Raw genomic sequence first — 57,443 nt, 5'->3', positions numbered from 1 at the left:
GTAAGGATTGTGTATACACACACACAAACAAGCAGATATGCACTAATTCATGCAAGAGACAAAAATGCTTTTCTTTCTCACGTAAAATGGAAAACAGGCCCTTCACAACACCAGCCGATAAGTCACATGTCAATGTGAAAAAATGTGCCTATCAAGTGGCTCTAGGTATAATGTCCTCTAAAATATAACAATGTGTTCCAGTTCCACAGTGGCTGCCTAACAGGTAACCCAACTAAAACACACCAGAGTCCAGGGATGGAAGACAAGTTTTAGTCCTTTAACATCTGGCATTCCCTAACATCACTTCAACCTCATTATCATACAAGAACCCTGGTAGAAGTAGTTATAAGAATGTCCTCCTTCCAAAAAAACTGATAATGTGCAGGTTGAAGGGATATTTGGAAGGGACATAAATAATCGGTTTAAAGATATGTAAAAAAAATAAAAATAAACTTTCAATACAGTCTTCGCCTCTAACAAGACAGTATGAATCTATACAACTCCATATAAATAGTCTTAAATATTTAACTTTTAAAACATGCTTTCCAATTAATTTCTCAGAGGTTTGATTTTTGTATGTGAAGGACTGGCATAATGTAGTACACACAGATGTTTGAAATAATGTCCCACCAGACAGTGCACACCTAATGCATCTTCCAAAACACTATTAGAGACCCTGAGTAAATGATGGACCAAGTATAAATGCTGTGGACAATATGATAAGTGATAAGGCCCTTCTCTCTGTGTGAAAATCTACAGTCCTGTTTTACTACGTAGGCCCAAAAACTGAGTAATGCTATCGTTTTGCACATTTTGATTTGATGTCTGAAAAGAAAAATGGTGTGTACAATGTGTAGACTGCAGTTAGCCAGCTTCTTCAGCGTGCCATAACGCTCCTCAGAATGTGATGTAGTTTGTGTCTTTATATCTGGACATCATAGTAGGACGCAATCCTAAGGACTGAACAGTCTCTTCACATTCGAGAGCCTTGTTCTTGAAGAATCTGCAAAAGAAAATTGTCAAGAGTCAAAATAAGACGTTAAGGCCTATTTCAACAGATGTTCCAGAAAACCTTTGACAAAAAGTACTATGAGTTAGCATTTAACAGGCAGGAAGAAGCCTAAAATGTTTTTTTTTTTTACCAGGAGACTGGAAAGCGGGGAGACTAAGGCTATGGAGAATTCCATGAACTGCAGAAGCTAGTGACAGGAGGTCATTAAATATTAACGTAGTTTAAATCATTAGAGGCATTACCCTCGTCTAGATAATGATCCGCGGGATGCTCTCTAGGTAATGGGCTCATTGGGATGAAGGGGCTCTTGGAGAAAGGTTGAAGGCCACAATGGCAGGGGTCTAAGCAAAATCTCACCCATTGTCCCCTTACATTCAAAAGTAGATACATTCATTGGCAAAATGTTTCTAACAATCCTTGTATTTGTCCTCTGCAGGAAATGCAGCATGCAGAGAAAGGAATTGCAGCATCCATGACCAATAAAAAAAATTATGTGTGCATTTATATTAGACAAAGCCATGTGAGACAACATGTATACCAAACTTGGTGTAACTCACAATACATGGTTGTAACAATGGTCAGGACGATGATGAAATACATTTTTGTTGCAGTGCTGGGATACTCACCTTGGCCTTTTCACTTGGTTCACTGCTTGTGCCGTATGATTGGTTATGTAGCTCCTTAGAGACAACACACAGGAACTCTGCCTGGTCTTCGTTTCCATAGTTATATGAGGAGCCAATACTGACCAACTGAGGGAGGGAAAAAAAAAAAGGGGGGGGGGGGGGCAATGAGAAGGGAAATGTTTCTAGGGGACTACAGAAAGCATGCTCACATGGGAAATCTAATATGTCCAACAGCTTACCAGGCACAGTCAAAACAATGTAACAGATTACAGTAGACAATTTCTATTCTACTTAAGGATCTTTTTTTATTTTTTTTTATGCAAAAGTAACAAACACTGACTTATCTCGGACACCTGAGCACTTTGAGCTGTTACATTGCTCATTAATGTTTAGTATCCCTTGGATTAGACCACAGGGTGAAATCTGTCATTAAAGTGGTAGCTAATTCAAATAAACAGACTACACTATACAGTAGGTTCCCATTTTCACAAAGCTGCCACGAGCAGAATGCCTAACATTCTGTCACATTGCTGGCTCCCAAAAAAGGAAACGTGAGTAGCAGCCTGAGCCCACTCAGGGTCTTCCCCTCAGAGAGAACTCATAACAACCTGCAAGTCTAGAGAAATGCACCTAGTACAGGGTGTCCTCTTGAATGAGCAGAAACAGCAACAACCCCTTTATCTGCTGTTCCATAAACATCAGACAAAATGTAACTCTTGCAACCTGGCCTCTGACAGAAACCAGTGTCTATTTGAACCAGACAACCATAGCGCCTTTCGCGGATGGTCAGACGATTCAGACCTTCACAAAAATAAATACAGTACCACAATAACAGCTATGTAACCAAATTATGCTGCAAGGTTGTATTTCACAAGGACTACAAATGAAGACAATTATAGTATTTATGTTAAACACTGAACTCAGCATCATCCGTGGACAGTAAATCAACCAACACAAGTCAAAGTGCAGCCGAGAGGAACATTTCTGAAAATAGGAGGCAGAACACTACCCAATCTCTTCCTTTCAAGGTAATTACCTGCTCAAACTTCCAACCATCTGACATGGTGGAAACCATTTGTGTTAGCTCCTCTTCTTGGCACTGCAATACTCTGTAGACATGTTTTATAGGGAGCTGTAGAGAGAAAAAAAGGCAATGTTAATTTGCATGCAACAGAGCAGCAAGTGCTCTCAATAGGCTACATATGAATCTCCCATCCCCCCCAGAGCAAAGCATAGCCAGTATGTGCCAATTCCTGACCTCATCTACCTGGCAAGGGTCAGGAGACTATGGACTAATGCCAATACATCAACAAGACCTGGAAATACCAGTAGCTTAACTGGAGCTTGTGCCCAGAGTCATTGCAGTGATAGACCATGTAAACAGAGGTGATCCTTGGGAGGGAGGGAGCTTGCCAAGGATGTGCCTCTGGCCAGTAGTTAAAGGGCCTTAGAGGCCCCAAGGCCACCCCACTGCCCCCTTTAATATCCAGAGCTCTGTATTAGCGATTACAACAGGACAGTCTCAGGGAAGAAAGAAATCACCCAGATAGCAATGGCAATTTTAGTCAAGCCCACACACCTGAACTGTTTTGCAGGCCCTCTCCCTGATTTTGTCTTTAATTAGCCTGATCAAAGAAGGGATATTGTAGAATTCAGCCTCTTCCAGTACACCTTGAGAGGAACAGAATGTATTTAACCAGTTATTAAAACCCCAATCATTGAAAACAACTGTGTAAGCTAATGAGAACTGCTGTGGTTTTAAATGTAACATGTGTGATTGTTAGCGTGTAACGTGTTGGAGCGAAAAAGAAACAGCAACAAAGATGACAGAATGGCACAACTCTTCAGACATGTCTCAGCATATCCTAGAATATCCCCAAGACATTATCATCATACCTTCCTCGGCAAGGCCTCTATTGAGCACCAGTTTTCCATGCCTCAGGTAGTTGAGCACTGGACCAAAGTACGTTGGGTCCCGGTCTATCAAATAGGCACCCGTTTCATCCTGAAGAAAGAGAAGTCAATAACAATGAGAAAAGCAGATTATCAATAACAAAATCTGGGGAGATACCATTGACGATTTTTGTACAGTGACAAACATCGAAACAGAACTGTGCAATCGCATAATAAGACCATAGCCAGTCCAAGGATACAACAGCTCTGTGTTCAGAGCTTGGAGCAGCGCCAACATGGGGTAACTGACATTTAGCAGGTCTCATTATCCCTGAAGAATCACCACAGCGGCCTTGCTCCAGGCTTCACACACACGCCATCATTAGCAAGAATCAATACAGAGGGCAGAGATACATCTCCTTACCACATTACATTGGACACATGAAGATTACAGATATTGGAGACTTTCACCTCAAATTCAAATGAGGAATGCTAATCAGCATAGTTTCGTAAATATCCTAGATAACTATGGGATGAAACTATTCTGCTTGGATACTGTGAATCTTTCAGAGCCCAAGACTCATTGCAAATGCACCTGTATGACCGAGCCAACTTGTCTTGTAAGGTCTTTTGCCAGCTTTTAAATGTCATCCTCCTGTTAAATGATGCATGGTGACCTTTGAGGGTTGGAAATCAGGATGGTAAACACTTTCAACATGTGGATTATCATACTTTCTCTTACAGGGGCAACGCTCCTTTTCCGGGGGGGGGGGGGGGGGGGGGGGGGGGGCTCATTTGCGCAATTGTAAATTATAAGCCCAATTATTGACACACAATGTATACACACAATTCATTGGTTTTGTCAACAATGTATTCTATGGTCCATTTGCGTGTAGGCGTTATTCTGATATTCACCAGCTAGATGGCTACAGTAACAGTTTGTGGTTGGCTGGATAACTAACTTGCCTGTTAGCGAGCTGACAGATACTAGTACTGTACTATATACACGAATGTTATCTTAGTACGAGTAGCAACGTGCTGTATTCCAAATTAATATTTGTTAGTTAGCTACTGTAGATCTGTAGTCAGGAGGGTTATCCAGATTAAAAACAGGAAAACAAACTAACGTTATTTAGCTAGTTAGTCAAGTTCTTTGGGAGTTAACGTTGGCCAGCTGAACTAGCTAGCCTGTACTAGTAACGACATTAGTAGCTAACGTTGACCATCTAAATTAGCTATCTGCTTGGCTTACTTCCTGGCTAAACAACGAAAATAGTTAGCTAACTAGTTGGTAAATCGGTCTGGATATGCTAGCTAGGTAACGTAAGTTAACGTTAGAACATTCACATGATGTGTAAAACAGACAACGGTTAGCTAGTTAACATTAGCCAACTAGCTAGTAACGTTAGCTAGCTAGACAGATATCTGTACCTTGTCAGAGTCGAGGTCGGGTTCGGCCTGGCACAGACGGTACAGGAAGGATTTTGAGTCTCGGCATAACGTTTGTCTCGTTGTGAGAAAGTATGTCCCACCGACATTCAGACGGACCCATTTGGATGCCCCGATCCCAGGTGACTGCATTCTCTGTTCCGGAGAAAGGGCGGAACACTGGTCAACTGAGCCGCTGGAGTCAGGGCTCTTCTCCGCCATCCCAGCTCCTTGAACCTGGATGCGTCGCTAGCTAAAGTTACAGGAACTGAGTTGAAACGGGCCGGGAAACTGGGCAAGGCATAGTCATGAAGTACCGTAACCCAAGTTTGACAACCCCCACCCACCGGTTTCCAGTTTGTATTATACATCCGTCAGATTCCAGTCAAAATTGGCTACAAATATTTTATTTTTTGGTCTTAATTTAAGGTTAGGGTCAGACATAAGTATAGCAGTGTGGTTAAAGTTAAGCTTAACTTTAAAATAACATTTTAAGATAATAAATTGTAGAAATGGGCGGGGTTTATAACTTTGTAGCTACTGAAGCTAGTGATGACCCCTCCCCCCACTCCCTGCATCCTTCTCATAAGAATCATTTTTTGCAGTTGGAAATTCATGACTTCAAAAAAGGTTTGGTCCCCAAATAATCATACTGAGCCTTCACCCAAACTAAGTATAAATAAATACAGGACGTTTGCCAAAATCCCACATGCTTTTATTACCAAGCCACCTTATATATATATATATATGCTGCATTCTTCCAATTAACCATTTGAAACTTGCACACAACAAAATAGGCCAGGCCCACATATATTTATGTAAAACATAACCATGTCACCATCCATAAATAAAATATAGATTACAACGAAAAGTAGCAAAATATCATAATTTACCATTATCAACTATTTACATTCAATTGATTTACATGTAAATTATGTAAACATGGACCCGGGACATTATCCAAATGATTACCACATTTGAACTGTTTGGATAACACGAGGATTAATCAGCAAAGGATAGAAGCCTTAAACAAATACAAAATATACATCTTACACTTTACTTGCATCCCATTTTGTAAATCACAGCAATGGTCAGTAGAATAAACAAACAAAATATCTGTCTAACATTTACAATCAACTTCTCCCAGAAATGAGAACAGTCAAAAACAGGCTACAACATTCTCCTTTGCAATTTTGATGAACTGTTCAACCAACATCCAAGTCAACTCCTAATTTTTTAAAGCAACACCAGCCCATGTGGTTTGACCAAAGTTTATTCTCTGCTATAGAAGACAAATAGTTTAAGAGTACCAAGGCCACCATGTCAGACACGAGGCCATCCAAGCCTAACAAATCATCAGTTAGAATAGTTGCAATAGCCATTCTACTTCCTTGAATAATAGGTCCTTTCTATACCAGAATGGCTTTAGATCCAGCTGAATGTATCAAATTCTGCATTACAATGGAACATGCCCTGAACCTGCTGCCCTACAACAAATCAAATGTGTGGAGTAATAGGGAAACCGACTTGTAAGCTACATTACAGCTAGGTGTTTTCCATCATTTATGAATTAACACCTTCGTTCTCTCTCAGGGTAAGACCTGTCTTCAAAAGATAGTGTACCCAACCTACATGCAGGAGTTAAAATGCGTGTTATAGATCTTTTGCCACACTTCTTGAATTTTGTTGCACCATTTGTCAGCATTCCCGCACGGGTCCATCAGATAGTATGTTCTGTTAGGCTGCAAAGAGGAGGATAGGTCACTGTTACTGATAGTTTTATAAAGTGAGTTTTGTCAGCTAAAGTTGAGCTATTAATTGCAATAGACTAATTCATTACTGTATGGACAAAGAAGGTCTTGAAGTTCTTGGCCTCTGGGCGCAGTGCGGGGGACCAGGGGATCTCTCCTTTCAAAACCTTGTTAACTGGGTCCACATAGTAAAGGTGTGGTCCCTCGGTCAACAATAGCTGGCGCCGACGTGCAAACAGCCCCTGTAAAAGCAGAGAGCGATTCTCAGATATACAAAATAAATCCATTGCCTGTAGGTAAAGTCAGTATGGTTCAAGATGTCCCAAATTGATTCCTGGCAGAAATTGCAAACAACTGCCAGAGGAGGGCAGTATGTTGCTTTGGTGTTGGAAGAGTACAGTATCAAGACATTCACTCCTCCCCTTTAAACTGAAAAATAGAACATTACTGCACAGTAATTTAGGATTACATAAATCCTTACCTTCCTTTTGTCCACTGGTCCCATCTTGAGGATCAAATTATTCTCAACAAACTGATTCCTTAAATACATAAAAAAAAGTGAATTCCCCAAATCTTTCTTGATACAGTTCACAGTATATCATATTATTGTTGGCGTTGTATTGTCTTTAGGTAAAGTGCTTAATGTTTACAAGATATCAAACATAGAATTGTGTAAATATTGTAAGTAAACATAGGAATCCCAACAGATGAGCATGAGAACATCAACTACAGTATGTGTCAATATTATGGTGAGATAATATTGACAGTTAATCAGTCTTCTGACACTCTGTCCACAAAAACATGTTTTGCTCACGAGTACATCGCTGCAGGCCTACCAGGGGTTTCTGCTTGTCTGCTTCTCAAGCAGTAGCCGCTTCACCTCAGTGGAAAACTGCAGGTCCAGCTCAAAGGAGTTGTTGTCCAGGTCATGAATGTACTGCTCGATGTTGCTGTTGGGCCTTTGTGCGGGTTTGGAGTTGGGGATGGGACTGGGGTTGGCCACAAACAGTGGTTGAAAGGAGCTGGACTGGACAACCTGCATGTTGCTGAACTGGCTGAGGAGGTCATCATACTGTAGATGGAACCACATCATGATCAGGGTGTTTTCAGTACAGATTACAAAACAAGGACACGCCAATCTGACATATTGGGGAAACAATATGTCAACAAGGGTTTGTGTCAACCTTTAATCAGAAGAGGGGAAAACCTACATTTCCATAATAGTCCTCATCATCCTCAGCCATGGCTGGCAGGTAGGGGGTGAGTTTGGGGGGTGTCTGTAGGTGAAGGTTCTCCCATGTGATGGCCTCAAAGAAAAAATGGGCTCTGAGAGGGTTGTACCCACCCATCTCCTCACAACCTAATCGGTTGGAGGGATCCAAGCACTACCACAAAAATAAAGCAATGCTTAGTTAATAATGACACTCATTGGGTCTTAGTATGGAACTGAGGAACAACATTCGAATGCATTTTAATAATTCATATGATTAGACTCACCAGCAGCTGTTCCACTAGATCCTTCGCATTAGGAAAGAATTTATCAGGAAATTCATACTCCAGTTTAATAATCTTCTGGAATTTCAGGTAGTCATTCCTGGTGAGCAAATAACACCATCAACCACATGGACAGACAGAAGATCATATGAGAGTGCAAGGCACATGTTAGGACTTTTGTCATATTGATGTCTTCTTTGGGGCTTAATTGCCTGGAAGTGGCAGATGCATACAGTATACACAACCGTCACTGTACTTGGCTTTGAAAGGGCTTTGAGGTAAATGTGTTGGTTTGTAGTTGAACCATGAAGCTGCTGCCATGTGACAGAGTGACTGGGGTTTCTTCACAGCCTCCAGGCACTCAATACACAAACAAGTCATAAACACCACAGCCATAACTTCCTGTTATTTCACACACTGTTTTTAGACAGCAATAACAAATAGACTACATTGTTTACCAAATCACAAAGTGCGCTTCTGCAAAGCCCCTGACAATGACACTTCTCAAATATTTTACCTGAATAAAAGGAAAACAATAATGTATGAAACGCAACTTACCCAGCTCTAAATGGCGGCAATCCTGCTACCAACTGGTAGATGATACAGCCTAAACCCCAAAGGTCAGAGCTAAAAGACACCAGAAAACATGACAGATTCGGGTAACTTCTTTCAGTGTTGGGTTTTATCATAGTGATGTGAACATGGCCAGAAATACACCAGTCTTGTTCCCGGCTGCATAAAGCATAGCAAGCGAGGCTAGAAGTGATACAGTAACAGATAACTTGAATATTGGATTCAAATCAGGGTACTGAATGAATTCGAGTGAAACTACCTTTTGCAGGCAGATTTCTGAGTGAGTAGTTCTGGAGAAACATACTCAGCTGTTCCAACAAAGGAGTTTGCTCTGTCTGCAAAAGAAAACAATCATATGAACTATAAGTATGGACAAATTATTCACATGACACATTTGGTACCTTCACTGAAGATGTCTTTACTCAATTGTGCTTAAAATGGCACTATTGACCTATTAAAATTATTTTCTGAGCACTGTATAACTAGCAATTTGCTATAATTTGCCTCCATATCTATGAAGCCCATAGAGACCATTGTGCATGTTCCTATAAATAACAAAAACTATTTTGTTAGCCTTTAGAGAGGTATAGATAGATAAGTTAACCGCAATACGATAAGGGGTAAACAAACCAATGTACTGTACTTAGTCTATCAACAAACTGGAGGAAAATTACACAAAGACAAAGCAATATGTGTTAAATTACTTTGTGTACTATCTGATGACAGTTGTTTTGCAGTTCCAAAGTCTGTTATTTGAATGTGCATGTCCTCATTCAGTAAAATATTCTCTGGTTTGAGGTCCCTGTAAAGAAAAAGCCACAGCACTTAAAACCTTCAAATAGAATTCATATCATGACATTTTAACAAACCTAATGCAGTGGTAAATCCAAGCGCTGGTGATAGCGCAATAGGTTCAGGGGTGTGTTAGAAATATTTTTGCCATTTTCACAGCCGGAATTATAACTACAATAGCTGGCAGTGGCGTAAAAGGTTTGGGTTTTGAAGAATGAACAAGTTGTAGGTGTGACGAGGGCTTGGCCACTCACTGGCCAATCAATGCGTTCCATGGCTTAATACGGCATGCGTTTGTCTCAAGTTCTGTTGGTTATTGACAGTCTGTGTTGTCATCACTTCCAATTCGGCTAGAGGCACAGAATATTATTTCGTCCTGGTCCATTTTGGATTGAAACTAAAGTTTATTAAATAGCATAAGCTACAGTAACGAGTCTGCTCAATAGCCTATGTTTGGAGTGTTGGAAGTCAACATTGTTTTAATTGGTTTCAATGAGCCTAGCTTATATGTCTTTATGCGTCAAACTTTTCCTGAATAAAAAAAAATTACTAGGCTCCTGTAAATTGTATTGTGAGGCACGTCCTCAATAAGCGAAATATAGCTTAGGCCTAACATTGATACTGCATTATAGGACTGAATCATTTCAATATGTTTGGAGGAGTGCGTCTTTGTTAACCAGATGAGAGGCGCTCTTTGGAGCTGGGGATCAATACTTGGAACAAGTGAAATGAAGTACGCCGGTAGGCATATGTGTGTGTGTCTTAGGATGCGCAGTATATTTTCAACTCAAGTGTCTTTACCATAGCATTTGCACGTCTATACAAAATCCTGTCGATTGTATCGTTACCTATGTGCTCGGCAGATTCTCGTAAATGCTTATATAGTATGCAAGTATGTGTATTGTCAATAATGAAAAAGCAGAGGGCAAAAACTCAAATGTTTACTCAGCGCAAGCGAGCTGATGTTAGTCAGGTAAATTGCCGAACCTGGCATTAGGTCTAGAAAATGCCAGTGTGCCAGTTTTTACATGACGACATTGCAAACTAACGGGCGTTTGACACTTGCGCCTCCTTAGCGGCAGCCGAAAATAGAACCCACAATATCTAATCAAGGAACATTATAAAACTTCCATTAAAAAAAATTATACAACAATATCAAATAAATGAACGTTTGTCAAACTTAATAATACATAGTGTAATTGGTCTTACCTGTGAATTATGCCTTTAGAATGCAAATACTGTAATGCACATACTATTTCAGCAGAGTAGAATCTAGTGCACGTCTCATCGAAGGAGCCTATTTTGCGAATGTATTTCAGTAATTCCCCATTTCTTGCATAGCTTATGCCAAAATCTAACAGGAGGCCGTTAAGGATAATGGTACTAAGATCACAAAATAGATGAGGCCAGATATTATGTCAAAGTCTTGAAGTAGCCCATGTTCTGATCATTTCAAAGGATACACAACCTTTTCGCATCTTGAAATGTGAAGTAGAGCTTGACGATAAATGGATGGTCTAAGCTTGACATGATATCCCTCTCTCGCGTCACGCAATGTGCCTTGTTCTCCTTCCGGATGTGCACCTTCTCCAGAATCTTCACTGAAACACAATTCAAACCGATATGCTTCACTCTGTGTTTATGACTGAATCAAATTCCAGTTTCCTCACTTCAAAAGAGCATTATTGTTCAGCAAAAATGCATTTAAGTTATAAGCAGAACCCAGGACAGTCATTTGAATGCCACTTGAGGATCATCAGCATCATGCAACAAGAGAAAACAAATTTGTAGGGTCTTACTAGCATATTCCTTCCCTGTGGCCTGTTCTCTTGCCAGCACAACCTGAAACAAGTTTGCAATCAACAAATATATTTCTAACAATCCATCAACCCTTTACCAACAATAGAAAATAAAAGTAATTAATATGACTGCAACTGTTATCTGTAAGCCCCACACACAAAATACAACACCATAGAAAATGTATGAGGACTTACTGTTGAATAGGAGCCTTCTCCTAGAATTCGACCAAATTTGAAGTCCTCTGGCTGCTTTCCAAGCGTTGGGGAGGCTTGAGGGCCCTCCATTCCTAGGTGGAGGAACAAACTGGAGTCCAGGTGATTCTTACCATAGAAGGTGGAGGGGAGGAATACAGGATGATGCTGGACAGAATAGGAACGGCATCATACCTTAAAGGATGTACAGAGACAGAAAAACAACAGTCACATAACAAAACAACAAAGCTACACCACACTTTCCCTCCCCTCTCTCACACACAGACACACACACACAAAGAAAACCACCATACAGCGAGTAACCCACAGCTGATAAACTAGCGTGCTGCTTCCGCACAGGGAGAGTTCTTGTTTATGGTTTTTTTTCACGCATGACTACAGGTGCTGTTCCAATTCCTTATAATTACCATTTCATTATTCAAGTAAGACTCCAAGAGAGAAAGGGTCTCTAATATCTGAGATATCTACTGCAGCCCTCATCCTCCACATACAACACATTCTGTCAAAGATCCCCAAAGCACACACATCCCTGGGTCGCTCCTCTTTTCAGTTCGCTGCAGCTAGCAACTGGAACGAGCTGCAACAAACACTCAAACTGGACAGATTTATCTCAATCTCTTCATTCAAAGACTCAATATGGACACTCTTACTGACAGTTGTGGCTGCTTTGCGTGATCTATTGTTGTCTCTACCGTCTTCCCCTTTGTGCTGTTGTCTGTGCCCAAGAATGTTTGTACCCTGTTTTGTGCTGCTGCCATGTTGTTTAGCTACCACATTGTTGTCATGTTGTGTTGCTACCATGCTGTGTTGTCATGTGTTGCTGCCATGCTTTTTTATTTAACCTTTATTTAACTAGGCAAGTCAGTTAAGAACAAATTCTTATTTACAATGACAGCCTACCAAAAGGCCTCCTGCGGGGACAGGGGCTGGGGATTAAAAATATATTAAATAAAAATATAGGACAAAATACACATCACGACAAGAGAGAACACAACACTACATAAAGAAAGACCTAAGACAACAACATAGCATGGGGCAGCAGACAGCCTAGTGGTTAGAGCATTGGGCCAATAACCGAAAGGTTACTAGATTGAATCCCTGAGCTGACAAGGTAAAAATATGTCGTTCTGCCCCTTAACAAGGCTTAAATCTGTTCCTAGGCCGTCATTTTAAATAAGAATTTGTTCTTAACTGTCTTGCCTAGTTAAATAAAGGTTAAATATATATATTTTTAAAAACATTAATAGCTGTTGTTTATCTTATAGAATACTGTCCTGGGACAATCATGAAAATATGGTAGCAAGTTACTTTCATTAATTACTTTTATTAGGCTAAGTGATCGTTGACTTAAGCTACAGAAACAGAAAACACAAGGTTTAGAGACACTGGTGAATGAGTCCATTGAGAGAAGCAACCATCAAAACAATAGAAACACAAGCAGCATGGCGCCCAGCCCTAGCAGCACCTATCCAGTTTTTTTGTGTAGGGCAGGGTTCCAACTGGCGGCCCACGGGCCAAATTTGGCCTGCATTAAATTTAATTTGCCCCCCAAGTTCTGAGCAACCCCCCCCCCCCCAAAAAAAAAATACAAATGTATTTAATTGTTGGACATAAAGACTAATAACAACAGCAAATCAGCTCCAAGTGATTTTTAATTTTGGAAATCTGTTCCAAAGTATTCCCACCCATAATAGAGATAGTGTATATTTGATCGTATACAAAATGTAAGCAATGTTTTAAATTATAACGTTTTATTGAAATATACATTACCAGCCAAAAGTTTGGATACACCTACTCATTCAAGAGTTTCTTTATTTATTCTATTTCTACATTGTAGAATAGTCAAGACATCAAGAATGAAATGTTTATTTAAATGTTTTACAATGTAATCTTTATTTAACTAGGCAAGTCAGTTAAGAACAAATGTTTGTTTACAATGATGGCCTACACCGTGATACAGCCTGGAATAGAACCAGGGTGTCTGTAGTGACGCCTCAAGCACTGAGATGCAGTACCTTAGACCGCTGCGCCACTCGGGAGCCCGGTTATTTGTGTTATTTGTGGAAATAACACATATGGAATCATGTAGTAACCAAAAAAAAGTGTTAAACAAATCAAAATATAATTTAAGGCCTCTCGGGTGGCACAGTGGTCTAAGGCACTGCATCGCAGTGCTAACTGTGCCACCATAAGACTCTGGGTTCGAGCCCAGGCTCTGTCACGACCGGGAGGTCCATGGGGCGACGCACAATTGGCCTACCTACATCCGGGTTAGGAAGGGTTTGGCCGGTAGGGATATCCTTGTCTCATCGCGCACTCCTGACTCCTGTGGTTGGCATCCGGGTTGGATGTGTGCTGTGTTAAGAAGCAGTGCGGCTTGGTTGGGTTGTGTTGTGTTTCGGAGGACGCACGGCTCTCGACATTCGTCTCTCCCGAGCCCGTACTGAAGTTGTAGCGATGAGACAAGATAGTAGTTACTAACAATTGGATACCACAAAATTTGGGAGAAAATTCAACAACAAAAAATATACATATAATTTATATTTTTCAAAGTAGCCACCTTGATGACAGCTTTGCACACTCTTGACATTCTCTCAACCAGCTTCACGAGGTAGTCACCTGGAATGCATTTCAATTAACTTTTTAAAAGTTAATTGCTGGAATTTCTTTCCTTCTTAATGCATTTGAGCCAATCAGTTGTGTTGTGACAAGGTAGGGGTGGTATACAGCCCTATTTGGTAAATGACCAAGTTCATATTATATCAAGAACAGCTCAAATAAGCAAAGAGAAATTACAGTCCATCATTACTTTAAGACATGAAGGTCAGTCAATGCGGAACATTTCAAGAACTTTGAAAGTTTTTTCAAGTGTAAAAACCATCAAGCTCTATGATGAAAATGGCTCTCACGAGGACCGCCACAGGAAAGAAAGACCCAGAGTTACCTCTGATGCAGAGGATACGTTCATTAGAGTTAACTGCACCTCAGATTGCAGGCCAAATAAATGCTTCTCAGAGTTTAAGCAACAGACACATCTCAACATCGACTGTTCAGAGGAGACTGCGTGAATTAGGCCTTCATGGTCGAATTGCTGCAAAGAAACCCCTACTGGAGGACACCAATAAGAAGAAGACTTGCTTGGGCCAAGAAACACAAGCAATGAACATTAGACCGGTAGAAATCTGTCCTTTGGTCTGATGAGTCCAAATTTGAGATGTTTGGTTCCAACTGCCGTGTCTTTGTGAGACGCAGAGTAGGTTAATGGAGGTTCTTCGCATGGGTGGTTTCCACTGTGGAGCATGGAGGAGGTGGTGTGATGGTGCTTTGCTGGTGACACTGTCACTGATTTATTTAGAATTCAAGGCACACTTAACCAGCATGGCTACTACAGCATTCTGCAGCGATATTCCATCCCATCTGGTTTGCGCTTAGTGGGACTATCATTTGTTTTTAAACAGGAAAATGACCCAACACACATCCAGGATTTGTAAGGGCTATTTGACCAAGAAGGAGAGTGATGGAGTGTTGCATCAGATGACCTGGCCTCCACAATCCCCCGACCTCAACCAAAATGAGATGGTTTGGGACAAGTTCGACCACAGAGTGAATGAAAAGCAGCCAACAAGTGCTCAGGATATGTGGGGACTCCTTCAAGATTGTTGGAAAAGTATTCCAGGTGAAGCTGGTTGAGAGAACGCCAAGCGTGTCCAAAGCTGTCATCAAGGCAAAGGCTGGCTACTTTGAAGAATCTCAAATATTATATTTATTATATTTGTTTAACACTTTGTTACTACATGATCCCTTATGTGTTATTTCATAGTTCTGATGTCTTCACTATTATTCTACAATGTAGAAAATAGTACAAATAAAGACAAAACCTTGAATGAGTAGGTGTGACCAAACTTTTGACTGGTACTGTATATTTGAATAAAACATAATAATTTCAATGTTTGGGCTTCTTGCGGTACATTTTTAGTCTACAAATGATCACATAATAATAATTATTAAAAATAAACTCTTTAATCCCACCCCTCTGCCACGCTCTGCCCATCCCACCTATCACCATAAACCACTCTCGTTTGGTTTCCAAGTGCCATATATTTTTCAATTGTGCTGTGATGTTTTACATTCATTTTGAACCTTTCTAATCGTATAGTATCTACAGATTGTGAGCCAAAGATAAAAAAAACTTTCCTACGAGTATTATTATATTATTTATTGACTGACTGGATAAATAAATCAATTGTGCGCCAGTTTTTACATGACGAAATTGCAAACGAACACTGTCTAACATGCTTTCGACACTTGCAACTCCTTAGCGCAAGCCGAAATTAGAGGCCACAATTTCTAAACAAGAAACATAAAACTTACATTAAAAGTTATTCAAAGATACAAAAATATTTCTAAAAATCATGTTTATGTCAAACTTAATAATACATAGTAAAATTGGTCTTACCTGTGAATTATACCTTTAGAATGCAAATAGTGTAATGCACATACTATTTCAGCAGAGTAGAATCTGGTGCACAAATAATTTGTTATTATTTTCTGGCCCCCTGACCATCCACTCAAGAAAAAAAAGAAAAAAACAGCCTGTGACTGAATCTAGTTGATAATCCCTGGTGTAGGGTACTTTCCACTCCAGACACCTGCCACAGAAGACAGTGCTCCAACAACACCATGACAAAACTATAAACCACAGAAACCAGAAGGGTATGTCCCTTTGCACATAGAAATGTACAATTTAGAAGAAAACAGCTCTTACTGTAAAAACAAAAAAGTTAATAATTAACTGGGACAATCAAAACCATCTGTCCTAGAGACAGGAAATCATAGCCTAGTCTAACCTCCAAAGCAGTAAACAAGCCAATAAACGTAAATTACCTGTGTTCTAGGAAACTTAAACACAAGGTCATGAATCTGTATTTTTAAACAACATTTTATGAACGGATTAAGATCATTGTGGTTTCCTGTTGTGACACGTCTATGGATAAGCTTGAACACAAACATTTAAAGAAGCTCTCTTTCTCACCTAGCCTAGGTGAGAAAGAGAGCTTCTTTAAATGTTTGTGTTCAAGCTTATCCATAGAGCCCCACAGTGGAGGTGTCATAATACCCATAAAACCTAGCGGTCAAACATGGAAATGGTTCGAATCGTTTTCTACCATTCATTTTTCCCATAAGGGATTTTAGAAACACTTAAAATAAGGGCTGTGTTTCGTGTAGGCTTACCCCGGCGTGATGTTTTGATAACCATGTAAATCTCTCTTGGACAAGGTGACTTTTATCAATATATACACTATCGTTCAAAAGTTTGGGGTCACTTAGAAATGTCCTTGTTTTTGAAAATTGTCCATTAAAATAACATCAAATTGATCAGAAATACAATGTAGACATTGTTAATGTTGTAAATGACTATTGTAGCTTGAAACGGCAGATTTTTTATGGAATATCTACATAGGCGTACAGAGGCCCATTATCAGCAACCATCACTCCTGTGTTCCAATGGCACGTTGTGTTAGCTAATCCAAGTTTATTATTTTAAAAAGGCTAATTGATCATTAGAAAACCCTTTTGCAATTATGTTAGCACAGCTGAAAACTGTTGTTCTTATTAAAGAAGCAATAAAACTGTCCTTCTTTAGACTAGTTGAGTATCTGGAGCATCAGCATTTGTGGGTTCGATTAGAGGCTCAAAATGGCCAGAAACAAAGAACTTTCTTCTGAAACTCGTCAGTCTATTCTTGTTCTGAGAAATGAAGGCTATTCCATGCAAGAAATTGCCAAGAAACTGAAGATCTCATACAACGCTGTGTATTACTCCCTTCACAGAACAATTTGGCTAGAACCAGAATAGAAAGAGGAGTGGGAGGCGAGGCCCTGGTGCACAACTGCGCAAGAGGTGTCCATTAGAGTACATTAGAGTGTCTAGTTTGAGAAACAGACACCTCACAAGTCCTCAACTGGCAGCTTCATTAAATAGTATCCGCAAAACACCAGTCTCAACGTCAACAGTGAAGAGGCGACTCCGGGATGCTGGTCTTCTAGGCAGAGTTGCAAAGGAAAAGCCATATCTCAGACTGGCCAATAAAAAGAAAAGATTAAGATGGGCAAAAGAACACACACTGGGCAGAGGAAGATTGGAAAAAAAGTGTTATGGACAGACAAATTTAAGTTTGAGGTGTTCGGATCAAAGAACATTCGTGAGATGCAGAAAAAATGAAAAGATGCTGGAGGAGTGCTTGATGCCATCTGTCAAGCATGGTTGAGGCAATGTGATGGTCTGGGGGTGCTTTGGTGATGGTAAAGTGGGAGATTTGTACAGGGTAAAAGGGATCTTCAAGGAGGGCTATCACTCGATTTAGCAACGCCATGCCATACCCTGTGGACGGCGCTTAATTGTAGTCAATTTCCTCCTACAACAGGACAATGACCCAAAGCACAGCTCCAAACTATGCAATAACTATTTGGGGAGGAAGCAGTCAGCTGGTATTCTGTCTATAATGGAGCGGCCAGCACAGTCACCAGATCCCAACCCTATTGAGCTGTTGTGGGAGCAGCTTGACCGTGTGATACGTAAGAAGTGCCCATCAAGCCAATCCAATTTGTGGGAGGTGCTTCAGGAAGCATGGGGTAAAATCTCTTCAGATTACCTCAACAAATTGACAACTAGAATGCCAAATTTTGCAAGGCTGTAATTGCTGCAAATGGAGGATTCTTTGATGAAAGCAATGTTTGAAGGATGCAATTATTATTTCAATTAAAAATCATTATTTATAACCATGTCAATGTCTTGACTATATTTCCTATTCATTGTGCAACTCATTTCATGCATGTTTTCATGGAAAACAAGAACATTTCTAAGTGACCCCAAACTATTGAACGGTAGTGTATTTCTGTCTCTATTTCCTCTCATATTAAAAAATGCTAGACATGCAAAACTACAAATCCCTGAAAGGTCCTACACGTCATCTCTAGCTGACACCTTTGCTAACAGGTCAATTTAAAACTTGCACAAGACAGTTCACAGAATTGTCAATTTAAAGAAACGTAGCGAAATTATTAATTACTACATTTAACTAACATTAGATAGGTAATCCAGAGATTCTTACCTTTGCCTCGATTCGGCAGTCTCGCCCAGATCATCATGGCATTTGTAGTTATTTAAGATAGCCACATTAGCAGCTAATTAGCATTTCAATTTTGGGGGGTTAATCCAGGCGAATATATTGATAAAAGTCACCTTGTCCTAGACCTAGAGAGATCGACACGGTTATCAAAACGTCACGCCAGGGTAAGCCTGTGTCTCTAAACTCCTCTATGGGAAGAATGATGAATGATGGAAGAACAATTGGAACCGTTTCTCTGTTTGACCGCTAGGTTTTATGGGTATAATGACTGTGGTACTATATGACCCTATAATATTACAGCTCTCAGGAGGACTGTAGCCTTCTGTATGTGTGTGGGTAATTAGTCTCCATCAGGGAACTAGATTCAGTTTCCTTTCTTGTGCGGGTGGTCAGGGGGCCGAGACATAATTACAAACAATTTGTAGACTCAAAATTGACCGCAAGAAGCCCAAACAGATATATTTGACTAAAACATAATCATTTCAAACCTTGCTGACATTTGTATACGATCAAATACAGTGTATCTTGTGGCCGCCAGTTGGGGCACCCTGGCCTACATCCTCTGCCAAGAGGTCTGACCTTTATGGCACATGTCGGTGGTAAAACCCTAGCAGATAACCAAAACCAACAACATTGCTATGTTAAATTAACAATCCTTCTAGATGTAACATTACAGTAATGTAAAGAGATGGCTGCAGAAGCATAGGCCTATACAGATTTAGCCGAATAAACTCAACGATGTATGATCTATTTGAGCCCCAAATAACGTTCGCGTGGGCAGACTGCAGAGCCGACGTCACATAAAATAACGTTTTTATACAAAAACGACGGATTTCAGCACCCAAAGAATAGCCCGCATTTACACAGGACATTGTCATTTGTAAATGCTGACTATTCTTTGGGTGCGGAAATCCGTAGTATTTAAAAAAAAAAAATGAACTCGGAAATCCAGTCCGCCCACAACTAGACGCTGCTCAACTCCATCATCGTTGAGTTTAGTCGGCTAGGGCTGCCACAGTTTGAAAAGTGTTGGTCTGTCAATTAGACATCTTTGCAAGACAAATTTGAGAAGACATCTGCACACACGGATGTGCTTAGGTAGAAATGTAGCTAACGTTAGCTAGTACCAGTGCTAGCTGCTGACTGTTAGACCCAACCCCGAACATGAAAGTGAATCTTACCCGCACACGCTTAGCTGCCTAGCTAACGTTAGTAGTATAAGGTCACCATTGCCTGACTTTCACCATTACCACAACCAACTGACAGTTAATGCAACACAGGCAGATACTCACTATCTGGCCAGTGATTACTTGCTGACATGGAAGTCCTAAAGCAAGCTAGCTACATACTGGGTTCATGTCCCGAAACGTGACGTCATATCATAACAAAACATTTTACTCTCGTTCATTTGTAGCACGCGCATATGTTTTGAAATTGCACTAAGAATGAAAGATTAAGCAAGTTGAAGACCATTGGTGGGCTATACATATATATTGTTGCAATTGCCTCTGATAACTATAGCTACTCATCCACTGTTTTGCGAAATAGAAAACGACACAAACCATACGTCAATGTATTAATTTATTTACAATAGCGAACAAGTATGTAATACAAGACAAATTAAAGGACATAGTAATTACAGGGTTATTAAACTACTTTCGAAATATTACATATAGCTGAAATTGTTCATCCAAGAAACTGCACCTCGCCAATTTCTCATATAGATAGTAGCAAGTGTTGAGTCGCAGCGTCCTCTGGTGGTTCTCACATACTGAAGGATCAATGGCTCTAGTGCCATCAGTGCATACAAATTATGAAATTAACTGGTCCAAAATAGCTATTTAAGCTATCACACAATTGATATAGTAATTAAAAAATGTACATTATTTCAAACAGACAAAACACACTTCATTACAGTATACACAATTCTACATCAGAATTACAAATAAGAAACTGCAAATGATCGTAAGACAACATATGTCATTTAGGCAATTATAAAGACTATAACACCCCTTGCTCAGTACATTTGTACAACCCAAGAGGTAGGCTGTCTGTCCTATTGGCATATGATGTAACATTTGGTAACTTCACTCAGTGGCACAGGTTTCCTCCTTATCTGGTTCCTCTATGCAATAACTCTTCAAGGGATGAGTAGAGACCTCTTTGGGCACAACAGTGGGGACAAAACCTTTAGAGGTTTCGTGTAGGATACAGTAATCAGTACAGGTGCATTCTGGCTCACTAGATACAGGACTATTAGGCAAGCTGCTGTCTGGGCTGAGTGTTAAGTCCTCGCATCCAGAGTCCCCCTCGCAGGTGACCGAAGGGTCCTGAGAGAAAGAGGTGCCCTTCCCTCCAAACTGGAGCTCTAGGGGAGAGCAGGGCAGCTGGGTGTAAGGGATGTCCCCTGGACCATTTCCATTTGGACTGTGACTGCAGACCCAGTCCATCACGGAGGGACCAACATAGGGAGTGTGAACTTGTGCTAGGGGATATGGTGTTGTAGCTGAACAGTCCTGGTCCTCTACTATAGGTTTGGCCTCAATAATCAAAGTATCGATGGTCAGGAACGCTTCTGGTTTGTATGTTGGTATCATATTGCACTCTGACTCAAGCCAGTCCTATAGAGAAAAAATTATTCAAGTATAAACTTTATCCCAGGGACCATTTTGAAGATGTTATGAGGACCACTTTGGGGAAATAATTAATTAGTCGACTTTACCTGGAAATGTCTGTTATAATCTTTGTAGAGAGGTTGGAATAAAGGGGCTGGGCTTGGCACATCATAGAAAGATTTTATCTTCATTCTATGGCAAAAATGATTATAAATTGTTTGTGTGTGTGCTTCCAAATCAGCCTCGCTTTCTCATGACACAATTTCTAAGTATTTGTATGGGTTTCTGAAGAAGACCGTTACCTTATAGTGGGGTTGTAAAATCCAAACAACAGAACTCCAGCAATCACACAACCTGGAAATACAAACTTGCTGAGGACAAGGACTATAGTTGGTTCTGCTGAAGGAGAAACATAGTATATGCATCAATGGCTGTGTTTAGAGAAGCAGCCAAATTCAAATATTTTCCCCACTAATTGGTCTGTCTAAACGCAGCCTAAATGGTTTCTCCATAGCATATTTTGGGACAAAAACAAAGAGGGGATAGGTAAGAGTGGTATATGCTTTAACTAGTTTGTCTTCAAAGCAGATCTCTCCCACCTTCCTTTGCATCAGTCCTCAATTGCACCAATGCACTCCACGGACTCCACTGTCCTTTATATCCAGAGGACTTATATAGCCCGGATCTCACTTTCAGAACATATGTGGTATCTGGCTTAAGTCCAGATCTATCAATTAAAATAGATTTGTTTTGAGGGGACACACAAAACACCTGAGAAAAAAAATCCAGGAAACAATTAATCAAACAACCATTGACTTTAACAAGACCTTGAAACATGACTTCTATTACAATGCACTTTACCTCGCCCTTATCGCCATGGTATTTGTAGAAGCAGAGTTGGTAATGGAACTCTGTTAAATAAGGATGGTGTTCATATCCACTTTGCCAAGTGCATTTGTAACCCTCTGAAGTCCGCTGGACAGCGAGATGACTTGGAGCTGTTGGTTGAACTGATGACAAAGAGTTAGTCATTACACTTATTTGTCAGCTATAGAAAAATATATTTTGCACAATCATAATTATTTCATGCAATTTTCCATGAATTGCAAATCAATATAATCTTCACAGGGAACTTACTATTTTTGGATGGTTCGAAGTCTGTCAAGTTATCATAGTTTGATTGGCAGTCAATGTTATAACAAAGACGTACATTGAAACAGTCCACGCTATTAAATGAAGCGTTGTTATACCTTACATTCTCATCAAAATCAGCCACAAATGTGCAACCATAACTGTCCCCCATCTCCACCAGTGGACATTTGAATGTGTTCCTGTGGAAAAAAATGTTCATGATTTTTGTGATTCAAATGATATTAGTAATTATTTATCCTCAGCATAATCATTTTTTTCTCATTTAATGTTGCGTATTTGTCTCTCCACTTCATGCAATGGACAGAACCAAGAGATTCATAACATAAGAATCCGTCATCACACAATAAGGCTCACCCAGCTTCATCAGGCCAGATGAAATTCAACCAGTAGTGGGTGTTGTTGACATCTGCAGGCTCGTCAGTGATGTTCAAAGTACAGGTAATTGTAAACCAATAATCAGATACACAGGCGAGTCGATCTGTCATTACTGGGAAGAAACACACCCTGTTATGATCTTTTACTCCTGGACATAAATCTGAACATGAACAAAATGGACAGTACAATGGAATCTTGTACAGTACTTCCAGAAGAACAGCCCTCTGATAGTTGGATGATGTTCCAAACTGCACAAAGTGCCAGTAGAAGCTTCATCTTAGCATGAGTCTGTAGGGCTAAACCAGGAAAAACATGCATAAGTCATGTATAACGTGCAAATTATGTATTTTACCGTAATGTGGAAAGTACACAATGGAAAACAGTTCTGAGAAAGGTCCATACTACCTTGTACGTGGGTCTTGTGGATAGGGCATCTCTCAGAGAGAATGAATGAGTGAGTGAAGTCAAGCATCATAACACTATAATAACGTGATGAGAGGAAGTCACATCCTGTTATCATATGAAAGCTGTTCGCTTCTCCACGCCTTCTTCGTGCCTCTGTGACGAAGTTGATTACTATCTAATTGCTCAAATTAACCCATCATGACATTTATGAACATATGTCTAATATTTTCTATTTCACATTGCACTCTTGCAAAAAAAAAAAAGAAAGTGTTTTGTGTTGGTGTATAAGTCATACTGTCACGTTCGTTGAATGGATGAGACCAAGGCGCAGCGCAAGATGAATACATCTTCTTTAATAAGATGAAGAACACTTAAACAAACATGACGCTATATATGATAAGTGCAGACACAGGCAACTAACACAGACAATAACCCACGAAATACCCAAGGAAATTGTCTGCCTAAATATGGTTCCCAGAGACAACGATAAACAGACAAACAAAACCCCTAGACAGGGACAAAACACATACATCACCCATGTCACACCCTGACCTAACCAAAATAATAAAGAAAACAAAGAATACTAAGGTCAGGGGGGGGGGGGGGGGGGGGGGGGTACTGCCACTAGACTGATGGTCGAGTCTGGAGTGAGTGGTGCCTCCGGACTGGAGGGAGACCCTGGCGGATCCGGACTGGAGGGAGACCCTGGCGGATCCGGGCTGGAGGGAGACCCTGGCGGATCCGGGCTGGAGGGAGACCCTGGCGGATCCGGGCTGGAGGGAGACCCTGGCGGATCCGGGCTGGAGGGAGACCCTGGCGGATCCAGGCTGGAGGGAGACCCTGGCGGATCCGGGCTGGAGGGAGACCCTGGCGGATCCGGACTGCGGCCTGTCGCGGTAGGTTCCGGACTGCGGCCCGTCGCGGTAGGTTCCGGACTGCGGCCCGTCGCTGTAGGTTCCGGACTGCGGCCCGTCGCTGTAGGTTCCGGTCTGCTCTGGACTGGGTACTGTCGCCGGACGCTCTGGACTGGGTACTGTCGCCGGACGCTCTGGACTGGCGAGACGCACTGTAGGCCTGGTGCGTGGTGCCGGTACTGGTGGTACCGGGCTGGGGACACACACCTCATGGCGAGTGTGGGGAGCAGGCACAGGACGTACTGGGCTATGGAGGCGTACTGGAGGTATGGAGTGTAGAGCTGACACAACCCGTCCTGGCTGGATGTTTATACTCGCCCTGCAAATGCAGGGAGCTGGCACAGGACGCACTGGGCTGTGCAGACTCACAGTACGCAAAGCCGGCGCAGGATATCCTGGTCCAAAGAGGTATACTGGTGACCAGGAGGGCTGAGCCGGCACCGTCCTTCCTGGCTGGATGCTCATTCTAGCCCGGCCAATGCGAGGAGCTGGAATAGAGCGCACCGGGCTAGAATAGCACATCTCTGCATTACACGCTCCCCACTGTAAGCACGGGGAGTTGGCTTGGGTCTCCCTCCTGACTCAACCAATCTCCTCGTGTGCCCCCCCCCCAAAAACAAATATTGGGGCCGCCTCTCGGGCTTCCGTGCTAGCCGTGTACCTTTATATCTTCGCCGTTCCTCCATTCTCCTGTATCCCTCCTCGCACTGTTCCAAAGAATCCCATGCAGGCTCTTGCACTCTCCCTGGATCGATCGACCACCTCTCAATCTCCTCCCAGGTTGTTACCCACTCATCCTTCTCCCGGGTTCATTTCTCCATTAAGCGCTGTTCCTCCCATTCACGCTGCTTGGTCCTTTTATGGTGGGTTATTCTGTCACGTTCGTTGAATGGATGAGACCAAGGCGCAGCGTGAGATGAATACATCTTCTTTAATAAGACGAAGAACACTTAAACAAACAAACGTGACGCTATATATGATATGTGCAGACACAGGCAACTAACACATAGACAATAACCCACAAAATACCCCAAGGAATATGGCTGCCTAAATATGGATCCCAATCAGAGACAACGATAAACAGCTGCCTCTAATTGAGAACCAATCTAGGCAACCATAGACATACATAACACCTAGACTAGTAAACAACCATAGACATACAAAACCCCTAGACAGGGCCAAAAAACACATACATCACCCATGTCACACCCTGACCTAACCAAAATAATAAAGAAAACAAAGAATACTAAGGTCAAGGTGTAACACATACTCAAGCATCATGAATAGGATGAACTAAGTTATAGTTTATTATAATATTCCTGAAATTCATATAAAAATATATTTTATCACTCTTCAGTGCAGTCAAATCAATCTGTTTCACCCTTCTCAAAGATTGTTTATGGAAACTAGACAGTGGTTTAACTCATTGTGATAACAGTGCAATGGCAATATCTAGATTATAGAATTCGATACCTAGTGGCGAGTCAATTTATCAGATGTAGCCTACCGCTGCCAAGCTTTCGTTTACTACCCCACATAGCTATAATTTCTTATCAGCAAATGAAAATTGTAAAGAGAAATGGTCTATTTAATTTTCATACAATGACAGAACTGCATTAAAGCAGACCTAAATCTGTGTTCTGATGCATTTTTGTATCGTACAGAAAAAGGAGACTAATATAATATGTTGGAAAGCTCCCATTACTTATTAAGATTGTTTTGACCACTGTGGGACTTCATCGTGCATTTGAGGATTTTTTAAAAACTTTAAATGGGCAATCGTTAGTTGAAACAATAACAAAGCCACCCGTTTCTGTTTTGGTAATAGCTGAGGGATGGGCCTGGAGAAATGTAACCACTCATAAATTCATAGGCGGCACTATTGATACAAGGAATTACCAATATATCAAAACTTTAAGCATATTTTGAGGCTATACAGCTTTTGTTTCCAGTAAAAACAAGCTTATATTTTGGTTTCTGATTGGGTACGACAGTTGAACTAAGCTCATGGGGCATTTAAAAGTTATATTCTTCAAGAATAAATGAGTTTATATAGTTAAGTAACTAGTTAGCAACTGCAGATTGTCCCTTTAAAGAATTAACAAGCGATTGAACATTAATTCAAACTCCTCAATTGGATCCATTGTCACAAACATAAGAAACATTAGATGACAAACATTATATAAAAACAATACCCTTTCTACGGGGAATTTGCATGAGAAATTAAGCCGTAAAAAGTGATTAATTACATGAAGGCCAAAATCTAGGCCTGGGAAGGCCAAAATGAGTAATCTACATCTATTTACATAACGCAACATGACAACTACTGTCAAACAATATTATTGTAGTACGACGATAAACCATTTTTATGTTGGGAAGAAATCATTCGTACTCCACTTAAAAAAAAAAAACATGATGACAATATGAACAATATACCTATGCCAGGGAAAGTACGGAATTTTACAAATATGCTGGAGCACTGTCAGTGACAGAGGTGGTGACGGAGAACTCACATCGTCCTGTTCTTGGTTAAGTCCTCTTGCATAGTGTTACCCCTTACCCACTGTTTGACATATTCAGAAGGGGAACTGCCTACCCCACTCAGTAAACCAGAGTCTATCTGCTCCTCAGACTCAAAGTTAGAGTTCACAGGGCTGCTACAGTCCGACTCAACAAAGACTCCGCTGTCAATGGTGTCCACACTGTCCAGATCCAGCACCAATGGAGGGTAGCCGTCCTCTGAGTCCAATGAAATCTGCTCTGGTTGATAGTTGCGGGCCTGTAGCTGGAGCTGCCACTTCATAGCAGGCAGGCCCGTTGATGCCCATCTTCCACTCTGCCCAGTTAACCCTCCTTCATCTTCTGCCCCAGCACCAAGAGGGCCCTCCGTCTCACTGTCTATACCTCCTTTGCTGCCTCCAGTATATTGGGAGAAGCTTTCCCCACCTTGGCTGCACTTGTATGTCACCCAAGAATTCCCTGACAAAGCTCCTTCCTCCCCAGACACCATCACAGTATCAATGGAGATGTGTCCAGCAGAGTGACAGGTGCCCTGGTCCCCACTGCTGCCGTCTTCCTCCACAGTCAGCCTGGACAGCCCGAGGGTGTCTAGCTGCTTCTCAGTCATCATCTGTGTAGATGGGTTTTTCTCCAAGGGATCCAGCTCACTGAAGACGAAGACAGGTCCAACCCATTTCTGCAAAAAATAATGAGAAAATTGATGATTAAGGAGCAATAGGTACAAGGCGACTTAGTCATGCATGCTTACATTTTTTACGTATTGGTCATCTGGATTTGCAAGCGCCATGCTCCACCAACTGAGCTACACTTGGTTGCAAAAGGTTGAATGAGAGCTTATCACCTCCGTCGTCAATATGAAGATCAATCACAGAAAGAATTACCTATTTTATTTTTTAACATTTAGAAATGTTTATGAAACTGATGGCAGTTATTTCATACAACTCTGAATCCTAGAGCAAGATGTTGCCCACAGATATGAATGGACAAGTTTTTTCACGAAAAATACCTTATCTGGGTGAAGAGCAATTCAGCAGAATCTAATCACTGTTTTTCATCTGAAAAGACAGCAGTAAGTGGCCATACTGCACCACTAACAGCTGTCAGACAGCTAAAGAGAGAGGGCATTTAAAAAACATCTACCTGACTGTGCTTGTCATATTGACAAAATGCGTTCTTTATATAATGTAATTTGCTGTGAAGTAATTTTTATACTATATAATCAGGGACTTGCTTTATGTGCGTTCATCACTGACATTGAGCTTATGCTTTAAGACATCTACCTGACTGTAGTTAGTATACCTGACTGTAGTTAGCATAGTTAATACAGCTCTGTCATGCTCCTCAACTATAACCAAACCCCTGTGGACATCCTCATGACTTTGAACTTCTCACAGAACATCTGTGCAGTTCAGAGAAGTGTATACTGCTTAGTGAAAGGGCACCATAGAAAAACAGATTAGTTTAGGTTTACATTAGTTTGAGCAGGAATACGATCTAATGTGTCTCGTGTGTGGCAGAGAAGTGAAGATACCAATCTACAGTTCTTGTAGTGCGGGCAAGATCAGTGTCTTATATCTGTGGGCTGCTGCAAGAGGATGTTTTCACAGGTTCCAGTAACTCTGGTTTATCTTTCATTAGCTTTTTCCTGCCTGCTAAATCTTTTGAAATGATGTGACTGTCATGGACACGGCCATAATTGCATACAGTGCCTTGCGAAAGTATTCGGCCCCCTTGAACTTTGCGACCTTTTGCCACATTTCAGGCTTCAAACATAAAGATATAAAACTGTATTTTTTTGTGAAGAATCAACAACAAGTGGGACACAATCATGAAGTGGAACGACATTTATTGGATATTTCAAACTTTTTTAACAAATCAAAAACTGAAAATTGGCCGTGCAAAATTATTCAGCCCCCTTAAGTTAATACTTTGTAGCGCCACCTTTTGCTGCGATTACAGCTGTAAGTCGCTTGGGGTATGTCTCTATCAGTTTTGCACATCGAGAGACTGAAATCTTTTCCCATTCCTCCTTGCAAAACAGCTCGAGCTCAGTGAGGTTGGATGGAGAGCATTTGTGAACAGCAGTTTTCAGTTCTTTCCACAGATTCTCGATTGGATTTAGGTCTGGACTTTGACTTGGCCATTCTAACACCTGGATATGTTTATTTTTGAACCATTCCATTGTAGATTTTGCTTTATGTTTTGGATCATTGTCTTGTTGGAAGACAAATCTCCGTCCCAGTCTCAGGTCTTTTGCAGACTCCATCAGGTTTTCTTCCAGAATGGTCCTGTATTTGGCTCCATCCATCTTCCCATCAATTTTAACCATCTTCCCTGTCTCTGCTGAAGAAAAGCAGGCCCAAACCATGATGCTGCCACCACCATGTTTGACAGTGGGGATGGTGTGTTCAGCTGTGTTGCTTTTACGCCAAACATAACGTTTTGCATTGTTGCCAAAAAGTTCAATTTTGGTTTCATCTGACCAGAGCACCTTCTTCCACATGTTTGGTGTGTCTCCCAGGTGGCTTGTGGCAAACTTTAAACGACACTTTTTATGGATATCTTTAAGAAATGGCTTTCTTCTTGCCACTCTTCCATAAAGGCCAGATTTGTGCAATATACGACTGATTGTTGTCCTATGGACAGAGTCTCCCACCAGCTGTAGATCTCTGCAGTTCATCCAGAGTGATCATGGGCCTCTTGGCTGCATCTCTGATCAGTCTTCTCCTTGTATGAGCTGAAAGTTTAGAGGGACGGCCAGGTCTTGGTAGATTTGCAGTGGTCTGATACTCCTTCCATTTCAATATTATCGCTTGCACAGTGCTCCTTGGGATGTTTAAAGCTTGGGAAATCTTTTTGTATCCAAATCCGGCTTTAAACTTCTTCACAACAGTATCTCGGACCTGCCTGGTGTGTTCCTTGTTCTTCATGATGCTCTCTGCGCTTTTAACGGACCTCTGAGACTATCACAGTGCAGGTGCATTTATACGGAGACTTGATTACACACAGGTGGATTGTATTTATCATCATTAGTCATTTAGGTCAACATTGGATCATTCAGAGATCCTCACTGAACTTCTGGAGAGGGTTTGCTGCACTGAAAGTAAAGGGGCTGAATAATTTTGCACGCCCAATTTTTCAGTTTTTGATTTGTTAAAAAAGTTTGAAATATCCAATAAATGTCGTTCCACTTCATGATTGTGTCCCACTTGTTGATTCTTCACAAAAAAATACAGTTTTATATCTTTATGTTTGAAGCCTGAAATGTGGAAAAAGGTCGCAAAGTTCAAGGGGGCCGAATACTTTCGCAAGGCACTGTATGAGTACACTGAAGCGAATTCAGGGTGTAGCCCCAACTGGGACTCAAACCCAGGTCCAGTGACTGTCAAGCTAACACCTTAACTAATACAAGAAGAGGTCCAAACCTCTTGATGAGGTCGCTAGGTGTTGGGTTAAGGTCACTACAATATAGTTTGTACACAATAAAGAAACTCAATTATGAGTCACATCTACAGTGGGGAGAACAAATATTTGATACACTGCCGATTTTGCAGGTTTTCCTACTTACAAAGCATGTAGAGGTCTGTAATTTCTATCATAGGTGCAGTGTATCAAATACTACTTGTTCTCCCCACTGTAAATATTGCTCCCAGCATTGATCAAAGCTCAGTTGATAGAGCATGGCGATAGCAACATCAGGGTTATGGGTTCGATTCCCACGGGGGACCAGTACGCAGGAGAAGAAAAAAAGTTTGAAATGTATGCACTCTGAAATGTAAGTCGCTCTGGAATTGTCTGCTAAATGACAAAAATGAAGATGATTAACGTAAACTCACCCCATTCCGTACAAATGTGCGCAACCGCAACATTCAAGCGAGGCTACAAAGAAAACTAATGGGACTGTAGTGACTGTGTTGACTTCAAAATCGGGGGTGTGAACTAGGTTTCTATTCAAGCATTGATCGACATGGTAACGGCTCTATAGTATTGGAGAAAAGTTGAAAAAACGGACCCTTCCTAACATTTAGACGTGTCATGTTGTAACGTACAGCACGCATAAAGCAACTATTTCTGCCTTACAATCTCTCTCCACCAAGTGTAGCACTTCTTTCATCCTTTAAAAACAAGAAATTGACAGTGACGGGGTAAGGGGGATACCTAGTCATTTTTGCGTCATCATTGCATGCGATAACATTCTCAAAGCCACTGTTTACTTCTAAGATCACTTTAGCACCGCCATAAAAACCTGATTCAAATTCGACACAAACCTTCAAATAGGTATGTAATGACACATTATATAAACTCTTTATAGTGTTGTATTTACATTTTAGAGGCGATAAGGTGATAAGTTGGACAGATCGAGTGAAAAAAAACTATTTTCCCACACGACATCTCTCCTTCTCACTATCACGCATTAGTTTCGCTTCCCCACCCGACATTTTCAGAAAGACCCACAGGCTCATTGCCTGCTTGAATTATGCAGAAACGGGCAGTGTTTAGGTCATGTAATTGATTCTGTTGGAAAGGGGAGAAATTGTGCTTTACAATGGTATTGACATTACAGTTGATCTGGAAGTATTACGTTTTGGGGGCGCTAAAATAAAGGGCAATTGTACGGACCAAGGCGATGTACGAGTTTACGTTATATTCTTGATCTAACCGAGTTCTAATCGCGCCCGCCTCTTTGCCATATAATTGTTCGTTATGTTCACCTTCGTCCCCCGGATTAGCCTTTTTAGTAGCACATTCACCACTCTCTCAAACGGTTAACTCCACCCTCTCGCGGAACAAGCCATGGCCTGAGACGTGAAACGAGCTACCTAAACTCGGAGTCGGCTCAGTTGAGTAGGTAGGCAAAACTAGAGATGCTGCTCGGCTTCTGACAGTGTTTGCGAGATGCCGTACAAAAGGCGATTTTTAAACCGTTCCGCGACTCCTGCCGTGTCTACAGACATCCCCCAAACAAACCAAAACCGACTTTCGGAGAATGAGGGCACAACTGGTAAATAGTCAGTCAGGTGGCTAAGTGCCGGTAGAGACTTCTATTGCAGTAACTTTGAAGAGTCCATGCTATTCGGAATCTTTGTGACGTCCCTAACGCATTATAGTTTAAATGTAAAATAGTTACGGTAAGGATTAAGGTTAGGGTAGGATAACACTAACCAACGTTGAAGTGCTCTGGCTAGTATTATTTAGCCAGATTGAAGTAAGAAGCTAACGTCAAACGGAGCCTACCTCAGCAGGAGCAACATATAGGCTACTAAATTATCATAATAACTTTGCTTTACAGAGAGTATGCTACTGAGACATTGGTGTGGAGAAGAGAGGGGAAGCTAGCAGAGAGAGAGGTTAGTACAGTGGTTCCCAAAGTTGGGGTCTCGGCCCCATATTTGTACTAGTCTTATCACACAAGGTAGGAACTTCAAAATAAGATATGTTTAATTTGAACATCTCGACATGGCCTACATTAAAATGCAAACAATATAGTTATACAAATGTCATACTTTTTCGTTTATTGGTGAATTTTCTAGTTGTTTTAATTTATTTTTGGATAACCAGGGGCACACTCCAACAATTAATTTACAAACGAAGCATGTGTATTTAGTGAGTCCACCAGATCAGAGGCAGTAGGGATGACCAGGGATATTCTCTTGATAAGTGCGTGAATTGAACCATTTTCCTGTCCTGCTAAGCTTACAAAATGTAACGAGTACTTTGGGGTGTCAGGGAAAATATCTGGAGTAAAAAGTACATTATTTTCTTTCGGAATGTAGTGAAGTAAAAATAAAAGTTGTCAAAAATATATAAATAGTAAAGTAAAGATACCCCCAAAAACAACTTTAGTACTTTAAAGTATTTGTACTCCAGTACTTTACACCACTGTCTGTGTGCTCCAGTTAGATGTCTGTTTCTGTGGAGCTTGATTCGTAATGCCTAGGAATACAAACGTGAACACTATCCACGGAGCGTCCAAAACATTTGGTACACCTGCTCTTTCCATGACAGACTGACCAGGTGAAAGCTATGATCCCTTATTAATGTCACCTGTTAAATCCACTTCAATCAGTGTAGATGAAAGAGAGGAGACAAGTTAAAGAAAGATTTTTAAGCCTTCGTGACAATTGAGACTTGGATTGTGTATGTGTGCCATTCAGAGAGTGAATGGGAAAGACAAAAGATTTAAGTGCCTTTGAACGGGGTATGGTAGTAGGTGCCAGGCGCACTGGTTTGAGTATGTCAAGGACTGCAACGCTGCTGGATTTTTCACAGACAACAGTTTCCCGTGTGTATCAAGAATGCTACTGGTGTTCTTCCAGACTCTCTGCAGCCACAGAGGAAGTAAAAGATTTCAGCGCTCTTTTCAAATAATTGCATTTTCACAATTTTATGTGAAAAGATGATTTACATCTACCCATAAACGATTTATCATCGTGTGTGTGTGTGTGTGTGTGTGTGTGCGTGCAATTGTTATACTCTGGATGATATGAAAAGGGATCTTTCGGACTGATCTCAGAACAAGTACACATTGTGCCCCACCAAAGCCCTGCCCAGTACAAATTGATAATGGCATTCTGAATAGGCACTTGTTTTGACACCATTGGTTGTTTACTGACTTCAGACACAGAATATATGTCTCTCTCTACACATATTCCTTCAATGTTGGCCTATCTAAAATGTTTTTTTTTATGCATGGCTTTAATTTTCCCATGGACATCACTTCCCCCTACTGGATGTTGATGTAACTGGAGTTGAGAAACAAGCAGGGCCTCATTTATCAAAGGTACATATGCACCAAAAAATAATGGTTGGCTAATAAAACCATAAAAACATAGCCTAATGATAAAACAGATACATTTGCCGTCAGCAAGGAGATAGCATAGCAACATGTCGACTATGTTTCTTTGACCTTTATTATATGGGCTTGAATCATAATCGTATTTGGAGGTGGGATGGAGACATGTTATCTGGGTGGGGTCAGGGGAATGGGAGGGTGGGGGTAGTTTTTGGAGACCCACTTCTTTTTTGTTTTCTTTTCCATGCACATTCTGAATTTATTATTACTTAAACTGTAATATGATACAAATTATGTTTGTTTTTTTCCGGAGTGGCAGCCCACAGGTTTTGGCACGTGTTATACCACTGTATTATGAGTTTATCTATGAAATCATTAGTGGAATACTTGGGGAATACAGGCCTAGGCAAAGTGGGGAACAGGGCTGTGATAAGCAGGTAACAAGGATGAGGTATTTTGGCAAAGGAACTGCGGTCTAGGGGTAAGAAATAGGGCTTATAGGGCAAGGATACATGTGCACCGGGGCTTAATTGTATCAATATTAGGGTATTGGCATATGGGTCTTAGGGTAAGGGCATTGGGGTAACAGGACCGAGGTGTGTGGGTAACTGGGTGTAGGTGTGTGTGGGGTTAGTGGGTTGAGGTACAGTGCCTTGCGAAAGTATTCGGCCCCCTTGAACTTTGCGACCTTTTGCCACATTTCAGGCTTCAAACATAAAGATATAAAACTGTATTTTTTTGTGAAGAATCAACAACAAGTGGGACACAATCATGAAGTGGAACGACATTTATTGGATATTTCAAACTTTTTTAACAAATCAAACACTGAAAAATTGGGCGTGCAAAATTATTCAGCCCCTTTACTTTCAGTGCAGCAAACTCTCTCCAGAAGTTCCGTGAGGATCTCTGAATGATCCAATGTTGACCTAAATGACTAATGATGATAAATACAATCCACCTGTGTGTAATCAAGTCTCCGTATAAATGCACCTGCACTGTGATAGTCTCAGAGGTCCGTTAAAAGCGCAGAGAGCATCATGAAGAACAAGGAACACACCAGGCAGGTCCGAGATACTGTTGTGAAGAAGTTTAAAGCCGGATTTGGATACAAAAAGATTTCCCAAGCTTTAAACATCCCAAGGAGCACTGTGCAAGCGATAATATTGAAATGGAAGGAGTATCAGACCACTGCAAATCTACCAAGACCTGGCCGTCCCTCTAAACTTTCAGCTCATACAAGGAGAAGACTGATCAGAGATGCAGCCAAGAGGCCCATGATCACTCTGGATGAACTGCAGAGATCTACAGCTGAGGTGGGAGACTCTGTCCATAGGACAACAATCAGTCGTATATTGCACAAATCTGGCCTTTATGGAAGAGTGGCAAGAAGAAAGCCATTTCTTAAAGATATCCATAAAAAGTGTCGTTTAAAGTTTGCCACAAGCCACCTGGGAGACACACCAAACATGTGGAAGAAGGTGCTCTGGTCAGATGAAACCGAAATTGAACTTTTTGGCAACAATGCAAAACGTTATGTTTAGCATAAAAGCAACACAGCTGAACACACCATCCCCACTGTCAAACATGGTGGTGGAGGCATCATGGTTTGGGCCTGCTTTTCTTCAGCAGGGACAGGGAAGATGGTTAAAATTGATGGGAAGATGGATGGAGCCAAATACAGGACCATTCTGGAAGAAAACCTGATGGAGTCTGCAAAAGACCTGAGACTGGGACGGAGATTTGTCTTCCAACAAGACAATGATCCAAAACATAAAGCAAAATCTACAATGGAATGGTTCAAAAATAAACATATCCAGGTGTTAGAATGGCCAAGTCAAAGTCCAGACCTGAATCCAATTGAGAATCTGTGGAAAGAACTGAAAACTGCTGTTCACAAATGCTCTCCATCCAACCTCACTGAGCTCGAGCTGTTTTGCAAGGAGGAATGGGAAAAAATGTCAGTCTCTCGATGTGCAAAACTGATAGAGACATACCCCAAGCGACTTACAGCTGTAATCGCAGCAAAAGGTGGCGCTACAAAGTATTAACTTAAAGGGGCTGAATAATTTTGCACGCCCAATTTTTCAGTTTTTGATTTGTTAAAAAAGTTTGAAATATCCAATAAATGTCGTTCCACTTCATGATTGTGTCCCACTTGTTGTTGATTCTTCACAAAAAAATACAGTTTTATATCTTTATGTTTGAAGCCTGAAATGTGGCAAAAGGTCGCAAAGTTCAAGGGGGCCGAATACTTTCGCAAGGCACTGTACATAGATATCGGGGCTGAGAAATAGGGGTTAAAGTCTTAATTTTATTATAGGCACAACACTGTATGTTAACAATAAAACATACTTTTTCACAAACAGAAAGTATTTATATCCCTTGATTTATTCCACATTTTGTTGTTACAGCCTGAATTCTAAATTGATCAAATATGTTTTACTCAACCATCTACACATAATGCCTCATAATGAAAAAGGTAAAACACGTTTTCAGAATTAAAAAAATTAAACAAATGTATAAATTAAAACACATAAATATATCATTTACACTCCTGAGTTAATACTGTAATCGCCGCCAAAGGTGCTTCTATCATCAGGGGCCTCGTTTATCAACTGTGTGATTACAGCTGTGAGTCTTTCCACACCTTGATTGTGCAACATTTCCCCATGATTATTTTCAAAATTCTTTAAGCTCTGTCAAATTGTTTATTGGTCATTGCTAGGCAACCATTTTCAGGTCTTGCCATATATTTTCAAGTAGATTTAAGTCTCCATTTTAACTTGGCCACTCAGGAACATCACTGCCTTCTTGGTAAGCAACTCCAGTGTTGATTTAGCCTTGTGTTTTAGGTTATTGTCCTGCTGAACAGTGAATTCCTCTCCCATTGTCTGGTGGAAAGCAGACTGAACCAGGTTTCCTCTAAGATTTTGCCTGTGCTCAGCTCCATTCCGTTTCTTTTTTATCCTGAAAAACTCCCCCGCCCTTTGATTACAAGCATACCCATAACATGATGCAGCCACCACTATGCTTGAAAATATGGAGAGTGGTTCTCAGTAATGTGTTGTACTGGATTTGCCCCAAACATAACACTTTTGTAATAAGGACAAAAAGTGAATTGCTTTGCCAATTTCTTTGCAGTGTTACTTTAGTGCCTTGTTGCAAACAGGATGCATGTTTTGGAATATTTGTATTTTGTACAGGCTTCCTTCTTTTCACTCTGTCAATTAGGCTAGTATTGTGGAGTATACAATGTTGTTGATCCATCCTCAGTTTTGTCTCATCACAGCCATTAAACTCTGTAATTGTTTTAAAGTCGCCATTGGCCTCATGGTGAAATCCCTGAGCTGTTCCTCTCCTGCAACTGAGTTAGAAAGGATGCCTGTGTCTTTGTAGTGACTGGGTGTATTGATACACCATCCAAAGTGTAATTAATAACTTCACCATGCTCAGAGGGATATTTAATGTCTGCCTTTTGTTTTACACATCTAACAATAGGTGCCTTTTGCGAGGCATTGGAAAACCTCCCTGGTCTTTGTGATTATATCTGTGTTTGAAATTCACTGCTCACTGAGGGACCTTACAGATAATTCATTATATGTTTGGGGTACAGAGACAATCGAAAATCATGTTAAACACTACTGAGTCCATGCAACTTATTATGTGACTTGTTCAGCGCATCCTTACTCCTGAACTTATTTATTATTGTCACAACAAGTAGGTTGAATACTTTTTGACTCAAGACATTTCAGATTTTCATTTTGAATTAATTTGTAAAAAGAAAATCGAAAAACATAATTCCACTTTGATATTATGGGTTATTGTGTGTAGGCCAGTGAAGAAAAATCTCTCAATTTAATCAATTTTAAATTCCGACTGTAACACAACAAAATGTGGAAAAAGTCAAGGCCTGTGAATATTTTCTGAAGGCACTGTACTTTTCACAATACAAAAATAATTTTAAAAAGCTATATGGATTGCACTAAGGGTTACTAATGGCATAAGATTTGCATAGTGGCATGTCTGGGAAGTTAAAACATTCTGCCTACACCTCCACAGAAATGTTATCAAATGTGCTATTGTGCTTTCTTGTAGAAACGGACATGGCCCAGTTACAACATTTCCAAATCATACAGCAAATTTTCCTATTTCTGTCACCATAAAAAGTTAATGAAGGGCTTTTTCCAGGTGGGATTGTAGCGCTCGTTCCCGAGTTCACAAATATAATATGGCTCTGATTTATCAATGAAAACATGCATATATTTTGTTGCATGCACAAATCCTAGAACCTCCACCTCTGCAATAATTTAATAAGAAATGTACACAGTTGATAAATGAGGCCCCTGATGATAAACGGTACTGGGTGTACACTTTAGAGCTAGGTGACAGAGGCTGTTGATATTTTAATATTTTTTACCAACACATTTGTTTCCTTCATCAGGATATAATTATAGTCATGGGTGAAAGTAAGCCGCCATGGTCGGGTAGAGTACCAGCAAAATAAATAGTGGCATTACGCCATACCGGTAAAACATGAGCCCATCACAATAATTTAAATGAAGATGGCAAGAAAACTGTAGGCTATTACACCAGAATCGATCGTTGCCGCTTGTCTGAGCGAATTTAATTAAAAAAGTGTGGTATACGCTCCAAAATGCTGTGTGGTTCGACGTGAACAATGACATTTTGCCAAGGCAGAGATGACTGGCGGAGGCTGAGACTGAAACGCGCGTGGGCAGCAAGACGCATCAGGCTACAAGAGTATACCTAATATGACAACCCCTGAATGTCATTGCACTTTTTGGTGTTTTGTAGCCTAACAGATGTCTCTTTCCATTTTCAAATGGCGGGTGCACAGTGCATTGCTTGGATGCTGTTATTATTTTTGTGGACAAACGTGCACAAGTAGCCTACTTTTTGAAGGAATTGGCAACAGATCTTCATGCGAATATCAAAGAATCCACATAAAACAAATATGCGCATTTTCCCGCTAGAGATGTGTTTCCATCAAAATTACTTGTTACCTATAAAAGGATGTGCGTGATGGTGTAGTGCACATACAAATAAGTTAAAATGGGTTGCCATCGTATTTTCAACTCATGGTTTTCTCACAAAATAATTTGTGTGATAATTTGTGTCAGGTAGCCTAGCGGTTAAGAGCGTTGGGCCAGTAACCGAAAAGTTACTGGTTCGAATCCCCAAATCTTCTACTTGAAAAATCGGTCGATGTACCCTTGAGTAACGCACTTAACCATAATTGCTCCTGTAAATAACTCTGGATAAGAGTGTCTGCTAAATGACAAAAACATTTAAATATTGTGTGCCCTCTCTGGTATTGACACGTGCGCTCTAGCCCAGGGGTTCCCAAACGTTTTCACTCAGTACCCCACCCCATCCAGCACTGGGGAACATCCCGCGCACCCCACGTCTATTTCTTTGGGCACAAGCACTGTTCATGACACAAACTGTTCATACCCGTCTTTATTTCCTGAAATTCTACACATTTTGTCATGGGTTGCAGAGAGCATTTAGCAGTTTTAAAGCAAATTTTCTTGCAATTCTATACATTTTGCCATGTCTAATATGTATGCACGTGATATTTGAGTGACTCGAACATTGCTACAAAATATATGGGCTAAAAAAAACAGCTGACATGGGCTAGTTTATATGGACATTTATAACACGTTATAAATATCTCTCTAAGGTATGCAATGACTGACATGACAAGAGGAAAACTGATGATGCACTACCCATTTTCGAAATTATTCCTTGTGCATTCTACTATAACAGCTTTCAAGAGTAAATTGAAAGCTGGACTGAGTTCCCCCACAGTTTGGGAACAACTCACCGCGCTATCTGCGCGCTGTTGGCTAGAGCGCACGTATAGCCTACATTATGAGATTATATGGACAAAAGAGCGAGATTATTTTTAAAAAAGCACTTTCACCACCATGTGAAGTTAATCATAATGTATTTAATCTGTAGTTTAATCAACTAAAAGTGCATGTTTTCCCGAAAAGTCATAGTTTGAGGAACGCACAACGTGTCATCGCGTGACTCCAAGTTTACTTCGAAATTATGGTTATTATATCAATATTTGCGCATAAAAGCGTTTCCACCGAAATTTCTCGCATAATTCAATTTACCGACACATATTTTGTTTGGTCGACATGTGGAAAGTTTACAGTTTCCATCAGGCCTGTCATTACTTTTGTATCTGACGTACTTTACCCGCGTCAAAACGTTGGATACAAACCTGGTTAATCAGATGAAAACATCATGACTGGTTGTATTCATGCCAAATTAAAAGGCAATACATTTTACATTTAAAAATGACATGTTTTTAGTATTCACTAAGCATAGTGGATATTACCCCTTCATAAGAGTGTCAATTGTTTTGTAAATAATATAAAAAAGGCAAATCTAAAAAAGACAAGTGGTTACCTTTCTGGAATATTTATAAAATACTCTAAGTGGGAAATATTTAAATATAACCCTAGCAAACATCTGAGTTTAGATTTCTACCTGTGGTATTTTCCATTGGGGGGTGAACTGCTCTGATGTAGAACGTAAGCTCAATGTCTACTGAGCATCTACCCACATGTGAGTTGAAAAACAAGCCCTTGAAGCCCCTGCAGACTGAGTCATTATAATGCCCCCCTCATATGTGTAGTCATTGTGGGATTTGATTATGGGAAAGTCCCATTTTTGGCCATGCTGAAGTTCCCCCTATCGGCAACACCTGCTGAAGGGGTTTAGAACAAGTCCCACAGACGCAATGAGTTATTTTTGTTTTGCCTGTATTTTTACCTTAAAATCCCCTCCATATGTGTGGTAGAGAGGCTTGAAAAAGTCCTCTGGGCTTGGGGAATAGTTCATCAAGTGTAGCCTCTTCGGCCACAATCTGCAGGGAAGAGATGTAGAGGCAAGTGACAAACAGGTTGTTTTCACAAAGGAAATTATATGTGAATATGTGAAAGTGACATGACCTGAATAGTTCTGCTTTTCACAAATACTCTTTCACTTTTCATTTCTGGGAAGATGGAATTTCTCTCTATGCAGATGTTATAATATGTTTTATAGGGTAAGTGGATTACTAATAATAATGTAGAAGCAAACCTAACCACCGTGCTATCATGGGTTAGGTTTGGTATAATGATAATGTAGAAGCAGCTCTGACTTCCTGTATCTGCAAGTAAAGAGCATCAGCTGTGGTTTCTGTGTATGTGGGAGGTTATGCCAGGAAAGTGTATAGTGTATTCACGCTTTCTGTAAAAACACCAAGAGGCTGAACATTTCTAGCCTGGTCACAGATCAATTTGTGCTTTAGCCAACTGTTGTTTGTTCAAGGCATCTGACGAAAGTCAGAGAAGTTGGATGTAGCACATATGATAGTGACCAGGCTAGAACATTTCATTTATTGGCAGACCTGAAGAAATTGAGGATACAAGTTGGTGTCTGATAAAAAATGTTTAGCAAACACAAACACTTACTGTTACCTGAAGGATCAAAAATAAGGCATACTCACATTTTAAAGAGGTAGCACAGGCAGCACAGGATCAAACAGGGGAGAATGGTCAGTAAAACGGGCCACTGCCACCATAACTTATCATCCCCTTCTGTAAAAAATACACATAGTGTAGAGAGAGAGAGAGACATTTTACTCCACTTCATACATTACTATAACCTGAAAAATTAAGTCCAAATCAAATATATTCAGGAAAAGCATGTAACGCAGATCAGTCAAAACTAAACTTGCTGCATTCATGTACCTGTAGTCCTCCATTCTACGGTGGAGCTCCATTCACTCCAGGGACCTTGGTAGTAACTCGCAGGGTTCACTGAGGCCTGGACATTCGCCACATACTCAGTTCCTGGTTGCAGTTGAAGGCTGTTTAGCACTAGGTACCTCTGGTCCTCTCTTACAGGGTAATAGACTGGATCCTGTAGGTCAAAAGAAAAACGTATATTTAACAGTTTGGGGGACCTGGTCTTTCACATACTGTAATATTTTATTGGAAACATGTAACATAGCAAATATATTTTTTTACCTTTATATAGTTATTATTTGTTGTAATCCGCACCCTGTACATGAGGGATTCATCAAGGTAAATGTTTTGATCCATCTGCCAAGTGACGTTGTAGCTGTCAATGTTCTCTGTCACTTGTACATTGACTGGATGCTGCGGCTTCACTATGGAAGAAAAGGCCGAGAAGCTTGGGTTGGAACCATTATATGAAAAAGGTATGGATTCAAGTGCACAAAGCTCAATCATTTGTACCATATTAGCTTTCAAAGCGGGTGATACATAAGAACCCAGGACGCACAGTCCACATCACATAATAATCCTCATTGTAAAGACTGTTCAACACTGTCATTTCAAAGCTGTGCAAAGTTCAAAACTGCTGATAAAAATGTGTCACAGCAGAATAGGACACCATACTCAATCCAGTAATTGGCTGATAAGTGGCTAATAAGATGACCTTACTGCTAATAATAAACACTTCTTATTCATGCCATATCTTGTCACTGAATCAGAGACAATGTTCAGGGGAAAGTACAAACCATCCTATGACATAGGTCTACTCCACTTACCTAATTTATGCAATTTCCAGTCAGTTGAGTCATCTGTTTTCCTTTTGTCTTCTTTTCCTGTGTGCTTTACTCTTGCAGTGCAATTAGTGTCAGCGAATGTTAACATGAAAAAATCTTCTGGTTGTATTATACACCAGCTTTGTGAGGGTGTTATTTCACAGCTATCATTCACTTGTTCTTCATAATCTCTGAAAAGAGAGAAGAGTGATTATACTATTCAAATACAGCTTGTGTGAAGAAAAACCTTTTCATATTTGGTTTTAGTTATGTAACATTCAGATGTTTTTCTTAAAATTATATGTTTAAATGTTACAGTACATAAATATGTATAAATGTGATCTCTTAAATCTATCGGTGCAAGGCCAGACACACAGCAGTGAAAGAGAACAGTGTGTACCTGCACTCTGCCTCAAGGAGAATGGGAGACGAGGGCACTGTGCCTGAGCAGGAACAGTTCAGGGATGTGTTGTAGTCTGTGGTGCAGGTGACATTGCAGAAACATGCAACTGAATGCAGGAAAAAAGGATGATGTGGTCAGTGTGATGCCAGTGCCATGGTACCCAGACTCATAGTCTATATAAGGCTCAGCTGGTACCCTGATGTGATAAAAACATTTCCTGCTAATCCAACCAATTACTACTCATAGGAGATAACTATCTAGATATGTGTTTGAGAAAACACATCACTTGAAAATCAATACAATATATAGCACAAATAATAGATGAGAAAAAGTTCAACTTACCATATTGAATCAGGTAAAACAACACCAGTGAGCTGATTAGCGGTTGTTTCACAGCCATGAGGGCAACAATGGACTGTTCTGCTCAATAACTGAGATCATCAATGGCACCTGAAAGCCTGAAAAACAATCAATCACATATGTCCTTGTGTTGGAGTTCATTATTTGAAGTGAAATAACCATTACTGGAAGTGTAGGAAACAAATATATAGTATTGTATTGAAGTCGAGAAGAAGGAGAAAGTCTTGAATTAAACTATCACTTTCATGTCAAGCAAAAGGTTGGAAAGTCTGGAAATGTAAGCTACAAATGCGTTTACAATAACACCAAACCTCACACAAAGAAATCTTAACAATGGTAGACAACGCTAACAATAGAATAAAGATATTGTACTTCAATGTTATTCATGTTATTCAGAAAAATACTATTCAGATAGTATTCTTACCTTATTGGTTCTGATAGATTCGGCTAACCATGCCACATGGCATCATTGTTAGAGTAGTTCTAAAGCCAAATGAATTCATTAATTTGTGTCACAGACTGTGTGATCAAGTTCAGTACACAATGACATATCTGACATATTGGAAGTCGTCATCTGCTGCAGTGTCACTGAGGATGTGGTTGTTTTGTGGCTACCCTGTGAGCATAGCAGGAGGTCCCTTCCAAACCCTGCTTCTGTTTCGCAACATAATCCATCTGTGAGAACAACGTTTGAGACATACACTATATATGCAAAAGTATGTGGACACCCCTTCAAATGAGTGGATTTGGTTGTTTCAGCCACACCCATTGCTGACAGGTGTATAAAATCGAGCACACAGCCATGCAATCTCCATGTACAAATATTGGCAGTAGAATGGCCCGTACTGAAGAGCTCAGTGACTTTGAACGTGGCACAATCATAGGATGCCACCTTTCCAACAAGTCAGTTCGTCAAATGTCTACTAAGCTATATGGAATTGTTTAAAGAAGGACATAACAAGGATATTTTTGCTATGTCATTTAGAATTTTAACAACCCATGAAGTATAAAATAAAATATAAAAAAAATGTGATGAAACGTTATTTTTGGCCTTACTACTATTAGCCGATACATGGAAAAACAGATTCAAGATTCAATAAAGATTCAATAAAAACAAAAAATTATTATAACAGATTCACTACATGGAACGACAGATACTGCCCCCCCAAAAAATCTAAAGGATGTTTGTTCTGAAGTGTCTGTCCAACAGTATATCTGATATAAGACGGATCAAGAAACATTTGTAATTAAATTGTACATGTATTTAACTGCTTATTTTTTGGCACTAAACAGTCCATATTTACAGTACCAGTCAAAAGTTTGGACAGACCTACTCATTCAAGGGTTTTTCTTTATTTTTTATATTTTCTAAATTGTACAATAATAGTGAAGACATCAAAACTATGAAATAACACATGGAATCATGTAGTAACCAATAAAAGTGTTAAACAAATCCAAATATATTTGAGATTCTTTAAAGTTGCCACCCTTTGACTTGATGACAGATTTACACACTCTTGGCATTCTCTCAACCAACTAGAATGCATTTCAATTAACAGGTGTGCCTTGTTAAAAGTTCATTTGTGTGTAGAATTTCTTTCCTTCTTAATGCTTTTGAGCCAATCAGTTGTGTTGTGACAAGGTAGGGGTGGTATACAGAAGATAGCCCTATTTGGTAAATGACCAAGTCCATATTATGGGAAGAACAGTTCAAATAAGCAAAAAGAAACAACAGTCCATCATTACTTCAAAGACATGGAGGTCATTCAATATGGAACATTTCAAGAACTTTTAAAGTGTCTTTAAGTGCCGTTGTAAAAACCATCAAGCTCTATGATGAAACTGGCTCTCATGAGGACCGCCACAGGAAAGGAAGACCCAGAGTTACCTCTGCTGCAGAGGATAAGTTCATTAGAGTTACCAGCCTCAGAAATTGCAACCCCCAAAAATGCGTCACAGAGTTCAAGTAACAGACACATCTCAACAGCAACTGTTCAGAGGAGACTGCGTGAATCAGGTCTTCATGGTCAAATTGCTGCAAATAAGCCACTACTAAAGTACACCAATATGGAGAAGAGACTTGCTTGGGCCAAGAAACACAAACAATGAACATTAGACCGGTGGAAATCTATCCTTTAGTCTGATGAGTCCAAATTTGAGATTTTTGGTTATTATATTGGGCAGAATTTGAGACCGAATATCCAAAGGAACATATTATAGGTCCAATGCTGTTTTTATCTCAATATCAAATCCTTTCTGGGTAACAATTAAGTACCTAACAGTGATTGTTTTCTATCAAAATGGTCAAATAGTAACAAAAATAGCTTCTTAGCAAAGGGCAATTTCTCAAGCAAGAATTTTGCTAGGACTGTCTGGGGGTGGTCTGAGAAAGTAGTAGTAGGTTTGAAGCTCTCTTTTGTATTGGTATATCATTTACCACATGGTGATGTCACCATGGAAGGTGTCATGGAAATTTTAATCAAAAGGAAGAGAGACTGCAGATTCTTCAAAACAACAACTTTTTTTATAAGATTTGTAAATCTGGAGCTGGTTAACAATCCACTCAACATTGCAGCGTTAAGAGCCCAACAAACAAGAGTTGGGTCTCAGCCTTTATAGGAAAATACAACCTCTGTGTACGTGGCAGTTTAGCAGGTTTATTTTTTTATTTATTTTTTATTTCACCTTTATTTAACCAGGTAGGCTACTTGAGAAGTTCTCATTTACAACTGCTACCTGGCCAAGATAAAGCATAGCAGTGTGAACAGACAACACAGAGTTACACATGGAGTAAACAATTAACAAGTCAATAACACAGTAGAGAAAAAAAAGAGAGTCTATATACATTGTGTGCAAAAGGCATGAGGAGGTAGGCGAATAATTACAATTTTGTAGATTAACACTGGAGTGATAAATGATCAGATGGTCATGTACAGGTAGAGATACTGGTGTGCAAAAGAGCAGAAAAGTAAATAAACAGTATGGGGATGAGGTAGGTAAATTGGGTGGGCTATTTACCGATAGACTATGTACAGCTGCAGCGATCGGTTAGCTGCTCAGATAGCAGATGTTTGAAGTTGGTGAGGGAGATAAAAGTCTCCAACTCCAGCGATTTTTGCAATTCGTTCCAGTCATAGGCAGCAGAGAACTGGAACGAAAGGCGGCCAAATGAGGTGTTGGCTTTAGGGATGATCAGTGAGATACACCTGCTGGAGCGCGTGCTACGGGTGGGTGTTGCCATCGTGACCAGTGAACTGAGATAAGGCGGAGCTTTACCTAGCATGGACTTGTAGATGACCTGGAGCCAGTGGGACTGGGAACGAATATGTAGCGAGGGCCAGCCGACTAGAGCATACAGGTCGCAGGGGTGGGTGGTATAAGGTGCTTTAGTAACAAAACGGATGGCACTGTGATAAACTGCATCCAGTTTACCGAGTAGAGTATTGGAAGCTATTTTGTAGATGACGTCGCCGAAGTCGAGGATCGGTAGGATAGTCAGTTTTACTAGGGTAAGTTTGGCGGCGTGAGTGAAGGAGGCTTTGTTGCGGAATAGAAAGCCGACTCTAGATTTGATTTTAGATTGGAGATGTTTGATATGAGTCTGGAAGGAGAGTTTACAGTCTAGCCAGACCCCTAGGTACTTCTAGATGTCCACATATTCTAGGTCGGAACCATCCAGGGTGGTGATGCTAGGCGGGCGTGCGGGTGCAGGCAGCGAACGGTTGAAAAGCATGCATTTGGTTTTACTAGCGTTTAAGAGCAGTTGGAGGCCACGGAAGGAGTGTTGAATGGCGTTGAAGCTCGTTTGGAGGTTAGATAGCACAGTGTCCAAGGAAGGGCCGGAAGTTGTTGGGGGGCTGTTGGCTGAGATTGGAGTAGCCAGGAGGAAGGCATGGCCAGCCGTTGAGAAATGCTTGTTGAAGTTTTCGATAATCATGGATTTATCGGTGGTGACCGTGTTACCTAGCCTCAGTGCAGTGGGCAGCTGGGAGGAGGTGCTCTTGTTTTCCATGGACTTTACAGTGTCCCAGAACTTTTTGGAGTTAGAGCTACAGGATGCAAATTTTTGCCTGAAGAAGCTGGCCTTGGCTTTCCTGACTGACTGCGTGTATTGGTTCCTGACTTCCCTGAACAGTTGCATATCGCGGGGACTATTCGATGCTATTGCAGTCCGCCACAGGATGTTTTTGTGCAGGTCGAGGGCAGTCAGGTCTGGAGTGAACCAAGGGCTATATCTGTTCTTAGTTCTGCATTTTTTGAACGGAGCATGCTTATCTAAAATGGTGAGGAAGTTACTTTTAAAGAATGACCAGGCATCCTCAACTGACAGGATGAGGTCAATATCCTTCCAGGATACCCGGGCCAGGTCGATTAGAAAGGCCTGCTCGCAGAAGTGTTTTAGGGAGCGTTTGACAGTGTGTGTGAGATCATGATGGGAACATATTGAACAAACAAGTGATAATGCCAGTTTTGTTACACCTTTCTGCTGATAGACTTGTCGCTGCTGCTCAAGCTAGCCTCTGTTCTCTTCATATCTTCACACAGCTGTGCCTGATAAAGATACGAAAAGAGCATGGACTGGAAACTGTGGTCACTCTCGGAGGCTCTTTGTCTATGGCCGCGTGACCAAGTTACTCAGAAACAAGAGAGGAAAAATAATGGCTTCTTCTTACACGAGAGAAACAGATAGTGGAAGGCGTATACAGCGCATTTGTATAACAAAGTTTGTAATTTTGTAATTTCACAGTGTTATTCCAGGTGAGAAGAAGGCAGTGGATAGTTAGGCCCCAAAATGGCAGGTAATCCAAAGAAAGAAGACGAGTAGGCGGCGGGTACGTTGCAATAAACTGCAATAAAATAATACATATGGTTGCCACGGTCATTTCCCTGCTGACCGGATGGGCGTTGGAGTGGGCTACGGCCGTCTGGGAGAGAGGAGAGGAGGAGCTGGTTTCCTATGAGAGGTTCATGGCTCTCTTCAGGGCGGTCGTTCTCCAGAGGGCAGAAGGGGAGGTGAGTGACTTTTACAACTCCAGCAGGGTGTTCAGACCACTTCGTAGTACACCATCACCTTACAGACTGTCGCAGCTTCCAGCGGATGGAATGAGCTAGGGCTCCACACTCTATTCCACAAGGGGTCCAGATGGAGTTGGTATGTCAGGATGACAACATACATAGCTTTACAAGGATGGCCATCGGTCTGGATAATCTTCTTTGGGAGCGCCGGTGTCAACCTCGCCACTCACCTCCCTCCTTTGGCTGTCTTGAGGCAGAGCCTGAACCCATGGAGGTAGGGGCCACACACCTCTCCGTGGCAGAGTGGCGTCGCCGGAGACAGCTGGAACTCTGTCCCTATTGTGGCCAGGAGGGGCACCAGCTTCAGTGGTGTCCGGTGCGTCACAACCCAGGGTCCACAAGAGAAGAGGGGCAGCCCCGTGACCTGTCTCCTAGAGTAAGCGTGACTATTCCATTATCATCTTTTCCCGCCAAACCCTTTGATTTCCACTTCACTGGGTGGCTGTCCCTCGAGTGTCGACTCTACAGCTCTAGTGGATTCCGGTGCCGCGGGGAACTTTATCGACCAGGCCCTCGCATTCTCCCTGAACTTAACTTCATACCCACACTCCTCTCCTTTTCCTGTCCAAGCCATGGATATGTGACCATTGGGATCCAGCACAATTATTTGTGAAATAATTTTATGTGGTATAATTCCAACCTCATAGTGTGGAAATATTTATAAAACCTTTTGACTGCACTGGGCCTTTCCAACCATGGGTCTGCTGCAGGTGCCTGACATATCACTTCCTCTCTGCTTCACCTTATGTCAAAAAGTCCTGCACACGTGCCATATGTGCGCAAGCAAGCGCTAACTTGTGGGCAACTTTTATTTTGACAGAGGAAGAAGGTCTGCAGACCAACGTTTGGAAAGTCAGATTATGAATTAAGGGGTCATTCCACTAATTCGGTGCCTTTTGAGAAGTGTAACTTGGTCAAACAAAGTTTTATTCTCAACTTCATAAAGTTCTAACATGTTCAACTTCATAAACATGTTGTCCCATCTCAAGAGGTAAAATAAAAAAACAAAAATACTATAGTAATTGCTCATTAAGTGCTATATAAAGTAACACCGTTGATGATTTCTTCTTAAATCAGCCATAAATCCACTTGTGACAGGGGGAATGGAAGCTTGTTGAGTGAAACAGGAAGTGGCAATTGAATGCAAGCTTCACATTGATTCTTTTTTTTTTAATGAGCGGTTCATGGCTAGCCTGTCTATCTACGGGTTACAGCGTTGACGTGTTATGCCCCACCCACTCACTTTTACACCACAAAACACCAGAAAATTGCCAAAAAGAGTAGAGACAGCTCACCTGGTTTAACTCTATGATTTGACTATTAGATGTTCAATGTTTCTTTTGAAAAAAAAAAAAATTTAAAAGGAATAGTTTCACAATATTAAAACGAGAGTTCAGTTCACATAATAGGGTTGACCTTAAAATGAGGGACACACGTAAATGAATCACTAAATAAATAATCTTCAGAAATTACTTTGTCAAAGCAACAAAATAATTACAGCTTTACAATGATGGTGAAACTTTACTTGACCTTTTGCTTGGCGATACTTTCTTCATTCTCATTTCGGAAGGGATAAGTATATCTTATAAACGTATTTTGTCCAGTTGCAGGTGGAACTCAGATAACAAGGACATATTCAGAAAGACATTAAATCCACTTTTTGTACCGAGTTAGAAATGGCATCGTGTGTGTGTGTGTGTGTGTGTGTGTGTGTGTCTATGTGTGTGTAAATCGTTGTTTGGCTCGCACTGTGGCTGCAGTACTGAGAAATGACGTGTTCCTGCAAAGATGCTCGGAAATGCGAGATATGGCTATCACAAGCTAAAATGTCATTTCAGAACATCTACCTCCTCCCATCTTTCCCGTCTTTTCAAAACAGTAGGCTACTACTGTATCTCTTTAATAAAGCTCAATAAATGCAAAATGAGTGGCAGTCCCACTACTTAAAAAAAAAGATGTAGACTATCGGCTGGAGAATGTTTTATGTATGAGCCCGTCTGATATGAATGACAGTCATCCAATATGCTGTAATAGAAATAAGGCCATGCTCATAAATACATAAATTGTCCTTCATAATCTTAAAACGGCACCGACCGCCACTGATGTACCTTGAGGCAACCAACCTGGTGACACACTCCATTTAGTATGGTATGTATTCATTTGTGAATGTCCATCACCAATTTCATATATGTTATGAATGACAATTGGTATTATATGTTACGAATTTGATAAACATACAATATGTTACGAATTTGCTCAATGAACTATATGTCTCAAATTTGCAAAACGTATGATATGTTATGAGTTTTAGCTAGGTGCTAATGTTAGCTAGACTAGGGGTTAGGATTTAGGGTTAAGGTTAGGTTTAAGTTTAGGAGTTAGGTTAAAGGGTTAGGGGAAGTGTAAGCTAAAAGGGTTAGGGGAAAAGTTAAGGTTAGGGTTAGCTAACATGCTAAGTAGTTGCAAAATAGATAAAAAGTAGTAAGTAGTTAAAAAAGTTGCTAATCAGCTAAAATGCCAAAGTTGTCAGTGATGAGATTCGAACTCACAACCTTTGGGTTGCTAGTTGTTCACGTTATAGCCTAAATCTATGGATGTTACATTGAGCTGGTGAATGGAATATGAATGACAGTCATCCAATATGCTGTAATAGAAGTAAGGCCATGCTAATATGAATGACAGTCATCCAATATGCTGTAATAGAAGTAAGGCCATACTAATAAATAAATCATCCTCCCTAATCTTAAACGGCACCAACCACCACTGATGTACCTTGTGGCACCCCCTGGGCAACCAACCTGGTCTCAGAGCAATTCATTATATTCTGCACTCTCCATTTATACTGAACAAAATATATAAATGCAACAATTTAAACTATTTTCCTGCATTACAATTCATATAAGGAAAGCCGTCAATTGAAACGAATTCATTAGGCCCTAACCTATGGATTTCACATGATTTGGCAGGGGAACCACCATGGGCTTTATTGCAAACAGACATACTCCTCAGTTTCATCAGCTGTCCGGGTGGCTGGTCTCAGATGAAGCTGCGTGTGGAGGTCCTGGGCTGGTGTAGTTACAGTGCCTTGCGAAAGTATTCGGCCCCCTTGAACTTTGCGACCTTTTGCCACATTTCAGGCTTCAAACATAAAGATATAAAACTGTATTTTTTGTGAAGAATCAACAACAAGTGGGACACAATCATGAAGTGGAACGACATTTATTGGATATTTCAAACTTTTTTAACAAAGCAAAAACTGAAAAATTGGGCGTGCAAAATTATTCAGCCCCTTTACTTTCAGTGCAGCAAACTCTCTCCAGAAGTTCAGTGAGGATCTCTGAATGATCCAATGTTGACCTAAATGATTAATGATGATAAATACAATCCACCTGTGTGTAATCAAGTCTCCGTATAAATGCACCTGCACTGTGATAGTCTCAGAGGTCCGTCAAAAGCGCAGAGAGCATCATGAAGAACAAAGAACACACCAGGCAGGTCCGAGATACTGTTGTGAAGAAGTTTAAAGCCGGATTTGGATACAAAAAGATTTCCCAAGCTTTAAACATCCCAAGGAGCACTGTGCAAGCGATAATATTGAAATGGAAGGAGTATCAGACCACTGCAAATCTACCAAGACCTGGCCATCCCTCTAAACTTTCAGCTCATACAAGGAGAAGACTGATCAGAGATGCAGCCAAGAGGCCCATGATCACTCTGGATGAACTGCAGAGATCTACAGCTGAGGTGGGAGACTCTGTCCATAGGACAACAATCAGTCGTATATTGCACAAATCTGGCCTTTATGGAAGAGTGGCAAGAAGAAAGCCATTTCTTAAAGATATCCATAAAAAGTGTCGGTTAAAGTTTGCCACACACCACCTGGGAGACACACCAAACATGTGGAAGAAGGTGCTCTGGTCAGATGAAACCAAAATTGAACTTTTTGGCAACAATGCAAAACGTTATGTTTGGCGTAAAAGCAACACAGCTGAACACACCATCCCCACTGTCAAACATGGTGGTGGCAGCATCATGGTTTGGGCCTGCTGCTCTTCAGCAGGGACAGGGAAGATGGTTAAAATTGATGGGAAGATGGATGGAGCCAATACAGGACCATTCTGGAAGAAAACCTGATGGAGTCTGCAAAAGACCTGAGACTGGGACGGAGATTTGTCTTCCAACAAGACAATGATCCAAAACATAAAGCAAAATCTACAATGGAATGGTTCAAAAATAAACATATCCAGGTATTAGAATGGCCAAGTCAAAGTCCAGACCTGAATCCAATCGAGAATCTGTGGAAAGAACTGAAAACTTCTGTTCACAAATGCTCTCCATCCAACCTCACTGAGCTCGAGCTGTTTTGCAAGGAGGAATGGGAAAAAAATGCAGTCTCTCGATGTGCAAAACTGATAGAGACATACCCCAAGCGACTTGCAGCTGTAATCGCAGCAAAGGTGGCGCTACAAAGTATTAACTTAAGGGGGCTGAATAATTTTGCACGCCCAATTTTTCAGTTTTTGCTTTGTTAAAAAAGTTTGAAATATCCAATAAATGTCATTCCACTTCATGATTGTGTCCCACTTGTTGTTGATTCTTCACAAAAAAATACAGTTTTATCTTTATGTTTGAAGCCTGAAATGTGGCAAAAGGTCGCAAAGTTCAAGGGGGCCGAATACTTTCGCAAGGCACTGTATATGTGGTCTGCGGTTGTGAGGCCGGTTTGTGGAGCCGGTTTGTGTTGTGTGACAAAACTGCACATTTTAGAGTGGCCTTTTGTCACAGGTGCACCTGTGTATTGATCATACTGTTTAATCAGCTTCTTGATATGCCACACCTGTCAGGTGGATGGATTATCTTGGTAAAGGAGAAATGCTCACTAACAGGGATGTAAACAAATTTGTTCACAACATTTTTAAGAAATAAGCTTTTTGTGCACATGGAAAACTTAAGGGGAAGTTAGGGGAAGGGTTAGCTAAAAGGGTTAAGCTTAGGGTTAGAGGAAGGGTTAGCTAACATGCTAAGTAGTTGAAAAGTAGGTAAAAAGTAGTAAGTTGTTAAAGTTGTCCATTAGCTAAAATACTAAAGCTGTCCATGATGACATTTGAACTCGCACTACATGCCCATCCATCCATGCTCATTCGTTTTTTTGTTAAGTAACATGTCTTATGTAACCATACCAAATGTAAAATAACATACTAATTTGGGTATTGCAGATTTAAATGTACTATGTTACGTCTAGTCTATGAGACCAGGCTGGGGCAGATGCTCAATAGAAATTGAGATTATGTAGGCCTACTACATCAGAGCAGTTCTCCCCCTAATGGAAAATACCACGAGTTAACATCTCAATTCAGATGTTTGCTAGGGTTATATTTAAATATGTTCCGTTTAGAGGAGTGTTTTGGAACTATTCCAGAAAGTCAGAAAGGTTTGGGTAACCACTTATCTTTTTAGATTTGTCTTTTTCATTGATTATTTACAAAATTTAAATTTATGAAGGGGTCATATCCACTATGCTTAGCAAACATGTACTGACGTTTAATGTGGCATGAACACAACCAGTCATGATGTTATCTGATTTGTCAAACAAATTACTTAAAGAAGTAGGCAACCTGCATCCAAACAGTTCATTGTGCACCCGTCATTTGAAGAATGGAAAGAAACGTATGTTACAAACAGCAAAAAGTGTATGACAACTCAGTGATTGTCATAATAGGTCTACTTTTGTGGCCCAAATTAATTGATGAGTCTTGTTGCCCACGCGTGCCTTGGGACAGTCATCTCTGCCTTGGCAAAATGTCAGTGTTAACTTCGAACCACACCGCATAATACCTATAGCACACGTTTAAATCCATTCGCTCATTTCTATTGCGACTGACAGGCGGTAATGATACATTGTGGTGCAATAGCCTACAGTTTTCATGCCATCTTTGATTAAATGATTGTGATGCGCTCAAGCTTTACCGGTATGGCGTACTGCTATTTATTTTGCTGGTACTCTGTACCAGGCAACACCCTAACTTCAACAAGCAGGGCTGAAAATGAACAATTAACTGGTTAAAACAAATCATTTTAATAGCTGAAAGCTCAAATAAACTTTGAAGCAGACTATCATACCATCACATAATATGCACAGGCCTTTCTCAATCAAACCGGTATACATTTTCAATCTCATAAAACAAAACAATAAAATGACAGAGCCTGCAGTGAAAAGGGGTGCACAGTTCTCGAGCATTGGCTAGTGTTCTTGTACACGAGTGATGCGTGGTTGACTCATAACCCGTAGGGCGGGCAGATTTAGAGTCATGAAATATTGTGTGGATGAAGGGCTTGTTGAAACAATACATAAAAAAACATCCATGAATGTAGAATTCCTGTGCATTGAGGTTTTTCTTTTATAATTGTTTGGATCTCTGGCATTAGTGTGTAAGCCTAAAGCATTGCAGATTAGATTTTCCTTTCAATTAAGCCCTATAGACAACCAGGTGCGAGTTCCTTACTAATTAGTGACCTTATTTAATCAATCAAGTACATGGGAGAAGCGAAAACCTGCAGACACTCGGCCCTCCAATGAACGAGGTTGGTGCCTTTGCGTTAGGGCCTAACTTTAGGCCTACATGCACGAAATAGCCTACACTCCACTCGCGAAACGCTTTTGGGAACGTGCATAAAAAGTTAATGTTGATCCGCCCAGGCAAAAAGTACAATGCCTGAGTTTAATTCAATAAGAGAAAAGCTGCAAAATGGAGAGTTTACAATAAATAGAATAGAGGGACAGAAAATGTTTCAAATAGGCCTATGGCACCCCAAGGGAACTGTAGCTTACTGTTCAGATGGGTTAAATGGGAACTGGAATCTGGACACTGACTGTAGGTCTGTAACCTCTCACATAGTATTAACTCCTGCAGAGTTAAGCATTTCCCATAGTACATTATACACCAAATGTACATTGACTTTGGAACAGGAGTTGAGAATATTAGATATTTCTTTAAGCATCTTTAGAGAATGCAATGCACAATTAGGGACCATCTGTAGAGGTGGTATCTTTATCAGCATTATAAAAGCTTATAGTATTTCAACGAGGCTACAGAAAATATGCATCCAAGCCGAACTGAAATATTTCTCGAAACATGTTGGTTCCTTTTCACAGCTTTCGGTTTCCATACAACTGGTCCAAATTATGTCATTTGGACATTTTGCACAGAAAATATTTAAATTGTTATTGCATTTTCTCCCCTGACCCCACATGTCTTTGCTCCGCAAAATAATCAGAGATGACAGAACTTTACCGATGTCAGTGAGATCGAAGCGTTCATCAGCAGGTCGCCTAGTGGTTAGAGCTTTGGGCCAGTAACCGAAAGGTTGCTAGATGGAATCCCCGAGCTGACAAGGTAAAACTGTCATTCTGCCCCTGAACAAGGCCGTTAACCCACTGTTCCTAGACTGTCATTGGAAATAAGATTGTGTTTACTGACTTGCATAGTTAAAGGTTAAAATAAAAATGTATTCTATAATTTATTACATTTCTGGTGAAGCAAGGGTTTATTTAGCCTTCTAGGGCAATATATAATCTCATTATAGACAATGTGGCTAACAAATAGCATACCAGAATGTCAGAAATTATAAGCAGAACATATCTAAATTAGGCCACAAATAATCACCCCCTGTCAAATGTGGTGTCTGGACTTACAATTCATGCAGCTTTAGTATTCTGATCATAGAGTTCGGTTCATCATAGAGTTCGGACACCGTCCACTGTATGCGCTTTCGGTAGTCTGATTGTGTCCATACTGAGGAGAAATCAACACACAATGCATCCCTGACCACCTCCAGAAGTGGTCAGCCAGATCTGAACACAATCAGACCAAAGTGACTTTTGTGCGTCTAGACCCGTCTTTTCAATGCGATCTTTGTATTCTGGTAGCAGAAGTCGCCTGTGAGCACACGACCCAAAAATCGTTCCGCAATCTGTGAGGGTGTTTTCACATATGATCCGCTTTAAAATAACCAATCTCAGTCCTCTTTAAAGCAAAATAACTCAGTTCTCTTTGTATTCACACTACCCTTGCCTTTGAAAGAGGAATGAGTCCTCTTTGTATTCATTGCTATGTTTATAAAAGAACCAAGATCTTTTTACAACCTTCACTCAATGCACTCTGGGTTTTTGCAAAGTGCAGGACCAGCCATTCCATCAGACCAATTATCAGCTCAATCTGCAGCTCGATATGGTCCAATCAGTTAATTGGACAGATTTTTTGCCACTTAAGACTGTTTTGCATGGCTGATTGGGCTGCACTACGAATCGATAGTATGCCGGCGACCAGTGCTCTGGCTTTTGTTACCTGCTGACTTGAAGAGCTTCCTACTGGTTATCATGGTCGTGTCCCTGGCGGGAGCAACGTGGATTTTTTTTCTTCTCACACATGATTTAATTTCAAGTAGGATAGCAGCCTACACAATAAATAACTAATATTGATAACCATGTAGATGTCATCTTGATACATGGGAAATAGCTACATAGTAGCCAATATCATGGCCACAGTCACAGTAAGCACACACATACAACACAAGAAGCAACTGTACACCCATCATCAATACTGACAATGTGCCATTATTTGTTGTAAAACTATTATTTGTTGTAGAAATCAGTGAAATACAACTCAGACTCATCCTCTGGCTTCAAAACAGAAGTCCAAACTCTCGCGGTACTGTATCTCAATGTATGGTAGTTGCGTGGTAAGAAACGGAAGAAAAAAAAACACAGCTCAATTAAAACAGAGCGCTTTTGACACACCCACTCCTTTTCACACGCCCACTACTTTCCTTTTGACACACCCACTCGCCTATACTCCGGTCTCCATATTGGGATGCAGCTACCTCCTTCTCCGCCAGAAGTTGTTATCGGACAGCTAGATATACCTACTCACATTTAGGAAGCTAATAGATAGCATTTATTTAAAAGATGAACCATAATAATTATAATCAGAAGATAATATTAACTTGTGCATTTATTGACAACAGAATAATTAGTATAATAACTTCAGATTATGCTGTAAATAATGCTGTAATTGAAAATTGCACACCCAATATAGGCTACTGCGCTATATAGAGCTAGCGTTGAATTTGTACCCTATGTTGTGACCAAATATGTTGTTGTCTTTTCACACTATTCAAACCCACAATGGAATAAAACGTTTTTGAAGCTCACTTAGCCAAAAGATCACACATTGTAAACAATCAATCTAAACATTGCATCAGTACAAAACTACACATATATTTTGTCATGTCTGTGTATCCTTCACATTCGCTAATCAATATTCAAAAACAGCACATCATCATCTTATTTCTGAGGGGTTATGGCAGGGGAAACAGTGCTGCAGTAGTCTAGTGCAGGGGTAACTCTTACCCTACGAGGTCCAGAGCCTGCTGGTTTTCTGTTCTACATGATAATTAATTGCACCCATCTGGTGTCCCGTGTCTAAATCAGTCCCTGATTAGAGGGGAGCAATTTAAAAAATGCAGTG

At 40.6% G+C, this 57,443-nt stretch overlaps 4 protein-coding genes across 15 annotated transcripts; all 4 read right to left on the bottom strand.

Moving 5' to 3' along the window:
- Positions 1–256: 256 nt before the first annotated feature.
- On the bottom strand, positions 257–5,197 carry kctd5a (potassium channel tetramerization domain containing 5a). Its single transcript, NM_001165162.1, is given in 6 exon segments — positions 257–1,003; positions 1,639–1,764; positions 2,675–2,770; positions 3,218–3,309; positions 3,535–3,643; positions 4,963–5,197. Coding segments are annotated over 6 exon segments (672 nt in total). The 5' UTR covers positions 5,182–5,197; the 3' UTR covers positions 257–973.
- A 455-nt stretch (positions 5,198–5,652) lies between these two features.
- On the bottom strand, positions 5,653–20,115 carry pdpk1a (3-phosphoinositide dependent protein kinase 1a). 9 transcript variants are annotated; one of them, XM_036941034.1, is made up of 14 exons: positions 20,003–20,115; positions 11,564–11,755; positions 11,369–11,411; positions 11,033–11,170; positions 10,779–10,923; positions 9,482–9,579; positions 9,037–9,112; positions 8,763–8,831; positions 8,208–8,304; positions 7,922–8,095; positions 7,547–7,782; positions 7,192–7,249; positions 6,800–6,952; positions 5,653–6,701 (listed from the first exon to the last, which is right to left on the bottom strand). In XM_036941034.1, exons 2-14 carry the CDS (start codon positions 11,651–11,653, stop codon positions 6,588–6,590), a joined length of 1,491 nt encoding a protein of 496 aa, XP_036796929.1. In that variant the 5' UTR covers positions 11,654–11,755; positions 20,003–20,115; the 3' UTR covers positions 5,653–6,587. The 9 variants fall into 9 exon arrangements, with proteins under 9 accessions (XP_036796929.1, XP_036796928.1, XP_036796933.1 ...); XM_036941033.1 differs by having other exon boundaries at positions 19,892–20,037; XM_036941038.1 differs by lacking the exon at positions 20,003–20,115 and adding an exon at positions 18,693–18,745.
- Positions 20,116–20,294: 179 nt separating this feature from the next.
- LOC110486326 lies at positions 20,295–23,331 on the bottom strand. Of its 3 annotated transcripts, XR_005035765.1 has the most exons (7): positions 23,258–23,331; positions 23,059–23,148; positions 22,832–22,964; positions 22,187–22,656; positions 21,628–22,096; positions 21,433–21,517; positions 20,295–21,331 (listed from the first exon to the last, which is right to left on the bottom strand). XR_005035765.1 is itself a non-coding variant. In XM_036942620.1 (3 exons), the coding sequence occupies exons 2-3, from the start codon at positions 21,514–21,516 to the stop codon at positions 20,798–20,800; spliced, it is 618 nt and encodes a 205-aa protein (XP_036798515.1). In that variant the 5' UTR covers position 21,517; positions 21,628–21,740; the 3' UTR covers positions 20,295–20,797. The 3 variants fall into 3 exon arrangements, 1 of the variants encoding a protein (XP_036798515.1); XR_005035764.1 differs by having other exon boundaries at positions 22,832–23,148; XM_036942620.1 differs by lacking the exons at positions 22,187–22,656; positions 22,832–22,964; positions 23,059–23,148; positions 23,258–23,331 and having other exon boundaries at positions 21,628–21,740.
- A 2,126-nt stretch (positions 23,332–25,457) lies between these two features.
- On the bottom strand, positions 25,458–56,079 carry LOC110486324 (interleukin-21 receptor). 2 transcript variants are annotated; one of them, XM_021557836.2, is made up of 9 exons: positions 55,610–56,079; positions 42,823–42,938; positions 42,478–42,586; positions 42,081–42,268; positions 41,536–41,678; positions 41,257–41,428; positions 41,013–41,103; positions 40,295–40,388; positions 25,458–27,367 (listed from the first exon to the last, which is right to left on the bottom strand). In XM_021557836.2, exons 2-9 carry the CDS (start codon positions 42,878–42,880, stop codon positions 26,681–26,683), a joined length of 1,542 nt encoding a protein of 513 aa, XP_021413511.1. In that variant the 5' UTR covers positions 42,881–42,938; positions 55,610–56,079; the 3' UTR covers positions 25,458–26,680. The 2 variants fall into 2 exon arrangements, with proteins under 2 accessions (XP_021413511.1, XP_021413510.1); XM_021557835.2 differs by lacking the exon at positions 55,610–56,079 and adding an exon at positions 43,265–43,531.
- Positions 56,080–57,443: the final 1,364 nt, after the last annotated feature.

Source organism: Oncorhynchus mykiss, chromosome 13 (assembly GCF_013265735.2).
Source record: "Oncorhynchus mykiss isolate Arlee chromosome 13, USDA_OmykA_1.1, whole genome shotgun sequence".
In the NCBI taxonomy this organism is placed as follows: Eukaryota; Metazoa; Chordata; class Actinopteri; order Salmoniformes; family Salmonidae; genus Oncorhynchus; species Oncorhynchus mykiss.
Note: the sequence above shows the minus strand (reverse complement) of the source record. Positions and strands in the feature narration are given on the sequence as shown.

Coding starts and splice junctions, on each gene's coding strand:
- pdpk1a (XM_036941034.1), bottom strand. CDS start 11,653: ATGGAGGGCCCTCAAGCCTCCCCAACGCTTGGAAAGCAGCCAGAGGAC. Junction 11,412..11,563: donor GAGAAGGCTCCTATTCAACA/GTAAGTCCTCAT, acceptor AACTTGTTTCAG/GTTGTGCTGGCAAGAGAACA. Junction 6,953..7,191: donor GACCAGTGGACAAAAGGAAG/GTAAGGATTTAT, acceptor CTGCTTTTACAG/GGGCTGTTTGCACGTCGGCG.
- LOC110486326 (XM_036942620.1), bottom strand. CDS start 21,516: ATGAAGATAAAATCTTTCTATGATGTGCCAAGCCCAGCCCCTTTATTC. Junction 21,332..21,432: donor ATTATAACAGACATTTCCAG/GTAAAGTCGACT, acceptor TTTTCTCTATAG/GACTGGCTTGAGTCAGAGTG.
- LOC110486324 (XM_021557836.2), bottom strand. CDS start 42,880: ATGGCTGTGAAACAACCGCTAATCAGCTCACTGGTGTTGTTTTACCTG. Junction 41,679..42,080: donor CTGGAAATTGCATAAATTAG/GTAAGTGGAGTA, acceptor TTTCTTCCATAG/TGAAGCCGCAGCATCCAGTC. Junction 41,429..41,535: donor CAAATAATAACTATATAAAG/GTAAAAAAATAT, acceptor TTTGACCTACAG/GATCCAGTCTATTACCCTGT.